Source organism: Ambystoma mexicanum, chromosome 7q (assembly GCF_040938575.1).
Source record: "Ambystoma mexicanum isolate Mex_15411 chromosome 7q, UKY_AmexF1_1, whole genome shotgun sequence".
NCBI classification, from domain to species: Eukaryota; Metazoa; Chordata; class Amphibia; order Caudata; family Ambystomatidae; genus Ambystoma; species Ambystoma mexicanum.
Genome location: NC_090941.1, coordinates 1,067,635,119 through 1,067,707,207, shown reverse-complemented (window position 1 = coordinate 1,067,707,207; position 72,089 = coordinate 1,067,635,119).

The window sequence follows — 72,089 nt, the reverse complement described above, 5'->3', positions numbered from 1 at the left end:
ATGTTGGCCGTTACATGCTTGTTTACCAATTGGGTGGAATGTCTCCCGGCCCCAAATTGCAAGGCAGAAACAGCAGCTGCCCTGATGATTAACCACATCTTTTCCCGTTTTGGTCTACCTCAAAGGATTGAGCCAGACAGGGGTAGCCACTTCACCAGAGAAGTAATGACAAAGATGTGGGAGATACTGGGGGTCAAAAGGAAGTTACATATTGCTTACAGGCCAGCTTCTTCTGGAGCAGTAGAGAGATACAATTGAACAATTGTGAGCATCTTAAAAAAGTTTGTGGCAGATTCTGGGCCAAGTTGGGATATCCGATTACCTCTGGTCCTAATGGCCATCAGATCTACCCCATCATCTGCAACTAAAATGTCACCATTTGAGTTGATGACTGAACGCAAGATGGTGCTTCCCCAGCATTTGCTCTACAGGACTCAAGAGCAGACACTGATAAATGCCTCCACAACTCATGAGTATGTGGAGAATTTAAGGAAACAACCTTCAGCATGCTTTTGCCTATGCTCAGCGGAATCTAGAAAGATCAGCTGATAGCATGAAAACCCACTACGACCTGAAGACCACCAGGAAGGAATATACTGTGGGGGACCGGGTCTATCTATACAATTTCCAAAGGAACCAGGCCAAACAGCAAAAATTCTTGCGTACATGGAAGGGACCGTTTGAAATTATAGACAAGATGTCCCCTGTGGCCTACAAGATCCGCATCCCCAAAGGCGGTTTGGCAGAGGGGAAAGACAAGTGGGTCCATATAAATCACCTAAAGTGTTGCCATCCCAGACACACTCTGCAACAACTGGAGGAGTCCTCTGCAATACCAGAGGGGGCCGCTCCAGAGTAATTCAATTCTAACCCTAAAATATTCCACATATAGCATATACAATTCTGTGATCCTTGTATATATATGTTCTTGTCTCCTAATTTAAAAAAGAAAATGTATATGTTCATATCTTCTGATTCATAAAATGTATATGTTCTCCACACCATTAATAGTGGTGAAGAAATGTCTACGAATAGGTATTGCCGCTTTGCTTTATCATCCTAGGAGAGATGAAACCATGGAGACTGACCAAGGAGGACGACCGGGGACCGGGAGCAGAGACCCGAGGGCCCCGGGGTACCGCCCAATCCTCCCATCAGGACCAGCAAGGAAAAGATGCTGAACTGTGCCATCTATGGAATTGGAAGACGAGGAGGCGAACATCCCAGATCTTGCGAGTTCCATCAGTGAAAGGACAGAATGGCCATCGCAAGAGGGGGGGGCTTGTGGGATGTTTTTACCGATGCATCCAAGCCCTACCATAAAACTGTGCAGTACTGGCATGGAAAACATCATGATGGCCAGAACTCCCCAGAGAGTGCACAGGGAAAACATGAAGAATAGGCTGCCACCCATTTTTGCCTATGTTGTGAGCACAGGAGGGCACTGCATAAAAACACCATTGGGCTACACAATTAGTAGCCTGAAACGATTGGGAATGGCAATGCTGGTTGACATAAAGCAACTCAGAACTGTGGGGAATTCATTTTCTTAATCCCAAAAATGGTTGCATTATCAGTACTCACCACTATCAGAAAGCCGGCGTTTTAAAACCACCAGACTTTTGTGTAAAACTGAACAAATGAAACAAAACCAGAAAAAGGAAAGACTTGCTAAGAGGTGGATACAATGTAAAACTATATTCTGAAATGACTTGAAGGAAGTAAATATTTAATGTATATGTAAAAATTGTCAGTTTGATTTGAATGTAGAAAACTGGGAATAAAAAGTGACATTTAGCTGAAACCTGGCTTAATGAAACTGAATTCTGCCCGACAATTACCCCCGACAGGAGTTGAAACTGGATCAACAGCTGTGCTCCCAGGCCTGGCTGCCAGGCCTGGCTGCATCCTGAGGTCACATGGCCCTGTTGATTGAAAGGGGAGTGGCAGCTGGGGACTACAGGGAGTTGAAAAAGGCCTGTCCTGGACTCAGGCAAATGTTATATTGGGGGGGCCGTAAAGTGGCTTCCTCTTAGGGGAAACTGGGAGGGGCAGTGCCTCTGCAAGCCAGCTGAGCTTGGGGGAAGTGGATAAACCAGTTATTCCACCCTGTGATGTGGGAAGCCACACTCCTTTTTGACCAGGGCATAATAAAAATAAAGATGGATAATTCATAGTACGGACTTGTCAGAATTACATAAGTAATACCATTATTCTTGTGATTTTTCGGTGCACATTTTAAGAGGCGTTAGGACCCTGTGGTGTATTCTGGGGGGTTGCTAGCGGAAAATAGGGTCTCACTCCAAATGTATGCATGTTAAAAATCTGACACTTTATCATCTGTAACCCATATCCCTGGTGCCTCTTCAGCAGGCCTCAAAACTTACCAAACTATTCAACAGCCGGGCGAGCTGTTTGAAGTTTTGCCGAGAATTTTTGCAAGAACCTGTAGCAGTACCCAGAAAGCAGTGTTACATCCAGAATCCAGAGAGGCTAGACTAGCAGAGCAGAGCTGACCCAGATCGCTGTGAGCAGAACCGGTGCCTGATTGACCCGCCGAGCAGACAGAACCGCAGCCGGACGTGTTGACCAGATCCGTGACGAGGCCTAGTTCAAATTTATATTGTGAGTACCTAGCAGAACTGTGCAGAACCAATCTCTTAGTTAAAATAATCTAATCCAAACTATTTTAACCTAAGTAGAACTGCCTCCTAGAAATCGTGTCATCTGTCATTTTTAAAGCTGCACAACTGTCACCTGTCAATTCTGCAACTGCAAGCTGTCACCTGTCATTTTGAGTTTACTTTAAATCCGAAAAACTACCTTTATTTAATCGTCCGTATCTCTGGAACTGTTTGGGCTAGGAACAAGATTTAGAATCTATGCCTTCCAACAAGCCTAGAACTGACTTCCTACTCCTTATACTTTTTCCGCAATCGCGAATCACGCACTCGCAAAATTTACCACGATTTGCGATTTTGGCTCAATTTCTCCACTTGTCAAAATAGCAGCTCCATTCTTTCTTTTGTTAAAATCCGTTTGCAACTTGGTAATAACTCATAGAGCATTGTTAAAGTGAGCCTGAACTAATATAAAGTAGCCATCACCTACCCTGAACCTCTAGAGGGAATTAAAAGCAATTTTAGCACCTTTTCCCATCCATTGCCATCACATGTAAAAAGCATTTTGGGCCTGTGTTTCAAACTCCTACCTGTTTCCTCTAAGCTTGCTGGGGGGGAACTGAATTTCGTATTGTATTTGATTGCATTCCTGAGAACTGTGTGCTCCTCTTTCCATCTCCTTCCATTTCTTACATTGCAGAGGGGAGGGGGTGATTATCTTATCTTTTGCTAAAATAATATCACGTATTTCTGTACTGCATTTTATTCCTCATTGCATTTCCGTGAAACCATAAAGCATTTTCAGCTACCTCATCCTCTATACTACTCCTAAGTAATCAAGTGTACCACTGTAACATTACCCATTGTGGATCCACATCATATGTCTCAGTGTACTATCAGATATTAATTTATTATAAAAGTGTGATATATATATATATATTGTTTAATTTTTCAAATAAACCTTTTAATTTGCAAAACAAACCTACTTCTTGGCTCAGTGGGGTCAGGGGGATTCTAAGAGGGGGGTGTTATACAAGGGTTGTCATCCAGAGTACTGAACTGAATATAAAAATACATCAATAAGGGTTTTCCTCAGCATCCCAGACTAGGCATTGACTTAGCTGTAGTGTTGATTGAATATCGCTTACAATACTCTACCAATGGAAAACTGTACCATTGTTGTCATATGCCATTGCAAACTAAGGCTGTTATAATTTACTAAGTGGAGCTCTTTTGTGTGCAACACTGGTTTTCCCTAAAAGTACTCTTGTATCAGCAATTAATAGAGATTACCTTAAATAGGTACGAGGGATAAGACCGATATACAATACTAGGCATATTGGATTAAACTATATGGATAGTGCCATATTGTGGTTGGAATGGGGGAAAACGGCCCGGCAGCCCAAGTTATCGGCCCAAGCGAAGCGAGGACGGATAATGAGAGCTCCAGGCCGTTATCCCCCATCCCAGCCCCTGGAACGGTGGATGAAGGCCATTAGCACCCCGGGTTACCAAAGCGATAACCCAGGGTGCTAAAAAAAGGATTTTTCTTCCAACAACGTCCTGCTGTAGGAACGAAAGTCCTTTACAAGATGGCCACCATGGAAAGGGAAGGTGGTAAACTGAAGGTGTGGCTGAGGCTGCGATGGCTGGCGCAGCCAAAATAAGGTAAGTGCGGGAATGGGGGTTCATAAAGGAAACAAACAGGGCAGAGGGTGGGGGAAGATGGCGGCTGCGCACGCCGGCTGTCAGGTGGCTTGGAACACAGGCTTGTATGAGCGGTTCAAGCCTGTGTTCCTAGCCACCTCAATGGCTGGCTCCCCTGCCGAGGGTGCTAATGAGTAGATCTAGGACATATTTTCATATTGTACATATGAATGGATGTGCACGTTGGTTTTAAAGTGCAAATGTAGCCGGGGAGCGATGCAGAACTATACATTGTATGACCCAGGCGCTAAGTGTTTAACGGCGTCGTAAAAGGCTGCTGCGCCGTTAAACACCTAGCGCCTAATTACGGGCTCCCTTTGCGGGACTGGTTTTTCCAGCCGTTAAAGTAGGGACCCGCAAAGGGACATTGCTGCTAATAACGGTACCGCAATTTGCGGTACCGTAATTAGCGCCTCTGCCATTCCCATTGAGCCCTATGGGGCAAAAATGGGAATGGGGAAGGGCCATGGCAGCATGGGGAATTACCGCCCCACCAACCTCGGAATGGGGTGGTAATTCCCCCTTTCTCCATGGCGGACTCCGGCATGGACCATGGTGCTAATAGCACCATGGTTTAGCGCCGGAGTCCTAATGAGGCCCATTGTCTGGCCGACTTAATACGAGTACACGTTGGCAAGGTGGGCTTCTAGGGTGCTGATCATAGGTACTCTGGCTGGGGGCCTAAAGTAGGATCTTCACTTCTTTACTAAACTGTAATAGGGTTGGAGCCGTGTGGATGTCCGGGGGATGTTGATAGACAGTACAGGTTGGTAATGGTAGATGGTCTGTTTCATGATCTTTAATGCCCATTACTTTTTGTTCACACTCTCACTCTCTGGTGTTGCACTGACTCTCATAAATGGCCAGCTTTCTTTCTAGGTATGGTGGAGCCCTGGTCGATATGGCTTTGAATGTAATATGGGTAGTATTGATGACATTCCAAGAGTTCCATGTAATAATGTCCCCCAAAAATGTCTCCTGACAAAAAAGTTGCTGTTTTTACAGTTTGTTTTACAAGAACAGGGGACATCGACACAACCCATCCCCATTCATAATGTCACCATATATAATGCTGTGTAATGGCTTTTCCCAGTGACGTTATGTATGGGGACCTTATGTATGGGGTCATTAGTATCTGGTACCGATCCCAAAGAGTATCTGCATCTAGTGCTGCATGGGGGAGATGTCCTCAAATGTCCTATTGCCTGTGATCAGTGTTGCTGCGCCATGTTATATCACCTTCAGTGGTGGGACCTCTAAGCTGTATACAATACAGTATAGTTGACTGAGTGATTCTTTTTTTATGTTACAATATGTCAACTGTTTTTGGCGTGGTGGCGTTGGCGCATACACAGGTAGCTGTGACTGAGGGCGGGTTTCAATTATTGTTGAAAGATAGATCCTGAGTGGGCACAGCATGCTGGCCCTCTGTAGAAATGCTTTAGCTCAGGTTTGGTCAACGCTATTCATATACTAGTCCAGGTGGATGTTATGAAAGCATCGAATCAACAATACCCTCTCTCTATGTTTCCTCATATCTGGACCCTGGCATTAATATCATCCACCGCCTTTGCCCACTGCCTCTTGTACCCGCATGAATGGAGCTGATTTCTCAAGCTGTTGAACACTTGGCGGGCGATGCTGCATGAAACGGAAGGCACCCGCCTCCCATTCAAGAGGTATTACAGCACGTCGAGTCCTTGTATTGTGCTCCTTGGCACGCGGGCTTATCAGCAATTAGTACAACAATGCACCTTTTCAAGGCGTTCGAGGATTACGGGGAATTAGCTGTTCTCAGAAGGAGTCCCCTGAAGACTGAGAAGTGTGGTCGGCAGCTGGTGAGGCATCTTCCACAGTGTTCACACAATGGTCATGCGCTCCAGGAACATTACACACTAAATTGGGGGCCTTCAGGCGGATGAAATTAGCAGTCAGTTCCCGATGTTCTATTGAAGGGTTCAAGACACTGCTTGGTGCCAGTAAACCAAAGAGAACTGATCTTTCTGGAGAAAGACCTTCTCTTCCGTCTAGCTGTGTGTTGACAACTGTTTCGGACCGATGCCATTGTTGCATTTGCATTGCACACGGGAGACATTGGGATGATTTAACTCACCAAGCTAAACAGGAAACACTGTCGAAGGGAAACAGCCAGTACAACACAAAAAAACCACCAAAATCATCCGAAACCTAATGAACCGAAGCCTAGCTGCCCTAACTAAATAAAGCTTGTTTAGCACAAACCGCCTAAGAGGAATCTGGACCCTGCCAGACCAACATAAACACTGCACAGAAGGGCACAGACCACTACCATCACTAAGTTACCCTACTACAAACTTTACAATATCCTGCAAACTCACCTTCAAACACCAAACGAAACACACACACACTTCCACGGCAATAGAAACCTAATACCACCACAAAATGCACACAGCCAGCAAAACCCAGCTAAACACATTACACTACAGAAAACAAAACAAAATACACACAACCCCCACACACACTCATACAACAAGCAGTTTTTTCTGAACTGAAGCCTCCAACAGCACATCAAAGCTTTCTAGCGCCTTCCCTCTCTATCCCACTAACTAAGGCCTCTCACCCCTCCTTCCTTTTCAGGTCAGCCAGAGCTCCTGGAAACCATGGAAATGGCCTCAGTGCGCTGCATAAATCATAGTAAAATAACATAACATAACTTGCAATGCAAAGGCAGCTTTAATCCAGGCGGTGTTCTCTTGTACTCATACCGTCATACCTAGGCACTTTAGTTCTCGCACAGCTGCTTTTGTGGGTCAAGCTTTGGTAAAACCAGAAGGTATTTTTTTCAGCAGTGTAAAGTTTTCGTGATTTTAGTATGAAGACATGCTGTATGTGTGGTTGTTTGTAAGGTGTACAGTGTTAGGGGGTGAAAAGAATCTGTCCATTTCACTGTTTTTCGCCCTGACATTTCACACTTAGAATTTTTTTCCCGTCAAGTGCGTAAATATTCTGGCCAATCAGTGGGCAATAATGTCATTGTGACCCCAATTTTGTCCATTTCGCCTGGCCAGCAGACATGATGCACACGCTGGCTTTGTTTTGGCGCCAGTCTTTCTGCACGGGTCATTTCGCCGCCCCACTGTGGCCACAGAACTCCTTCCGGCACGGCGACGGTGGGGCCAAAGCCAGGCCACAGTGGGGCCAAAGCCAGGCCACAAAGCCATCTCGGCGCTGCCCATTCGACGCAGAGATGATTAAGGCGCAGCTGCTGAACTTTATCAGCTGTCCCGAAATCGTCCTCGTGCCAAATGGGCACACAATATGTTCCTATATATTTTATTTAAAAAAAAGGCTTTCTCCAATCAATGGCTTCTGAACACATGTTCAAAGCCCGGCACTTAACCACAAGTCCAATGGAAGTTATCGCTTGAAGGCACAACTTTTATACTCACTCTGCATTGCAGAGTAAGTATGAAAGCCGTGCTCTTGTAAGGTATAAGCTCGTTTCGTCTTTTGGTTAAGTGCTTGGTCTTGGAGACGGGACCTGGGTTACCACGTAGTATCGTTTTTTTTTTTTTTTCGGAGGGTGGGCGGGCTATTCAATTACTGCTTGGCACACAAGGCTCTTCTGTCTTTTCCCGCTTGCGGGCTTTAGGAACAGCCCACCAAAAGCTGTGTGCAGACCCAATGCTGGGCATGGGATGATAAAGAGAGAACCATTAGTATTATTATTATTATTATCATTAATAATAATAAGGTTTTATTATTAAAAATAATTATAATTATAATAATCATTTAAATAGTGATTGATGATCGACAGTATTGCCCTTGAGCTGCCTTCCCGGCCTAAGAAGGGCCGGGCAAAAAAATAGCAAGCGCTAGTTATTTAAATATAAGTGAGACTTGATAAGCAGCCAAGCGGCCAAGCAGCGAAGCAGCCAAGCAGCCAAGCAACCAAGCACACAAGCAGAGGACTCGCAGCAGGAGTGATGTGGGACCATACTGAAAGCTGCATGTTGCACTAGCTACAGCTAGAGTGCAGCGCTTTACTGAAGACTCTGATAGAGTGCATGGCCCTAGTCCAGCCGTGACTGGCGGAAACTGGCTAAAAGGCAAGCTGAGGGAGGGAGAAAGGGACATGTTTGAGGAGTGCGTGGTGAAAGAAACGCGTGGAGGCCCCCTGTTTCAGCAAGGGCGAGAGTGTGATCCGAGTCAAGATTAATAGCAGCTCTTACCTCGGGTGGACCACGAGAGAGTCCACAAAGTTGGGGGGATCACCCAGTGCTTAATTTGTACGAAAATAAGTGCCAGGGCCCAAAGATTTTCTAGCATGCCTGTGACACCTTGGCTACCCGCCCACCGTTGGCAGCACTGTGTCAACACATTTAGGGTTAAAGCTGCAGCTCCATTCATTTCATTGAGGGTGATGGAGGCCACGGGAGTTGCTAGGTCTGGAAAAGACCCGGGGCTACGTTAATGTTGGAACTGTCGGGACTGGGGGCTAGCTACTCTTTTGGTTGTAGCTCCTGATATTCTATCCGGGGCAACAAACAAAAGACCAGGGGCTATGGCCCCCTTACCTCCCCCTAGCCACGCCTCTGATGGAGGCACTGTGCGATCTATAAATACCAATCGACATAGCATATTAGTTGCGTGTTGAAATAAAATAAAGGTTTAAGTATTTATTTAAAACACAACCTAGTTAACACTTTGCTCTCATCATATTGGTGGCCTTTTTAACATGTAAACCATCTAGCCACCGAAAAAAAGAGCAAACATGCTTTCCTCCTATGGCACATTGATGGACACATGCATGCCAAGTCTTCACTGCACGGACGAACGCGTCTGTCAAATATTGCAGCAAGATCTTCTTGTATAGGTTGGCACTCATGAAAAGCACTCCTCTTTGATATTGCCCTTTTCACTGTGCTGCTGCTTCTGGCTGTTGACTGGCCTGTTATTGTCAACCCACCCTGCTGGGTATTAAAGCAGAGAATTTGCAGCAATGTCATGCACGCTGAGCTGAGCAGTGTGGCGGCATGGCCAGCGCCCTAGCCCAGCATTGTGCCCTTAAACTCCCTATTACTCATGAAACTGGATAAAAATCCCTGCTCTGTCAACCTGGCACATCAATTGTGAACAACAATGAGTTAGTCCAGTATATGGAGTCCCTGGCCGCCCATCCACACTGTTTTTGACTGCTATATTACTATGACAGACTGACAGTTAACATAACACAATTGCTAAAACACCACACCATTATCAAGCTGCAATGAATAGAATTGTAAGTGAACAACCATATCCACGCAGTACCCAGTCAATTTACCGAAAACAATTCAGAGTGGTACATTTCACTGAAGACCATAACATCGAAAAACACTGAAAATGTTAATGAATTATATATATGATAGTCGGCTAAGGGGTTAAAATGAGTCAGGATGGGGTGGGAGTGGCGTTATAAGGGTAGAAAATCAGGGGACTTGGAGGGAGACCCCAAATGAATACATTTTGTTATTATGGTTGTGATGAAATGTATCACTCTGAATTTTCGGGTGGTAAAATCGCATATAACCTATCCACGCACATGTAGTTATAACTACATCTTATTCAATCAGTAAACAAACAACAATCCAACAGTTACACAGTTACATCAAAAATGTGAAGTTCCAACTGTCAAACATAGCTAATCAATTTCCTTTTTTATTTCACCCTCCCTACACTGTTGTTTCACCCTTCACCCACACCCCCTTTACTAAGGGAACAATGTGAGACGCTATTGTCTGCAGGTAGCTGCCATTGGGCCTCATTCCTAGTAGGGCGCAAAGGGATACCGGGCACCGTTAAGGATATCGGTGTCAGTAATCCCTTTGCGCCCTATTCCGCTGTCCATTTGCGGGTCCCGCTATGGGTACCTGGTTTTACCAGGCGGCCTTGATGGGAGCCGCAAAGGGACCAGGAAGCAAATAACGGTACCGCAAATTGTGGTACCGTTATTAGGTCCCTCCCCATGCCCATTGAACCCTATGGGGGCTCAAATGGGAATTGGGGATTGCCATTTTCAATGGGGACTTACTGGTCCCGCAAAGGTCGGAATAGACCGGTAAATCCCCATCGAACCAGGGCGGACTCTGTACCGTTATTGGAGGCAGTCGAGGTGCTAATATCGCCATGACTACCTCCAATCTCGGAATGAGGCCCATTGTGTTTGTGGAGGGCTCGGTTAGGGAACTTATCATGAATGCTCAATCTATACTTTCCTCTTAGACATGATATCTTAATCTATTGATCCCATCTTGTTCCTGTCATTTAGGCCCTTTCTTCTGATAAAGCACATCAAAAGTGTGACTACACGTTCGATAATAAGTTAAAAAAGGGAGCCATTCTGAGTCTACATGATAGTGGGTTTTCGCTGCTATACCTGTTGTTCTCTCATCTCATGAATTTCATGGGGCTTTTTGGCCCATTCTCTTCCCGTTGGGAGATGGCATCTCTTCCAATGGATCGTAAGGCATACTCTTGCTGCTGGGAATAGGTTTCTTGTCATCAGAGGTAGCCCAATATAACCCTCCCCCGATTCTTCAAGGCTAAATATTAACAATAGTGGGGTTAGTGGCATCTCTATTCCATCTATATCCTTCACCCAGGCCAACACGTCCTTCTAAAACAGCTGGGCAATTGGACATCTCCACCAGATGTGCCAATGGGTAGTTGTACTGCAGCAACCCCTCCAGCATAGAGGACTCACTCAAGGGTACATTTTAAATAGCCTATGAGGGGTCATTTGCCATCTCAATAGAAGTCTGCAGTTAAGCATTTTATGTTGCACAGCTATAGTGGAAGTCCAGACTGCATCATAGATGGCACACCAGGTGTCCTCCCCATCTTGTATGTCCAGGTCCCTGTTTCATTGCAGTCATGAGTGTGACAAATCAACTTCCAGGGCACCAGTGGTCCAGCGATGAATATCAGTTTCTAAACCATCAATCAGCCCCGCATCTCTAGTACACCAGAAGGGATCTGAACGGATTGGAAACACAAGTAAATTATAAACCCCCTTTTTAAATTTTGGTAACGTGGACGGAACGGCAGACATATCTCCGCAAGGTCGTGGATCATTGGTTAGTTGCAACACAGCAAAAATACAATCATTACCCAATGATAAAAAGGACTGTCCAGTCAAGGTTGTAAACAAATATCTACTTTATGATTATTACAACAGACAGTTCTAGCACAGTACAGCATACAACCCAACCTGTAAAGGAACAGACTACAGACAGTTTCACGAAGGAAAGGGATGCTCTCTGGGTACTGACAGGAGGGTAGTTGGTAAACCAATCAGTCTTAACTGTTCAAGGTTATTTGGTTTCAACACCAAGGGAGCAAAGGGTTGTAAATGTAACTAGGGGCCTTCGTAGAAGGACCAGGGGACAGAACTACAATGTACCAGGTTCTTGAGATGATTTTGATGCTCAACAGCAATGAGAGGGTTCCAGGATGCTTTGCAGCTCCTTTGACAGAGTTCGAGGTGGGAGACAGCTGCGGGTATCAGGCAGCAGGCAGTGCGGCAAGCAAGGCTGGACCAATGGGTGCAGGCTGGCCTACACGGCGGCACAGGGTCAAGAATCGCTGTCTCTGTGCTGGTTGGCGGATCTGGAATGCTGATTGAGGCGTCTCAGATGGCTTTAGTGACTGCAGCGTGACAACAGTCAGTGGTGAAGCTAGTCGCGGTTGGAGGGCTCAACTGTCTCGAAAATGTACTTAAAAGATGGACGCTGGTGGATTTTTTTGTGGAACTCCTCCTAGCTTCTATGTAGGACTTGTGCCATCCTTTCAGGTGGACGGCCCAAAGCTGAGGAGAGTGTTTGCAAGCAACGGCCTTGTCCTTTGGTTAGAGACTCTTTGGCACTTCCCACCCAGGAAGCTTGCTGGCAGATCTAGCAGGGCACACTGTGTGCTGGCTGGGTACCGGTTCTGGAGCTGATGGATGTGTCCTCAGAGTCCAGTATCTCACTCTGTCCCCTGGGAGATGTTTAGGGGAGGGATCTTGCTTCCCTCTTGGAAATCCTGGCCTTCCTTGGCTGGCGGAATCTGTAAAGCAGATTGTACCTTCAGCCAGGGTCCAAATATGTCCTTCTTCTTACTCCTTTCAAAATCATCGGATGATTTGCCAAAAGAGGGGCTCAAACCTCTTTTAAAGCCAAATGGGCCCCAGTTATTGGTGCCAGCTAAGCCTACCTTAATGAACCAATCCTGGGTCCCCATCAACAATCTTCTGTTATGCTTGAGGTCATAACCAGAATGCTTTGCAACAGGAAAAGTAAGGGGTGACAAAATGTATTGCAAAGTCCCACCCATCTTCCTGTTTGTTGTGGATCAACGTGTCTCTCTGGTTAATTGAGCTCCCTGTGACTCCTGATCAAAGTGCAGGTCTCCCTTGAGGTTTGTGGCGAGAATAGACTTTCTGTCTCCATCAAATCACATACTTCTTCCCTCTGAAAGGGGGTTCCCTGCAGGAGCTTCCTACTGTAAACAATTGTCCCAGACATGACATTCACTGCCCTTCATACAGGGGGTTGGGAGCTAGTTTCAAGTTGACATATTGCATATCAAAGAGGTGTTAGTTCCTGTCCTTTTTGTTAGTTCTGTGATCAGGCCTCTTCACAGGCCTGCTTTCGTTTAACTCTCATCAGTATGTGCTGCCACCACACAGAACTTTGACAATAGAACATGGCAGATCCATGGAGCCTTTGATATGTAATTATGCTGGCCATGGCAGTAGGAAGGTGTTGCCTTCCCCCTTCTTGAGATACTTTAATGTACCTTTGGTTGTCACCTTCCAGCTAAATGTGACAGAGAGGAGTACACTTGGCTATGTGTTTGTTGTGCTGTGAGCATAGATAAATGTGTGCTGATTAGCCCCACACATTTCCTGAGGTTAATCTCCCATCATTCCATTTCTTACAAAAAAAATTCAAAAACCCCAGGTGAGCACACACTCTCCGTGCGTATGGTTGAATTCTTCACAGTGAGTGGCGGCCACATCAGGGGATTTGAGAAGGATGTTGAAGTTCCCAAGGAAGATATGTTTGGGGGAGGAGGCAAGCAGAGAGGAAGAGAGGTCAGCCCATTCAGAGAGGAAGAGGGCAGAAGGGCCAGGAGTCTGTGGATGGTAGCGAGAGTAACAGAGAAAGAAGGGGAGACAGCCAGCCTGCAGAATAGGCTTTTTAAGGAAGAGTAGGATTGAGTGGGATAATGGAGGCAGGAACCCACTCAGGGAAAGTCAGAGCCACTCCACCACCAGATTCAGATGGTCTGGGTTGGACATGATCTTGTAGCCCTCAGGAAGATGAGTGTCAAAAGTAGTGACAGAGCTGGCCTTGAACTATGTCTCAGTGAGGGTGTCAAGATCAAGGTCTTCAAGGAGGCAACAGATGCCAGAGGAGCGTTTCAATGGCAGAGTGAGAATTGAAGGTTGCTAGGTGAAGCTGGTTTCCCCCTGTAAAAGATTTGCAAGGGGGCTTCATGGGTGTAGTGCCACCCTTGTGGAGGAGGAAATGGGGGAAGGAGGGGTGGAAGGAGAGGGTGGGAAGTTGAAAAGGGAAGAAAGACGCCTATCCAAAAGGAGAAGGTTGGGCTGAGAGCCTTGGGCCATGATAGTGCCATTGTGATATACATCAATTGTGGATTTGGAAGATGCAAAGTGAGCCAAAAGCACTTCCTATCTAGTGCCACCAGTAATGGGTGAGGAGGAGAAAGGGGAGAGAACAGAGACCATATGGGATGTCCATGGGTTAGTTGAAGGAACAGCAAAGAGGATGGCAGTGATTGTCTGTATGAAGCATTGATGGAGGAGTCTGCAATGGGCACACCAGGGTCAATCCCTTCCTTCACCCTCCACTCCACTGCTGCAACTGTTATCCCCCTTTTGGTGATGCCCTTTCAAATAAGGGCCGCCAAGAAGCCACCCTTCTCCCTATTAACCAGAATCCAAAACATTGAGACCTCTTCAGAGCCCACGTATCTTGCAGTCTCAAACTTCGATGTGTCACTAAGAAAGTTTCCTAGACTTAGAAAATAGTGTTGCCCCCCGCCCAAGGTGAACCAATCCATGTGACACTTTACACGCCATTATCTGAGTATGCCAGAAAATAGCAACATAATCCCTATGGGGTATTACATTTCTTGGTACCATTTTGACAACCCCCTCCTTTGTTGATGTTTCAGTATTTTGTCAGTGAGGCGTGGCGTATGGTGCGGATCCACCATGCCTGGGTTACGACCTTCCACTTTTAGTCATTTCATGATGCCCGCAAACTCCTCCGCTGATCTTATTTTCATTGTGGTACTCGAAGCATAATGAAAACAGATATCCACATTTATATCGAACATCTTGTATCCGGAGTCATTGGGTCAGTGGATGGCATTCTTTTCATTTGGTCACTTTCATTGCTGATAGGTACTGAAAGATGTGGACCTTGGAACCGTCAAATTTGATCATACCTTTTTCTCTTGCACTTGTCAGGATGTCCATTTTTTGTTTACAATAATGGCACTTCGCCAACACAAACTGTGGGCTCCCTGGGGGCTTGCCCCTCGATGTATCCTGTTAATCGATATTTCAGTCTCTCCCGCACCCTAAGGAGATTTGTTATGAGGCCTTTAACCAATTGTTCTAGGGATCAGAGCCGTTTCATCTTGCTTTTCCTGAAAACCCATAATACATATATTACACTTCCTCTCTCGATTTTACCGGTCATCGCCTTTCATGGCAATATCCATTTCTCTCTTTTCTAGATCATGCATACACGCGTCCAACTACATGTCCATAAGATCTGCCGAGAGTTGATTGTTTTCAATTACCTTAGTTTTCTCTTCGATTTTATCCACTTTCCTTTTCAATTTAATCATGGAGCATTCCTGTTCCTCAATAAAATTGACAGCCCTTTAATGGAGAAGTCCTCCAGCTCCTGGACGTCAGCTCACAGCCCTCCTCTACCATGAAGTACTCTTCATCCAGGTCAAGAGAGTCGACTTTGTGAGGTTTCCATTATTCCTTCCTTCTTGACACTACATGGCTGGACCGCTCTTTGCCGCCAATCAATCCCAGAAACGATCGATGGCCGTGCTGCGCTGTCAGTCACTTTTTCCCGGGCACCCAGCAACGCTCAGGCAGATGTTTCTCTTGCGCGGCATGTTGAGCTGCGCTCTGTCTCCAGCAGTCTCCAGCGCTCCCTGCTCCCAAGTCTCCTCATTTATCATTTATCTCTATGTGCTCTTGGCAGGGCCTGATGGTTTTGCGCCAGCTCAATCCCTGGTGCAGCTGCCCTCTGATGGCTGCAATGGGAATTCGTCGCTCGGTCCTCAGGCCCACTTCACGTCGCTGCCTCAGATCGCAAGTGGTAAAGGCTGGGTGGTGTGCGGATCTCCACTGGGATAAATTAATCCCTGTATATCGTGGAAAGGTGGTCAATGCATTCCTGGTGCCTTCCAAATTCTTAAAACAACATCTTTCCCACTGTTTGGACCATCAAAGCTCTCTCACTGCCCCTTTTCCTTTGAGAGCAAGGGAGATGCGATGGTAGGCAGCCATGTGATCACACCCCTTTGTGGGCTCTTCCCCTCTTCTTTTTAATGTCTATATGTATCCGTTGGTCCAGCTGATTGAGAAGATGGGACTTGTGTGGCCGCTTTATGCTGACGACACCCAACATCTGATTGGCCTTCATGGCACCTCTGACGATGGTAGGATGGTGGGACAATGTCTGGCTAAGGTTTAAGGCTGGATGCAGGACAATTAATTACGGTTTAATAGGGATAAGACTGAAATAGTCTTGTTTGGCCTTCCAGTGGAGACCCCCCTACCATTTATATGGCCGTCCTGTTTGGGAGCACAACCTATTCCTGTGGAATCAGCAAGCAATTTAGATATTTTATTTGATAGCAAGTTTGCCTTTTCCAGACAAGTGGATGCGATGCCCAAAAGTGCAGACGCCCACTTGTACACCATTGGTAGTTGCAGTAGTTTACTGACGTAAGAACAACTAAAAGAGTTAGTTCAAGGAGCAGTGCTATCCTGAGTACGAAACCGCCTATCGATTTCGCTTGGCTTAGCCAAGAAATTACTTTCTTCGCTTGAGGCTGTGCAAAACCACACAGGTGACTTTTAATTTGAAACAATGCGATTATCAAGCCGATTCATGGAATAATTAGCGCGGCGCAAGTGGGCAAAAACGTGCGAATCGCAGTGGAATAGCGAAAATCGCAGTGCAATTGCGAAAATCGCACGAAAAGCAGCGCACGTCGATTCATGGAAGGCCGTGTGCGAGAAAACCAGCGGATGTGCGATAAAAAGTACGCGGCGCACGTTGGCGCACAGGCCATCTAACAGCGTGCGCCAGGTCACTGCGAAAATCGCACAGGCCACAGCGAAAATCGCACATAGCGCGGCGCACGCAACAAAAGTAGGCGGAACACGGGCGTAACACTCGGAATGGGGAACAACTTGCCAAAACGTGGGCGTCACGGGGGATGTACAGGGCACAAGTGCGCGGAACGCCCACACGCTCGCCTACAACACGTATTCATGGAATAGAATAGGGGAAAAAAGCGCACGCTCAAACCAGCGCACAGGCACAAACACGACCGCCACAAGAAAGCAGGCGGTAGCGTCTCTGCGGCTGTAAGAAATGTGCGCCAAAAGGTGCGCCAACAAATCGCACCTATATACTGCCATGATGAATGTCCCATACTGTGGCCCTCCAGGAAAAATGACGTGCAAAGGGGTACCCACAAACACGGGCACCCGCTGACAAAAAATACGTGTGCGTGTATACCGGGGTGCGCGGGAAGTCTAACACGCGATTTCAGCAGGGTACGTGCATCACAGGGGTTCGCGTGAAGTTTCACATGCGATCGGGTCTGGGGGAGCGGGCTACGTGTATATCAGGGGTTCGCGTGAAGTTCCACACGCGAACAGCCTGGGCGCGTGTATTTCGGGGGTGCGCGGGAAGTTCCACACGCGAATAGCCTAGGCGCGTGTATTTCAGGGGTGCGGGGGAAGTTCCACACGCGAACAGCCTGGGCGCGTGTATTTCAGGGGTGCGCGGGAAGTTCCACACGCGAACAGCCTGGGCGCGTGTATTTCAGGGGTGCGCGGGAAGTTCCACACGCGAATAGCCTGGGCGCGTGTATTTCAGGGGTGCGCGGGCGAATAGCCTGGGCGCGTGTATTTCAGGGGTGCGCGGGAAGTTCCACACGCGAATAGCCTGGGCGCGTGTATTTCAGGGGTGCGGGGGAAGTTCCACACGCGAACAGCCTGGGCGCGTGTATTTCAGGGGTGCGCGGGAAGTTCCACACGCGAACAGCCTGGGCGCGTGTATTTCAGGGGTGCGCGGGAAGTTCCACACGCGAATAGCCTGGGCGCGTGTATTTCAGGGGTGCGCGGGAAGTTCCACACGCGAATAGCCTGGGCGCGTGTATTTCAGGGGTGCGCGGGAAGTTCCACACGCGAATAGCCTGGGCGCGTGTATTTCAGGGGTGCGGGGGAAGTTCCACACGCGAACAGCCTGGGCGCGTGTATTTCAGGGGTGCGCGGGAAGTTCCACACGCGAACAGCCTGGGCGCGTGTATTTCAGGGGTGCGCGGGAAGTTCCACACGCGAACAGCCTGGGCGCGTGTATTTCAGGGGTGCGGGGGAAGTTCCACACGCGAACAGCCTGGGCGCGTGTATTTCAGGGGTGCGCGGGAAGTTCCACACGCGAACAGCCTGGGCGCGTATATTCCAGGGGTGCGCGGGAAGTTCCACACGCGAATAGCCTGGGCGCGTGTATATCAGGGGTGCGCGTGAAGTTCCACATGTGATTTGACAGTGTGGGTCCTCCCAGGTGTACCCTGTACACCCTCCACGGCCCCTGCAGGCAGCCCACACCACAGGGGACTACCCTGCATCCCTGGTCATGTCCCGCAGGCAGCCCACCCACCATGGGCATGCCCCCCAGCAAAGGCACATGTCTCCTTGAACTAATGAACACCAACTCATGTCCCCTTGCACCCCCACCCCCCAGCACTGTGGGGCACCTGCCAGCAGGCCCCCACCCATGTCCAACTCATGTCCCCCACCACCCCCACCCCCCAGCACTGTGGGGCACCTGCCAGCAGGCCCCCACCCATGTCCAACTCATGTCCCCCACCCCCCCCCCCCAGCACTGTGGGGCACCTGCCAGCAGGCCCCCACCCATGTCCAACTCATGTCCACCACCACCCCCACCCCCCAGCACTGTGGGGCACCTGCCAGCAGGCCCCCACCCATGTCCAACTCATGTCCCCCACCCCCCCCAGCACTGTGGGGCACCTGCCAGCAGGCCCCCACCCATGTCCAACTCATGTCTCCCACCACCCCCACCCCCAGCCACCAGGGTCAGCCTCCACCAGGCCCCCACTCATGTCTCCCACCACCCCCACACCCCAGCAGTGCAGGGTCACCCTCCACCAGGCCCCCACTCATGTCTACCACCACCCCCACCCCCCAGCCACCAGGGGCACCCTCCACCAGGCCCCCACTCATGTCACCCACCACCCCCACACCCCAGCAGTGCAGGGTCACCCTCCACCAGGCCCCCACTCATGTCACCCACCACCCCCACACCCCAGCACTGTGGGGCACCTGCCAGCAGGCCCCCACCCATGTCCAACTCATGTCCCCCACCCCCCCACCCCCAGCAGTGCAGGGTCACCCTCCACCAGGCCCCCACTCATGTCTCCCACCCCCCCACCCCCCCAGCACTGTGGGGCACCTGCCAGCAGGCCCCCACCCATGTCCAACTCATGTCTCCCACCCCCCCCACCCCCCAGCACTGTGGGGCACTTGCCAGCAGGCCCCCACCCATGTCCAACTCATGTCCCCCACCCCCCCCCCCCAGCACTGTGGGGCACCTGCCAGCAGGCCCCCACCCATGTCCAACTCATGTCCCCCACCCCCCCCCAGCACTGTGGGGCACCTGCCAGCAGGCCCCCACCCATGTCCAACTCATGTCTCCCACCACCCCCACCCCCCAGCCACCAGGGTCAGCCTCCACCAGGCCCCCACTCATGTCTCCCACCCCCCCACCCCCCCAGCACTGTGGGGCACCTGCCAGCAGGCCCCCACCCATGACCAACTCATGTCTCCCACCCCCCCCACCCCCCCAGCACTGTGGGGCACCTGCCAGCAGGCCCCCACCCATGTCCAATCCATGCCCCCCCTGCACCTGGGTCCCAACATTCCCCAATCATGTCCGTAATGCCCATCCTCCCCTGCCAAAAGGCCCAACCAACTATCACACCCACCCACATATCAAAGGCAATTACATGTTACACCCCCAATTTAAATAATGCAATTTAACACATGTCTGTCACACACAATGGCTGCAAGTGAATGACAAAACACCCAACATGACATGCCTGAAAGCAATGAGATGATACGACACATTGAAGAATAAAAAAATAATATGTATTTAACAGCAAGTAGAATGGAAATGAAATAAGAAAAAACACAAAGCAAATCAAACAAAACAAGATGAATGTCGAAGAAAAAATTCTGAAAAATTAAAATAAGCCAATTAAGAAGATCATCCTGGGTCCATGAGCCCTACCAAATTAAACCTAACTGACTACTAACTAAAAAGTGAACTATATACAAAAAAGTGGTGCATTGTCCAATCGCAACCAAAAAATAAGCAAAAAAACAAAGGAAACCTAACCCTAACTATACAACTATATACAAAGGCAGCGGGCTATTCGGACGGCTCACTGGTTGTTGTCATGGGCCAGGGCATCATCGAACTCCTGGTCAATGGCTTGGAGGCGGGCATGTTCCCTGGCCCCGAGGTCCCGCAGGGATAACGCAGTGTCAAGCTCTAACTCCCTGCGAAGACCCTCGAGGCACTCAGCCCGCCTCAGCGCCCTCCGCATGGAGTCCTCCGCCCTGACCATCGTGAGCCGTTCCTCCTCTGCCCGCTGCCGCTCCGCACCTATCCGCTGGCACAACCTCTCCCACACGGAAGCCACTCCCATTCCAGGGTTCTCCTGCCCTCCGGCCGATGCCTGCACCCCTGATGTTGATGGCCCCAAGCCATGATGCCTCCCACGTTGAGCCTGCTGCTGCCTCCGACGCAACTGCCTGTGCCAGCACGACGGCATCCAGGCTGATGGAAACCACCGACGCCGTCGTGCACGTGCCCTGCCCGATGATGCCGTCACATCCTCCATCTGCTGGGGTCCAGTTGCTCTGGTGTCCACCCCTGCTGGATCTCTGACTCCCGACTGTGGCAGGGATGGGATCCCCGCCGAGCTGGCTGCATTGGTCGGGGCAGGTCCACAGGGGGCCCTGGTGGCATCTGGGCTGGAAGACGGCAAGGAGAACGACTGGTGGATAGCCTGCACAGAGGAGGAGAGGGCCGCCACATTGGCCAACACATGCAGGAAACCCCCGAACATGGCAGATCCCAATTGGGCCACGTCGGCACGGTGCACTTCGTGATGACGTGCGTGCTCCTCCCGGGAAGCACGCACGGCATCACGAATCACAGCCGTGCGCATCGCGACCCCAATCAGGACCTTCTCCGCACGGCCAGGGGTTCCCACGTCCGCAGGTGGAGGGGAGTCAGGTGACATGGACATCCCCTCTACCTGCGGACAGGCCTGGGACGGGGCATCCCTGCTGGTGCATGGTGGTGCACTCACAGGGTCAGGGACAGCGACATGCACAGGCCCCTCCACGGTGACCTGTGCTGCCTCCTGCCCCTGGCCCTGGACTGCACCACTTGCACCAGCAGGGATGCCCCCACCAGGCCCCATGTGTGCCCCAGTGGCGGCCTCCTCCTCCTCTGTGCAAACCACCAACCTGGATGGCTCCTCACCGTCTCCCACCGTAGCAGGCCCCTGTGGGGGCTCACCCACCCCTTCCGCTGCAGCCGTGGGGGCATCCCCGCCGCCTTGCTCCACAGCGCCGTCTCCGCCCTCTTCTTCACTAGCCGCTGCGTAGAGGGAGACAAAGAACACAAGCATCAGGGCACTGTACAATGGTCCCCTAGACAGGAAGCAATAGCAGATGAGCACCACTGTCAAAGTACACTTCCATCATGTCCCTCCACAACACATGGGTCAGTCCAGGCAAAACACACACAGTAACAGGCATGGTGCATGCCATGGACATTTCCATGCATGTCCAATGGACTCTTGAAACATTCAATGATATGTAACTCACATGCATCATGCCTCATGCCCATCACATGCACACACTTCACCTCAGTCACATCCATCTGGCCCCAAACACACCAAACACAGCGGATACAAGGGTAATTTGGCTGCTTTACTGAATCTCTGCATTGTCACACACATGTGTCATGCATCCATGGCATGCACAAGTCACAGACACGCAGGTCAGGCACACAGACATGGCTACCATATATGTACCTGGCATCAGCACCCATCCCTCACCCCCACCCATGTCCAGGTACAGAGACTGGCATGCTCTCATGTTCAAAATCTGAATAGGGCTCCCCATGCGGCATTTCAACACATGCAACAACCATGTGCATCACACATCACTGGTCGCACATGCATTACCATGATGTCTCTGCACACATACATGCATACATGGCCTATGGCACACATACAGGCAAGTATCATAGAACCAGCACACCGCAACATGCCCTGTCTCACACAGTAATGCATGGACACTTACCGCTCAACTCCAGACGGGCCTCCCTCTCAAGGATCTGGGCGAGGAGCGCTGGGCGTACGCGTTCCAGGACCCTCATCTGGATGGAACTCATGCGGCCCCGGCCCCCCTCCACGAGGCGCCGGGCCTTCACAAGGATCCTGGACCTCAAGTCCTCCCAGCGCTTCTTGATCTTCAGGACGTCGCGGGTTGCCACCCCCTCCGCGTTGATGGCAACCACACAGTCGGCCCAGATCCTCTGCCGTCCTTCCTTGCTGGCGCGGGACGATCCAAAGAGGGCATCATACTGCCCCAGGACATGCTCCACCAGGACACCAACTTCGGTGACAGTGAAGCTGGTGCCCCTCTGCCCCTCTGGCCTGGGGTTGCCACTGGTGCCAGATGTGGAAGTGCCCGACATGGCAACCCCAGAGGCAGGTGTGGGTGGGCAACTGGGTCCTGGGGCTGGGCTGTGGAGCGATGTAATACCAGTCGGGAGTCTTCAGTTCCAGCAGGGGTGGACACAGCAACTGGACCCCTGCAGATGGCTGATGTGCAGGCACCAAATGGCAGGGCACGGTGGCAGCAGGCAGGCAGGCAGGCAGGCAGCAGCAGATGGCACGTGAGAGGCTGCTCGGGGCACTGGGGGGCAGTAACTCGGCCTTCTGGGCAGGAGCGTGGGCTTCCGTGTGTTTTCGCGTGGCCAGCTTGATACGGAGCGATTTGGCACGTGAAAATCCTGCACGTCAGCGTGAAATCCGAGGAAAGGCCCTTAGCGCGTAAGCGCGTCAGCACGCATACACGATTCTTTTGGACCAGAGTCCCTCACCGCGTAAGCGCGTCTGTGACGTGCCCCGCACGGGTGTTCCCCACTCAGCACGTGATGACGGGGCACACGTGGAGATACTGCACGTCAGAGTGTCATCGCGTGTAATTGGACAAAAGTGCGCGTACACGCGATTGGCCTATGTACGTGTATTTAATGGGTGCGCGGCCACTTACACACGCAAGTACGTCAGCGAACCTGTATCACGTGGTGCGTGTGAATTTCCACACGCTATTGGACTGGGAACTGGATTCCAGGGGTGCGCGGGTCACACGCTGTATCCCGTGGTGCGTGTGAATTTCCACACGCTATTGGACTGGGAACTGGATTCCAGGGGTGCGCGGGTCACACGCTGTATCCCGTGGTGCGTGTGAATTTCCACACGCTATTGGACTGGGAACTGGATTCCAGGGGTGCGCGGGTCACACGCTGTATCCCGTGGTGCGTGTGAATTTCCACACGCTATTGGACTGGGAACTGGATTCCAGGGGTGCGCGGGTCACACGCTCGCCTAGAACACGCGCTAAGCATAAATTGCGGACTTTAACAATAACAAGCTCAGACGCCAGGATGAACATACCGTTCCTAGCAGCAGTGGCAGTGGGCTACCAAAGGAGGAGGAGGAGGATAGTCAGGGCCAGAATATTCACACCCAGAACCAGCCTTTTCGGGATGCCTGATGACCAGGTGTATGGGAGGTACAGGTTTCCACCACACATCATACTGGACCTGGTGAGTGAGTGGGAGGATGACCTCACATTACCCACCCTGTGCTCCCAAGCACTCAGCCCCCTGGAGAAGGTCCTCAATGTACTGCACTTCTTAGCCACTGGATCATTTCAGCGGACAAGTGCCATAGTGGGTGGGGTGTCACAGGCCACCCAGTCACGCTGCCTACACCAGGTCTTGAACATCATGACTGCACGCCCATCAGTCCGCAGGCACATATACCTGCCCAGAACACCTGCAGAAAGGCATGCTGCCGCCCTGGATTTTTACGCAGTGGCACGATTCCCCAAAGTGCTAGGTGCCATCGACTGCACCCATGTGGCTCTACGTCCCCCCAGGGCATCTGAGCACATCTATAGGAACCGCAAGCACTGGCATTCCATCAACGTGCAGGTAGCATGTAATGCCAAGGGAATCATCACCTCAGTATATGCCAACTATCCCGGCTCCACCCACGACAGCTTCATTTACCGAATGTCCACCCTAAGCCGGGACCTAGAAGCTGGGCGGCATGGCGATACATGGCTGCTTGGTGAGTATGTATGCCACTGCACATGCATGCATGTTGGATACTGAGCAAGGTCACAACCTCACCAATGATACCAATCCCCACCTCCACAGGGGACAGTGCCTACCCTCTCAGCCCCCATATGATGACGCCAATTCGGAACCCCACCACGCCACCCCAGGTAAGATATAACACAGCCCACATTACTACCAGGGGCATAGTGGAGCGCACATTCGGAGTGCTAAAGTCACGCTTTCGCTCCCTTGACCGTTCTGGCGGGCAGCTGTTATACGCTCCCCCAGTAGTGTGCAGGATCATAGTGGCAGCATGTGTCCTGCACAACGTTGCAACACGCCGGGGCCTGGCCGTGGACATGGTGGTGGCCCCACATCCCCAACCACATGCACAGCCACTGCGCATGGGAGGGGAAAGGGCACGGGGGGAGGCAGCCCGTACACAGCTAGTGGCTAATTACTTCACATAGAAATCACACCCCTGTGGAGTGCACACTGCCCTGGCACATTCCATCTGACAATCAATGATGACTCAACCTGACACTGATCCTGAATGTCTGGAGAATGAACCGGGAATTCCATGTCAGCCTGAGATTGTTCACCTGGAAGTGTCACAATGTGTGCATCCCTACCCACACAGACACCACCAATGCAGTTTTGTGAAGTTACACATTGAAGCAGCTAAAATGAATACCCACTTGCAAAATGCAACAAGGACAGTGCCATGTCAGCCAACCCAACCCCAGCACTGCCACACGACACACCGTGCCATGTCATGCTAATTGCAGGTAAACAAAGTAATCCCCACAACATGACATCACTCTCACTATGTACAGTGGCACTATTAGAAACCTGCAACACCTGAAATGCTCACAGCAATGCCGGACCAACAACATACTTGAGCACGTAGTACCATTAACATGACATCAAAAATGTTACATATTAGTAGTCTCACCACCTGGAAATGCCTGCACTCCCACCACTACCAACTGTGCAGTGTTGGCGCCATGTAGAGTTGTAGGTGCACTGCTGCCAACATGGTCCCCATCGCCAGACTAGAGGTCCTTGTGTGGACTTGAGGAAGGGACCTGCAAATTGGGAGGTAGACACAGAAGAAGAGTTACACATCAATGCAACATGCAGTGTACAACACAACAGCAATATGCACTATGAATGTATACACAGTATTGACTACAGACTGGCCACACAGCTCATGGGAGTCCAACGTCACTGTGTAATTCACTGTCACTTGGGCACACCCTTTGCAAGCCCATGGAAACGGGAAGCAGGAGGGGTGTGTGTGACTCAAACCCAAGCATCTGAACCAAATACATTACAAGCCTGCATGTGCCCAGCCACAATGCAGCGTATGCCCACAGGAACCACGGAAGCCAACAGATCGAAGCCAACACATCGAAGCCAACAGATCGAAGCCAACACATCGAAGCCAACACATCGAAGCCAACAGATCGAAGCCAACAGATCGTCCCAAAAAAATTGGGAATAAAAGAAATCAAAATAAAAATAAAAATAAGAAACAATCAAAAATGGCCATTGATGGGCCCGGGGGGGTTGGGGAGGCCACCCAAGAGGTCCGAGGACAGGATGCACACCAGAACCCACCTGCGTGGATCCTGGGAAGATAAAACACCTCCATGGGCTCATGGCCCACACGGCTACCCTATTGTGGGAGTATCACTGCTGTCGCTATTATCACCCTGTGCAGCTGCATCCGGAGGTGGTTGCACTATGGGAGGCAGCCCACGCAAGGCCCTAGTCTGCTCCTCCATGGCTGCAAGCATGCGGGTGTGGTAGGTCTGGTTCTGGAGGATGAGTGTGCGGAGGTCCCCATGCAACAACTCACGGGATGCCCGGACCTCCGCCCTCGTTGCCTGCATCTCAGCTGAGAGCGTACGGGTGAGACGCTCCAGCTGCTGTTCTGTCCTTTGGTGTGTTGAAGCCTCAAGCTCAACAAGAGTCATCCTGAGGTGTAGGAGCTCCTGCCTCAGGGCTTCCCTGTGGCCCTGGGACTCAATGGAGATGGCCTCCTGCAGAGTCGCCAGTGCCGCCCGCCTGTCCCTGTTGGACCCCAACATGTCCTCCCTGTGTGACTGGCAGATGGAGTCGGTTGCCTGCTCTAGTCGCTCCATCAGCCTTTCTGGGGGGACAATGGAAGTGGCCACCCTATCCATGGCCTGAGCCATCATCTCGGATGATGCAGCCTGTTGGGTAGCCATACCGTAAATGGATTGCTCCCATGCGGTATTGCCGGGTGGCGTACGGCCACCACGTCGGCGGGCACCACACCTGTCTGGGGCAAGGCGAACTGCGCCTTGCTGTGCCGGCACTGCCTGAGGCTGCAGGACTGCATTCCCCCTCTGATCTGCTGGCCCAGGAACAGGATCAGATGTCGCGGAGTGTGACCCTGCATCCGTAACCACCGAAGGCGTAGCTGCCAACACTGACATCCCCATGGAGGGTACTGATCCTGGTGCAGGTGGGTGAGACAGAACAGAATCCCTCCCTGGAACACTCACCTGCGACGGCACGTAGGTCTCATCCGAATCAACACCTGAGTACAGCTCGGGGGAGGTGCAGCCAGAGACACCCCTTGAGAGCACGACCTGCAGCACTTGTGGGTTCTCCCCCACCACCACACCACGTCCCTCACTGGTGGTTGGTCGGCCCTGGGACACATCCTGGGTCTGCACCATCTCCACAACCCCAGCAGTATCAGGTGCGTCTTCCCCTGCAAAGACATGAAAACAAAGTAATGGAAACAGGCATTAGCACCATGGCACACATTGAGGGCTGAGAAGCAAGAGAACCAGTACTTGATTGACACATGTCCCACATGACTAAAACCCTCCCATGCATGCACCCTCACTGCGTATGAAGTGCAGGCAAATGGCACACACTGATGACACCAAGATGGAAGATGAACAAATTTTCTGCATGCTGCCTGGCAGTGGCATCACACATTGGCCTGTGATTGGCAGGTGAAACACACATGCCATCACACAGATGGCATGTACCATTGCTATTGAGTGAAGATGGAGAGGAGGGCAGCACCTATTCATTCAGTCCAGTTCCCGCATGTAATAGCTTTTCTGATTCTAACAGGTCAGATTTTTCACCTGGAGCTGCCAGTCTGAAATGGTCAAATTGCACAGGGACATGTGTGTACAAATGATATCCAGGTAACAAAGTCACTCCACTTCACCATAGCCATGTCAGACATGTGACTAGTGGACAGCGACATGCCTAGTGAAAGTGGTGGAATGCAAACAAACTGACTGAATGAACAGTGAAAAAATAGCAAATATGTTGTGTCAAAGTGACACTTCAAGGGCAACTGGCGTGCAGTTGTGCTAGATGTCTACTGTTGGCAGAAGGGATACTGCTATGGCCAAATGCAGCTGCGCAGGAAGTATTGCATGAAGCACATGGCTGACCCATACGACTGAGGCGCACACACTCTCACCTGGCACCCAAACAGAAGCCCTCACACACACACCATGCACATGGATGACACACACATGCATGTGCACTCACCGGACAATGCCTCGTAATCAGCCAGATCTCCCACGCCTTGGATCTGTTCCTCCGTGACGTAGGTCCCAGCGACTGACTCATGTGGAGTGAGTTCCATGTCTACTACTGGAGACCCACCTCCAGTCACTAGAGTCGCGGCATGACTTGAGGCCAGCTTACTCTTTGCCCTGCGCTTTAGGTCATTCCAGCGCTTATAGCAATCATTGGCTGTGCGCCTCACGATTCCAAGGGCACTTACGATGTCCGCAACGGTCTGCCAGTGTGCCTGGCGTTGTGCAGGTGTGGTCTTGGATCCTGCAACAATGACCATCTCGTTGTCATGTCCGGACACATACTCGACAAGTGCATTCAGTTCGTCATCCGTGAAGCTGGGCTTCCTGGACGGGCCGGACTGTGTAGCCGTGTCTGGGGCATCAGCCTGTGCCGGACGAGCACTCTTCCTCTTCCGCTTGGAAGGTGGTGGTGATCCTGAGTGTCCTGGGCCGCTCTGGACACTAGGGGCAGGAGCCCTGGTGGACTCTGTATCAGGAGTGTGGGATTGCACACTCAGCATGGGAGTTGGTGCAGGCATTGGCTCTAGTGTGATGGTGTCAGGGGGAATGTCAGCAGCATGGACTAGGACCGACACTGTCCTGGCTGGGTGTGTGAGGGCTGGGGTGGATAGAGCCGCAGCTGCCCCTGCAGCCACTCCGCCCTGCCTCCTTGGTGCAGCAGATGACCTTGCTGCCCCAGATCCACGTGGCATGATGGCATCAACGTGCACCAGCGCACGTGTCGTAGCCCTGCTGACCTGGAAGTCAGCCATGGAGTCAGCCAGGTCTGGTGCCACAATGGGCTGGTCCAACAAGGGCTGAGCATGGATGGTGTCAGCCACTTCAGCCTCAACGGGAGGGGGGGAGGGGGGGAAGGGGGGGGGATGATGGGTGCCCTTGACTGGTCCTCCACACATGGGGGGACAGGCTCACCCTGCAAGTTACGACCACGTCCCCTACCGGATCCACCACGGCCACCACTTGTGGCTCTTCCACCTTTGCCACCCTTACGGAATCCTCGCCTCCCAGCCATGGCACTGATATTAATGTGCGTATGGGAGTGGCTGTAGACAATTGTCCTGGGCAATTGGGGGTCAAAGGGGTTGGGTACCAGATGGTAATTGTACCCTAGTGCTCTAGCACGGCTGATTGTAACCCCTGGGGAAAGATGACGGGTCACGCAACGCACAGGAGGACCAAAAAAGGGAGATGACGTGCACGCAACCCCTCCTAGACCACGTGTGCAGAAAGAAAAACCTGCACTACGCTGTGGCACCCAGTAACACAAGAATGAACGTATGCGTGTCACACGCAGCCTAGAATGACCTCTGAAGGGGTAGGCTACACACGGGGCAAGCACAGAAGTTGGATACGTGCGTGACTCACCGTCTGCCAGGTAAAAGAGCGTGAAGAATGAGCGCGTTTGGCTGGCTAAACCCCCGCCAAAAGAAGATGTGTACGCTGTCTGAGAAGACAGGACAACAGTAGAAGGGGACACTGTTTGAGGGAACAGGCCCAGGTAAACCAGTAAAAGAGAAAAATAGAGAAAAAGCTGTCAGAGGTAACAGGGAATACGAACTGGAAACGCCGTGAAGTAAATCGCGTGTGAAACGACAAGAAGTACAGAATTCACCCACTCGCTCTCCACGAAAAGCACGTACAAGGAAATGGTGTTCTACATGTACCTTATATACAGGCCCACACGTACAGCATCACTTACGCGGTGTGTACGTTCACCAATCACACGCTTTGTCACTCCTGCGTGTAGATCCATTTTCACCAATCACACGCTTTGTCACTTCTGCGTGTAGATCCATTTTCACCATTCACACGCTTTGTCACTTCTGCGTGTAGATCCATTTTCACCAATCACACGCTTTGTCACTTCTGCGTGTAGATCCATTTTCACCAATCACACGCTTTGACACTGGGACGTGTCACGCAACAATTTCCTGCACGTGCAGGTGACTATAGGCGCGCATATGCTGTTGACGGGTTTACGCGCTAAGGGCCTTTGCTGACGTGTGGGATTTCACTCCCTATCAGGCTGTCCACGCGTTCACACACGAGAGACCACGCTCCTGGCCAGGAGGCAAAATTACTGCCCCCCAGAGCCCTGAGCACGCTCCCACCTGCCATCTGCTGCTGCCTGACTGCCTGCTGGCCACGTGCCCCACAGTGCTGGTGGGTGGGGGTGTTGGGAGACATGGGTGGGGGCCTGGTGGAGGGTGCCCCTGCACTGGTGGGGGTGGTGGGAGACATGGGTGGGGGCTTGGTGGAGAGTGCCCCTGGTGGCGGGGGGGTGTGGGTGGTGGGAGACATGGGTGGGGGCCTGGTGGAGGGTGCCCATGCACTGCTGGGGGGTGGGGGTGCAGGGGGACATGAGTGGGGGCCTGGTGGAGGCTGCCCCTGGTGGCGGGAGGGTGGGGGTGGTGGGAGACATGAGTGGGGGCCTGGTGGAGGCTGCCCCTGCACTGCTGGGGGGTGGGGGTGCAGGGGGACATGAGCAGGTGTGCAGGGTAGTCCCCTGTTTTGTAGGCTGCCTGCAGGGGCCGTGGAGGGTGTACAGGGAACACCTGTGAGGACCCACCCAGCCTAATCGCGTGTGCTGATTCCCACGCACCCCTGTAATACACGTACCCTGGCTAATCGCGTGTTAAAGTTCCCGCGTACCCCTGTAATACACTTACCCTGGCTAATCGCGTGTTAAACTTCCCGCGTACCCTTGTAATACACGTACCCTGGCCAATCGCGTGTTAAACTTCCCGAATACCCCTGTAATACACGTACCCTGGCCAATCGCGTGTTAAACTTCCCGAATACCCCTGTAATACACGTACCCTGGCCAATCGCGTGTTAAACTTCCCGCGTACCCCTGTAATACACGTACCCTGGCTAATCGCGTGTTAAACTTCCCGCATACCCCTGTAATACACGTACCCTGGCCAATCGCGTGTTAAACTTCCCGCGTACCCCTGTAATACACGTACCCTGGCTAATCGCGTGTTAAACTTCCCGCGTACCCCTGTAATACACGTACCCTGGCCAATCGCGTGTTAAACTTCCCGCGTACCCCTGTAATACACGTAGCCTGGCTAATCGCGTGTATAACTTCACGCGTACCCCTGTAATACATGTACCCTGGCCAATCGCGTGTTATACTTCCCGCGCACCCCTGTAATACACGTACCCTGGCTAATCGCGTGTATAACTTCACGCGTACCCCTGATATGCACGTTACCCGCTTTGCGTTCCTTGTTTGGCAGCCCTGTAAACTGGTCCAGGGTTAGCGCAGCCCTTTGCGATGATTTAGCGATTTTGATGGCTTTTCCTTGCGCGAGGGCATTCTTGGGGGCGTTACTGGCGCTGCTGCAGGGTCGCTGCGATACTCTGCGCCACGGCTGGTTTGGGAGCATGAAATCCATGAATACGCTGTGCGCGGGAATCGGTTTTAGCGCACGTGCCTGGCGCAGTCAATCGCACGCGGACACTCTGCGCCAGCCGCTTGCGACACTTTTCTGCGAAATTCTATGAATTACCCTGTATATCTCTTATGCACGTATGCACGTAGATCATTAAACTGGCTAACGATTGAGGAACAAATCCCTAATGGATTAGCGGCAAGTTATCTCTCCTCTGTGGATCAGCGATATGTTCCTGCCCTCACCTTGCGTCCATTTTGAAGGAACTACTAGTGGTGCGCAAGCACAATACACTTGCTATGGAGGTGGGATGTTGGGCTCCATTGGACGTAGACTATGGAACAAACTGCGAGCATGCATTAAAAACTATGGGGCTCATTTCAAATTTGGCAGTGCGGGATAAAAGGGGCAGTAATTCCATAACCTCCACTATTCCTGCACCACCAAACTACATGTTTGCTGGTGGAGTGGCCTGATTTATTTCCAGCCACGAGCTGGTGGTAAGTCAGGCACCCCACCACGAAAAATCAGCCCGTATTACCGGCATCAGAAATATCGGCAATCCCCCCATGGAGTCCTGTGGATGCCTTGGAAAGGGGATTAACATACCGATGCCGGCACCTGTAATCTGCTGGTAAATCCAGCAGATCAGAAGCCGGTAATGGTACGTTTGCCGTTATCCTCTTAGTATTACCGCCAAGATAGCGGCAAGCTTCTAATGAGGGCTAATGGGTAATTATTGACTTTTAAAAACAGGATTAAACAGCATTTCCTTGCTACTGATGTCCACTAAGTTTTAATTTAAAAATTGCAATTGCACAGCTCTGTTTTATGTCTTTTTAGCACTGTGCAGTTTGATTTTATATTGTTCAAATGGTTATGTAATGTTTTTTGGTTTCAATTAATCTATTTTCATCCAAGTTGTAGCACCTTGGTACTGATTCACCAGTGAGAGGTTTTTTGCGCTTAATATATAGTTTACATACCTACAGGCCGATTCATGGAATTAATGTGCGCCTAAAATCTCTGCGCAAGCGTGCGAATTGCAGTGCAAGTGCGAAAATCGCAGTGCAAGTGTGCAAAAGCCTCGCACATCTATTCATGGAAGTCCGTCCGCGTGTAAATACTGGGATGTGCGCCATAATCCTGCGTGGCGCACGCGGGCGCACACGTCATCAAACGGCATGCACTATGCGCACAGCGAAAGCGCACTTAGCGTGGCGCACACAACAAAAGTAGGCGGAACACAGGGCGTAACACCCGGAATGGGGAACAACGCGTGAAAATGTGGGCGTTACGGGGGAAGTACAGGAGGCAAATGCGCGGAACGCCCACACGCGTGCCTACAACACGTATTCATGGAATCGAACAGGGGAAATGCATGCGCCAAAAAAGACGCGCTAATACGGAAACACGTACGTCAGAAGGAAGCAGGCGTACGCAGACCCACGCAGCATAAAGTGCGCGCAAACATCAAACAAGCTCAGACGCTACGATTAATATACTGTTACTCGCAGCAGTGGTCATCGGACACCGCAGGAGGAGGAGGATAGTCAGGGCCAGAATTTTTACACCCAGGACCAGCTTTTGGGATGCCTGATGACCAGGTGTATGGGAGGTACAGATTTCCACCTCACATAATACTCGACCAGGTGAGTGAGTGGGAGGATGACCTCACATCACCCACCCTCTGCTCCCAAGCACTGAGCCCCTTGGAAAAGGTGCTCAATGTACTGCACTTATTAGCCACTGGTTCATTTCAGCGGACAAGTGCCATATTGGGGGGGGGTGGTGTCACAGGCCACGCAGTCACGCTGCCTACCCCAGGTGTTGGCCATCATGACTGCACGCCCATCAGTCCGCAGGAACGTATACCTGCCCAGAACACCTGCAGAAAGGCAGGCTGTCGTCCAGGATTTTTACGGGGTGGAACACTTCCCCAAAGTGGTAGGTGTCATTGATTGCACCCATGTGGCTCTACGTCCTCCCAGGGCAACTGAGCACATCTATAGAAACCGCAAGCACTGGCATTCCATCAACGTGCAGGTAGTATGTGATGCCAAGGGAATCATCACCTCAGTATTTGCCAACTATCCAGGGTCCACCCATGATAGTTTCATTTACAGAATGTCAACCCTAAACCGGGACCTAGAAGCTGGGCGGCATGGCGATACATGGCTGCTTGGTGAGTATAAATGCCTCTGCACATGCATGCATGTCAGATACTGAGTAATGTCACAACCCCACTAATGATACCCATCATCACCTACCCAGGGGACAGTGCCTACGCTCGGAGCACCCATCTGATGACGCCAATTCGGAACCCCACCACACCACCCGAGGTAAGATACAACCCAGCCCATATTGCAACCCGGGGCATAGTGGAGCGCACATTCGGAGTGCTTAAGTCACGCTTTCGCTCTCTTGACTGCTCTGGTGGGCAGCTGCTATACGCGCCCCCAGTAGTGTGCAGGATCATAGTGGCAGCATGTGTCCTGCACAACGTTGCAACCCGCCGGGGCCTGCCGGTGGACATGGTGGTGCCCCCACATCCCCAACCACATGCACGGCCGCTGCGCATGGGAGGCGAAAGGGCACGTGGTAAGGCAGCCCGTACACAGGTGGTGGCTAATTACGTCACCTAAAATCACACCCCTGTGGAGTGCACACAGCCCTGGTACATACCAGCTGACAATCAATGATGATGACATAAGGGACAGTCAACTGTCACAACCATACCAGCCTGAGATTGGTCACCTGGAAGTGTTACATTGTGTGCATCCCTACCTACCGAAAGACAACCAATGCTGTGTCACAAAAAGACCCACATTCATGCTGCATGAATGACTACCCCCTTGCAAAATACAACATGAAAACAGCGCCATGTCACCCAACCCCTCCCCATCTCCGCTACCCAACACAGCATGGCATGTCATGCAATGTGAAAGTAAACAAAGGACTGCACAACACATGACACAAGTGTCACAAAGTGCACTGTCCCAAATGGAAACAGGCCACAGACAATATGCTCCCAGTAATCAATAACAAACAGCACACATGACCAAATACTTACCAGCAACACAATACAGCAGCACAGGATGAAACATTGCCAAAATATGACAGTACCAAATAAAAGTAGTGCAAGTTTTACAACCTGAATAAGCCAGCAAATCTACCCCTTCCAAATGCAGAGTGTTGACGTCAGGCAAATGTGTCAGTGTACTGCATACAACATGAACTGCATCCGCAAAGTAGACGGCCTTGTGAAGACATGAAGAAGGTACCTGTGAATAAGGATGAAGACATGGATGCAAAAGTACATATCAATACACCATGCAGTGTTCAATACAACAACAATCCCCACTAGGGATGTCCACACAGTTTTGACTACATACTTCCACACAGCTCATGGGAGCCCAATGTCACTGTGTAAGTCACTGTCACTTGGTCACACCCTTTGCAAGCCCATGGAAAGGGAAGCAGGAGGGGTGTGTGTGTCAGGAACCCAAGCATCTAACCCAAACACAGGACAAGCCTGCATGTGCCCAGCTGGAATACATAGTGGATTCCCACGGGAGCCACACAAGGCAACACACTGTAAAAAAAAAAAAAAACATACAAATCAAAAATGGCCATGTGGGGGCCAGGGGGGGAGGCCACCCAGGAGGTTCCAGGATAGGGTGCACACCAACACCCACCTGCGTGGATGTTACGAAAAAAAAAAATACCTCCATGGTCTCATGGCCTGCACGGCTATACTATTGTGGGAGAACTGCTGCTGTCGCTCTCTTCTCCCTCTGCTTCTGCATCAGGAGGTGGTGGTGCTATGGGAGGCAGCCCACGCAAAGCCCTGGTATGGTCCTCCATGGCAGCAAGCATGCGGGTGTTGAAGGTCTGATTCTGGAGGATGATAGTGCTGAGATCCCCATGCAGCACGGGTTGCCTGCATTTCTGCACGCATGGCCTCGCGTGATGCCCGGATCTCCTCCCGAGTTGCCTGCAGCTCAGCTGAGAGGGAATGTGTGAGCTGCTCCAGCTGCTGTTCTGTACTTAAATTTCGGGAAGCCTCAAGTTCACTTAGAGTCTGCCTGAGGAACTAGAGTTCTAACCTCAGGGCTTCCCTGTGGCCCTAAGACTCCACAGAAATGGCTTCCCGCAGAGTCTCCAGGGCTGCCCGTCGGTCCCTGTTGGACGCCAACATGTCTTCCCTGTGTGATTGGCAAATGGAGTCTGTTGCCTGCTGTTGTTGCTCCATCTGCCTTTCAGGGGGGAGAATGGAAGTGGCCACCCTCTCCATTGCCTGAGCCATCATTTCAACTGATGCTCCCTGTTGTGCTGCAATACCGTAAATGGAGTTTTCCCATACAGTATTGCCTGGTGGCGCATGGCCACCGTGTCGGCGAGCACCACACCTGTTTGGGGCAAGGCAATCTGCACCTTGCTGTGCCGGCACTACATGAGGCTGCAGGACTGCATTCCCCCTCTGATCTGCTGGCCCAGGAACAGGATCAGATGTTGTGGAGTGTGACCCTGCATCCATAACCGCCAAAGGCGGAGTTACCAACAATGACATCCCCATAGAGGGTTCTACTCCTGGTGCAGGTGGGTTGGTCAGAACAGAATCCCTGCCAGAAACACTCACCTGCGACAGCACATTAGTCTCATCATCCGATTCAGCACGTGAATCATAGAGGTCTGGGGAGGTGCAACCAGAGACACCCCTCGACAGTATGGTCTGCAATAAGATTGGGTTTTCACCCACCACCACACCACGTCCTCCACTGGTGCCCGGTCATGCCTGAGATTCCTCCTGGGTCTGCACCATCTCCGCCACCTCTACAGCATCAAGTGCGTCATCACCTGCAAAAACATGAAAGACAGCAAATGGAAACAGGCACGGGCACCATAGCACACACATAAGCCTTACAAGCCAGAGATACAGTACATGATTTACACATGTCCCACATGACAATAACCCTGGCATGCATGCACTGTCAATGGGCCTCGTTACAACCCTGGCGCTAATGGGTTAATGTGCCGTAAAAGGCTGCGGCGCCGTTAACCCATTAGCGCCTTACTACGAGGTCCCTTTGCGGGACCCGACCTGAACGGCTGGTTTAGACCAGCCGTTAAAGTAGGGACCCGCAAAGGGACCTTGGTGCTAAGTACAGTACCGCAATTTGCGGTACCGTACTTAGCGCCTTCCCCAGTCCCATTGAGCCCTATGGGGCAAACATGGGAATGGGGAAGGGCCAATGTTCAATGGGGAATTACCGCCCAGCCAACCTTGGAATGGGGTAGTAATTCACCATTGAACATTGGCGGACTCGTTACGATACCGGCACCAACCATGGTGCTAACAGTATCGTAATGAGGGCCAATGAGTTGGAAGGGGAGGCAAAAAGCAGACACTGAGGACACCAAGATGGAAAAGCAACACATTTGCTGCATGCTGGGTAGCACTGGCATCACACATTAGCCTGTGAGTGGCATGTCCAATACACATACATGACACATGCCAGCACACAGATGGCATGTAGCCTAGCCATGGTACATTTGACAAGTACAGCCATATGTCAGTGAATGAGTACTGTCACCCATCCATGTGAGATGGACATGATGAGATGAAAAATGCTAAATAGTGTGACAAAATACGCATGTGCCACACACTGCAACACATCCAGTGTACAATAATACAGTGATCGCAGGCAGATGTACACATCAATGGTTGGTCACTTCAACATGACAGGAAACAACTATCATTTACCACATTCAAACAGGCCCCAAATATTAATGTGAGCAGGCCAATACTCAATCAGCCTGAATGGTCTAATCATTCACATAACAAGGTAACAAATGTGGGCCAATGTGGGGTGAAATCAATGACAGAAGCATGTCACATATGTGGCATTTGGGCTGAAAAATGCGTTGCAAAAATGGGACAATTCAAACAATCAGCCTGAATGAACACTGAAAAATTCAGAACAATGTTGTTGCAAGATGACAGTTCAAGGGCAACTTCAGTAATGTGGCGCTAATTGGCTACTGTGGGCAGAAGGGATACTGTCATACCCAAATCCAAGGCCGGTGAATGTTTTGGAGGAAGCACATGGGTGACCCATACCACTCAGGAGTGCACACTATCACCTGGCACTCAATCAGAAGCCGTTACCCAAACAACATACACATGGATTACGCAGACATGCATGGGCACTCAGCGGACAATGCGTCGTAATCTGGTTGTCTCCCACGCCTTGGATCTGTTCATCTGTGACGAAGGTTCCAGCAACAGACTTATGTTCAGTGAATGGGTTGTCCTCTGGTGGAGACCCACCGCCATTCACCAGAGTAGAGGCATGATTTGAGGCCAGCTTGTTCTTTGCTCTGTGTTTCAGGTCATTCCACACTTGTAGCAATCATCAGCTGTGTGCCTCACAAATCCAAGGGCACTAATGATGTCTGCGATGGTTGCCAGTGTGCCCTACGTTGACCAGGTGTGGTCTTGCACCCTGCATTCACCACCATTTCGCGGCTATGTGCCGACACATAGGCCACAAGTGCATCAAGTTCGGCGTCATTAAAGCTAGGCTTCCTTGACGTGCCGGAGTGTGTAGCCGTGTCTGGGGTCTCAGCCTGTAGTGACAGAGCAGCCTTCCTCCTCTTCTTCAAAGGTGGATCTGAGCCTGAGTGGCTTGCGCCACTCTGGTCAGTAGGGGCATTAGCGCAGGTGGTCTGGGTACTGGGCAGGCACAATGACCATAGGTCTTGGTGCAGGCATTGGCTGAAGTGTGATGTTGGCAGGGGCAACGTCAGTTTGATGGACGAGGACTGGCACTGTCCCAGCTGGGAGACTCAGAGCTGGGGTGGATAGAGCTGCAGCTGCCCCTGCAGCCTCCCCACCCTGCCTACTTGGGGCAGAAGATAACATTGGTGCCCCAGATCCACGTGGCCTAGTAACAGCAACTTGCACCACCACACGTGGCTTAGACTTGCTGACCTGGAAGTCAGCCTGGGAGTCATCGGGTGCCGGTTCAGGTGCCAAAATGGGCCGGACCAACAAGGGCTGAGCTGGGATGGTGAAAGAAAAATAAGGGTGCCTGATTGATGTCTATGGCCCTCCAGGCAATGTAAAACTAGAATATAAGGAGGGTGGGCCAACTAGACCAGAAATGACCTCTTACTATTATTTAAATCATAGTAGCATTTGTATTTATTCTACATAAATAGTTACATAAGGAAATAAATAGCATTTACATCAAAAAGTTTTTTTTGTTGCCACAAACACATCCCTCCATACCTTCTTCATTCATCAAACTTCCTCATGCATTCATCATACCTTCACAAAAACACCAGTGATATACCATTAATATCACAATTTCAACATAAATGTAAATTTGTCACTTTATCATTTTGCAATGTGACCCTCTGTCTATGTTCAGGGGTTCTATGTTTGGAAGTTCGCGCGCTGACAATGAAGGACAATGAAGGACGGACCAGGATCTGGATGGACATCGTGACTGCCATCAACGAGGAGGGGGTGGCAGTCCGTGACATCAAATATGTCCGGAAGCGCTGGGAGGACTTCAGGTCCAGGACCCGCGACAAGGCCCAGTGCCTCTTGAAGGCAGCGGATGCCAAGGGGCACCGGGGCCTGCTGTCAGACCACCAAATGAGGGTCCTGGAACACATACGCCCAGTGCTCCACGTCCAGGTCCTTGAGAGGCAGACCCGTCTGGAGTCGAGCGGTAAGTGTAAATGCATACTGATTGGATGCTGTGCGTGTTGTGGTGTGACAGTAGTGTGCAGGTTGCACATGTGTTTTTATAGGGCCATGTATGGATGTGTATGTACAGGGGTGTGAGGCTGACACATGTGAGTACTCTCATGTGTGAGACACATCGATGGTGTTTGTGTTGGTAAGCATGCTGGCCAAATGCAGGTGTGGGAGCACACATGTTTGAATTTCTGTGTATGTGTGTTGGCATGGTTGTGGTGTCACACATGGATGGTGGTTCCTGCTGCATGTATCTGCACTGTGTACATGTACATGTGTGTGAATTTGACAAGTGTGCAACTGTGATGCAACATGGATGCATGTGACACTGACATGTAGAAGGCAGAATGCCAGATGTGAAATGGATGGGGATGTCATCACTGCGACAGTTTGTGGAGATGTACACATGCATGTAGGTCTGGTGGCATGTGTGCATGTGTTGTGCACTCCCGTGTTTCATGTGACGTCAGGCTCACCTTCGGCTGCTCGTGCTGTTGTTTGTGTATGGATGGTGCTGCCTGGTGGAATATTGCTGTTGAATTGCTCATGTGTGTGAGTTGAAATGACATGTGTGTTGGGGAGTGTGATGCCATGTCTGAAGTTTGACACTGCCACTCATGTACAACTATCATGTGTGTATCACCCCATTGTACAGTGCCCTGATGCCTGTGTTCTATCTCTCCCTGTCTGCAGCATCAACTGATGAAGAGGGTGGAGAGGGTGCTGTGGAGCAAAACGGCAGGGATCGCACCACCAGCCGAGACGCAAGGCCCGGCTCCCCTCCCAGATTGTCATCTCGTCGGGGAGTGAGGAGTCTGGTGCCGTGTCCCAGGCCGCAGCTGCCGAGGGTAGGTCCAAGAGGCAGAGGTCGGAGATGGACTCCTCGGCAGCAGAAGGGGTAACTGAGACCCCACAGGGTCCGACAGAGGAAGATGGCATGGAATCATCCAGGTTGGTAGGGGGTTTGGTGGAGGAGGAGGCAGTGGAAGGGACACACACGGGGTCTGGAGGTGGGGATTCCACTGGTGCTAGTGGTGCAGTGCAGGGGCAGGGACAGGAGGCAGCACAGGCCACCGCGGAGGTGCCTGTGTGTAATCCTGCCCCTGATCCTGTGACTGCATCATCCGGCACCAGCAGGGATGCCTACGTCCAGACCCGTTTTCAGGGAGGGGATGAGCGCACAACAACTGCCCTTCCTCTTCCTGCAGACGTGGCTATCCGGGACCGGGTTGAGCCTGTCCTGGCTGGAATAGCGTTGTGTCAACGGGGCATGCGAGGTGATCTGCGGTGTTTTCGTGAAGATACTGCACGTCATCTCGGATGCCTCTTTGACCACGTTGACCTACTGGGACGGGTCACCAGTGCTAGATTCCTCTGTGTGCTGGACCTTCTTGCGACCCCCTCCTCACCTGAACCCCCTACGCGCCAGTCGTCCTCCATGCCATCTTCCCACCCATGTATCACCTGGGTACCCTGTGGAGCTGCCTCTGACCCAGCGGCCAGGCTGGTGGAGGACACATCCCTGCCACAGTCGGGAGTCGGACGGACAGCAGGGGTGGCCACCACGACAACTGCACCTCAGCCAGAGGAGGACGTGCAGGCAGCAAGAGACAGGGCGCAGGCACAGGCACAGCAGCAGCAACATGGTGGGAGCAATGATGGCTCGGGGCCTTCAACATCGGAGGGGCAGGCATCGGCCAGAGGGCAGGAGGACCCAGGATTGGAAGTGTCTTCCGTGTGGCAGCAGTTGGGCCAGGCCATAGGTGCGGAGCGGCGGCGGGCGGAAGAGGCGTGGCTCACAATGGTCAGGGCGGAGAACTCCATGCAGAGGGCACTGAGGCGGGCCAAGTGCCTCAAGGCTATTCGCAGGGAGTTGGAGTCCAACATGGCATTGTCCCTGCGAACCCTCGGGCCATGGAAGAGGACTGCCTCCAGGACACTGAGCAGGAGTTGGATGATGGCCTGGCCCGGGACATCGAAAAGTGAGCCGTCGGGCTAGCCTGCCGCAATTGTAAACAGTTTTTAGTGTTAGGTTTCATGTTCGTTTGCATTTGATTTTAGGTGATTGGACTATGCCCCACACATTTGTATATAGTTTTTTTCTTAAGTAGTTTCTTAGGTAGGTTTCATTTCTTTCGTTGGGCTCATGGACCCTTGGCAATGGATTGTACATAGTTGGCCAATGGATTTATTTGAACTTTTTCTTTGGATTTCACCATGGATTAATGGATTTTTGTTTTTACGTTTCCTTTGGATTTGCTTTGGTGGAGGGAGAGTTTGGACTATTTTTCTTTTGGATTTTTGGATTTCATTTACTCATCTTTTTGACATGCTTTTCATTTCATGTTTGCTATTTTTTTATGCTTTCATTTCATTGCTTTATTTTTGTCCATAATACATTTTGATATTTTACTTCCATGTGTGTGATTCGTTCATTGGGTTCATGCATGTGAAAATGTGGGTTTACACAATCAATGCCAACATTGACAGTGTGTGTGTGTGACGGACATGTGTTGATGTACATAGTTGACTTTTGGTTTGTGTCGTGAGATGGGCATGTCAGTGTGGGGCGGATTGGGAAATCATAGCATCTCAAGACTGGGGTGGCGTGCTGTGGTATTTTGGTGTAGAAGTGGGCCATGATTGTGCATCTTTATGTCATGTAGGAGGGGACATGAGTGGGGGCCTGCTGGCAGGTGCCCCTCACTGCTGGGGGGTGGGGGTGCAGGGGGACATGAGTGGGGGCCTGCTGGCAGGTGCCCCTCACTGATGGGGGGTGGGGGTGCAGGGGGACATGAATGGGGGCCTGCTGGCAGGTGTCCATCAATGCTTGGGGGTGGGGTTGCAGGGGGACATGAGTGGGACATGAGTGGGGGCCTGCTGGCAGCTGCCCCTCACTGCTGGGGTGTGGGGGTGCAGTGGGACATGAGTGGGGGCCTGCTGGCAGGTGCCCCTCACTGCTGGGGGGTGGGGGTGCAGGGGGACATGAGTGGGGGCCTGCTGGCAGGTGCCCATCAATGCCAGGTGGTGGGGTGCAGGGGGACATGAGTGGGGGCCTGCTGGCTGGTGCCCCTCAATGCTGGGGGGTGGGGGTGCAGGGGGACATGAGTGGGGGCCTGCTGGCAGGTGCCCCTCAATGCTGGGTGGGTGGGGGTGCAAGGGGACATGAGTGGGGGCCTGCTGGCAGGTGCCCCTCAATGCTGGGTGGGTGGGGGTGCAGGAGGACATGAGTTGGTGATCACTAGTGCAAGGTGACATGTGGCCTGGCTGGGGGGCATTCCTATGGTGGATGGACTGCCTGTGGGACATAAACAGGGGTGCAGGGTAGTCCCCTGTGGTGTGGGATGCCTGCAGGGCCCGTGGAGGGGTTTGAGGGCACACCTGGGAGGACCCACACTGCCAATTCACGTGTGGGACTCCCCGCGCACCCCACCGGATACACGTAACCCGCTCTGACTGCAAAATTGCGTGTGAAAGTTCCTGCGCACCCCCAAAATACACGTACCCCGCTCGCACCGGCCTACCGCGTGTGAAACATCCCGCGCACCCCCGAAATACACGTACCCCGCTCGCACAGGGCCAATCGCGTGTGAAACATCCCGCGCACCCCCGATATCCACGTACCCCGCTCGCACAGGGCATACCGCATGTGAAACTACCCGCGCACCCCCGAAATACACGTACCCCGCTCGCACAGGGCCTGCTGCGTGTGAAACTCCCTGCGTACCACCCAAATACACGTACCCTGCTCGCACAGGGCCAATCGCGTGTGAAACTCCCCGCGAACCCCAGTAATACACGTACCCCGCTTGCACAGGCCCTACTGCGTGTGATGATTCCAGCGCACCCCAGGAATGCACGTTCCCCGCTCGGCGTTTGCTGTGTAGCAGCCCTGTAAGCTGGTCCAGGGTTAGTGCAGCCCTTTGCGCTTGATTGGGGATTTTGATGGTTTTTCCTTGCACGAGGGGCGTTCTTGGGGGCGTAACTGGCACTGCAGGATGTTCTCTGCGGCAGGGCTCTTTTTGCCTTGTGAATTCCATGAATACGCGGTGCGCCAGAATGCTGTTTAGCGCACACGGCTGGTGCCCGCTGGCGCACGATCCCTCTCTGCGCTGCTTGCATGCGCTGCCTCTGCACTGAATTCTATGAATTACCCTGTTAATGTGATGTGCCACCCTCCCATGTGTATTGCCCTTTTAAACTGTGTGGCCCTCCCAATGTGTAACGCCCCTTTAAGATGGGCCATGACTTTTTGGAAAATATGACCTGTCGAGTTGGGAAGGCCCCCTGCACGACTTGAGAAAGTTTCACTGTGTTAGGGCAGCCGTTTCCCTGCTGTTTGCTTTTTTCGCCGCTGCGGCCTCCTGAGCTGGGAGACCGTAGTGCAACCACGCGACATTTTGAGGGACAGAATGGCGTTCTGATCGGAGGTGAGATACGTGTGGCAGCTGGCGGCGATTGATCAGCTGGATGTGCCATCGAATTACGAAAGGAGGGGGTAAGAACTGCAACTGGAGCGGGCCCACAGAACACCTATTATAAGACCCAAACCCGTAGTTACCCTCAGTTACCCTCAGAGAAATCATAGCAAAACTCCTTAATTACTGTGATAGAGAAACTATCATCCGCCTTGTTACAGAGAAAGGCCCATTGAAATATGACAATACATCCCTGCACATATATCGGGATTTCTCTGCAGCTGTACAGCAGGAGCAAAAGACTTTAATGGAGGTCAAACGTAGAGCCACACCATATGCTATGCTTTTCCCAGCGAGACTCTGCATACAGCACCGAGGGAAAAGGTTTTTCAGACTACCGGAGGAGGCAGCTTCTTACATTGCGGCCAATATACCCATCAAGACCCAGCCGGCGGAGACTGAAGAAATAGGGGAGTCCTCTACGTCCATTTGATTTATGCAGTGGATACAGAAATGCTGATTCTACTCACTCATGGGATATTTGCTGAAACGCATCATGTTGGTATCATTCATATGTACTAGTATCATGATAAAGAGGAAATGCTTATGAACCCTATATAAAGCAGGCTCACTAATCCTAGGTGCACTGTCAGAAGGCGCGCCATTTCGGGAGGTTTAAATGCAGAGGAAGCAGCCCCAAGGCAAGGTTGCAGTTGTTTGTTGTGGTTTTAATGCACAAGTTGGGGTTGAGTGCAGTACTCGGTTGGCTGGGGAGGGGGGTGGGTATGGTGTATATCGCCCTGGTTGGCAGGGAAATGAGGTTGCAGGGAGGGGATAAAGGCAAGAGGGTTAAGAAGTTGGTGAATAAACAATCAATCACAAAGCTTATACCTGTATGTTTATGTGTGTTGAAAGTAGTACATGGAATCGCTCACACTAGTGGCACACTTTTTATTGCTTGCAACGATTTGGGGACGCTTAATGTTTTAAGCTGGAATGTGCGGGGCTAAGGAAACTTTACTAAAGCAAGAAGGGTGGTATACTACATTAATCGCCATGATGCCCAGATCTTATTCTTACAAGAAACTCATGCAAAGAGAGCAGGGAATATTACATTTGCTAATTACTGGGGCCCAATTACTCTTAGAAATCCAGAGGTGTATTGACGCTGGTTCATAGGGAGGTGGCTTTTACTCTTCTGCACTCACTTACTGCTCCAGAGAGTAGATATGTAATAGACCACTGCAAACTACGGAGCAGAGAAACATTATTAGTGAATTGATACAGCCCCAACCTAGATGACCGGAACTACTACTGGGCACTGACCAATATCATTATGTTCTACCCATTGATCCCAGTGATATGCGGGGGAGATCTGAATACAATCCTTAACCTAGATCTCGAGCACACAGGGCAAGCACCCAGACCTTTATTGAAGGTGGCTTGATGTATTATTGATTTGTTGAATACACTTGGTCTACAAGATATATGGCGCCTACAACACACGACCATGAGGGGCTAGACATACTACTCCACCGTACATGATATGTCATCCAGAATAGATGTTTTTTTTCCATATCAGACTGTTTGGTGGGATGGACAGCGGAGACTAGAATTGTTCCTTTCTACCCACTCTGACCACTCCCCAATAAGGCTCTGCTTACAATGGAATGATGAGGTACAAACCCATAACCTATAGAGGTTTAAGTCACTAGCTTTGCAGGACCTAGTCTTCTGTACTGACTTAGAAAATTACATACGCACATATGTTTTGCTGAATGAAAATGGAGCCATGACGCAGGCTATGCTTTGGGAAACGTTTAAGGTTTACATCAACAGGATGGCCATGTCACACGAATTTGGGGTATTGCGAGACATACGCAGAGATATATAACCAAAAGCGAGAGCGAATTCCAGAAATCAGAGGCTGAATATGCAGTAAATCCGGACCGTACTAAACTAGCAGCGATCAAAAAGCAATTAGAGGCTCATAGGCAATTGTCGGATAGGGAAGTGAGATACTTTGCTTAACCAGCTATGGCCAGACGCTATGGTTGAGGTGAGAGACCAGGAAGGGTGCTATCCGCATCTGTTAAAATGGATAAAGGGCACGGTCATATAGCGGCAATTAAAGATAAACATCAAAAATCGCAGTATTCAGAAAAAGAGGATAATGAGGAATTCACACAATTCTATACAGAGCTTACCAGGCACAAAATGCAGGAAACTGTCCGGAGCTTGAGAGACTACTTGATCCCATCCCGCTATCTGTGCTATCGGCGGATGCCAGTACCCAAATTAATGTTCCATTTACATAAGAGGAAATATTCAAAGTGATAAAAGAATTGCTAAGAAATAAGGCCTCAGGTCCCAATGGTCTCAGGGCAGAATTGTATGCGGAATATGGTGCCTATCTGGCACCTTACGTATTGAGGCTATAGGAAGAGGAAGTTATGGAGGTACAACTCGCACAATCTCTCCGAGAAGCAGTCGTAATTGTCCTGCTTAAACCAAATAAACCATGCGATGACTGTAGTTCCTCCAAACCACTGGCACTTATGAATGTAGACACTAAAATCTACGCAAAAATACTAGCTAACAGACTTCTGCTATTAATGCCCGCATTAATACACCATGATAAGGCTGGCTCCAGACCTGGGAGAGCAACATCCCTTAACCTTAGACCTTTGTTCATTAGCATAGCTCGTATATCCCCCAAGACCCATCCCCGAGGCCGTAGCCTTGGATGGCCGGAAGGCATTCAATATGGTGTCTTGGCCGTTTGTATTTATGGTTTTCCGAAAATGTGGGCTGGGCGAGGTTTTCATAGGCTATAATAAAATACTGTACACAAAGCCCATAGCCACTATCCTAACTAACACAACACAGTCTTGTCCATTTGAACTGGGCAGAGGGATGAGCCAGGGTGGCCCACTGTCCCCACTACTCTTCGCTATGGCAATAAAACCCATAGCAGACTTAATCCGGGCCAGACACACAAATAAAGGCACACGAATAGCTGGAACGCCGGAGATAACATTTGACTATATATTAGAAACCCGCTTAGACCCCATAATGGTGGGTATTGCCCGAATTGAGACATATTCTGGGTTCACAATTAATTATAGAAAGTCAGAGATGTTCCCCCTCATGGATGCAATGCCTTGACCTCAGTGACAACCCCTGTTAAAATGGCCGCCAGACAAACTAAGATACTTGGGAATGACAGTCTCCAGGTCTAAAGACGTGTTATTAACGGATAGCTATACTGCCCTGACAAAATATGCCAGTACAAAAACGTCTGCATGGTCACGGATCCCCCTTTCATTAGCAGGCAGAATCTTGCTAATTAAAATGATACTAGTACCTAAAATACTATATGCGTTTGTAAATGTACCTATCTGGCCAGGCACCTGTTTCTTTGAAGAACTGCATAATACCCTGGCTAGGATTTTGTGGCATTCTGGAGCTGTGCAGAAAAAATAGGAACTAATGGCACTGCAATACACTAAGGGCGGGTTCAATGGACCCAGCCTAGAGATCTATTGGACAGCGTCTCAAGCACAATTTGCATTCGACTGGTATGACACGGGAAAAACTCCACCACATGTTAGACTACAAAAATCAGGACGGAAGGAAAGGAAATGATGACACTCATAATGGACAACACATACAGTAATAACTGCCTTTATGAGCCTGTCTCCACTACACTAACCATCTGGAAATGCATCTTTCACAGGACAGATGGAAAAACTACCACTACCACTGGCTACCACTGTCAGACTTTCCACACCTCTCCCCTATATGAGATGTCACTATTCATAGAAAGTGGAAAACCCTGGGGTATAAAGGTATAGGTGACTGGCTTCCTGAGGGGAAGTTCTTGATGGTTGAGGGGTTTAATGTAAAGCATGGAGAAACTAAAATGGGGCAATTACAATATTATAGACTGCGTGCATCAATCCGGACTAGAAGCAACTCAGACCCTGCTGAACCACCCGAAAACAAGCTGCTAGCTTACATTTCCAATTCTAGCGTTTGCAGGCATGCACTCGCTCCCTTATAGAGGGAGACACTACTCTGAACACCGACACAGGGAGACCCCTCACGCGAGAAATAGAAGAGGGAATTGAATCAGGAAATACACGATGCACAATTGGGAGCTATGTGAAAGTTTACTACGTCAGTTTCCATGAATAGCCGATTGCAACTCATTCAATATAAAATATTACCTATGCTCCATTACACACTATAAAAACTTAAGAGAGCATTTCTAGATCGTAATGGTCTATGTCAGAGATGTGGGGCAATGGAAGCGGGATACTTGCACACGTTTTGGTCCTGCCCAACTCTACTACACTATTGGGAACAAATATACATGGTAATGTCTGAAATAATGGGTAGACACCTAGAAGCTACCCCGATGTCCGCATTGTTTGGTCAATGGCAAGACCTACTGAAAAATGGACCAGATCGTTTTTGAATATTGTTAATATAGTGGTGAAAAGATGCATACTCCGGAAATGGAACGCTCTCCCCCGTCCATCCAGGAATGGATGAAGGACTTAACTTGGGTGAATGAATATGAAGAACTATACATACATGCGTACGTCCCGACCTAAAGACATTTGGGGAGTTCAGAATATAGCAGGCTATTGACTGCTACGAACTGTGAAATGTATACACTATGTGATGAGCGAACTACCGATATCTACATCTGTACCGTACTATGTACTGAGACAATGTATGTTTGGCTAATACATTGGAAATCTTTTTGCTTTTCCTTTCTGTTTTTATTTTGTGATGGCTGATTTAAAAATAAAAATAAAAAATAAAAAAACAAAACAGGCCAACCTACAACCAAACAGAACAAATATTGTTATTTCTGCATGGCTTTCAGCATGGCTCTTAAAAAGCAGGCAAAAAAACCTTAAACATATTTTGTGGTCCTACAGTCAGGTTGTTAATTAACACCTACCAGACCTCATCAAGAATATAAGGTTAATACCATCTCTTCTTGTGAGTCACAGAAAACCAGATGCTATATAGCTACACATCCGTCCCAGGCCAGGTGAAACCTACAATGTAAATATTCTGAAGGCTAAAAGGGGAGTTTTATTACTAAGGAATGAATAAATCTTATCTTCAAACAAACAGGCTTTTGTTTGGAATAATGCATTGAAATTGGGGTCTGTGAATAAACGTAAATTAAAGTAAAAGACATATATAAAACCTGTCCCTTTAAAGGGGGACATGCTTATGGGATACAATGTTGTATAACTCCTCAGCTATATTTGGTAGAGAAACAAACAAAAATAGGATTGTGATCTGCAGGAAAGGATCTTTAAAAATATGCTAATTTAAAAGCAATACCTCAATATTGAAAAAATAATCAAATCTATTCTCTTCATTCTATATTCTGATCCTTACATAGCCCTAGTCGAGCACCGAGATGAGAAATAGGAAATACATATTTTGGTATGGAAAAATATTTTTGAGAACTTTACTTCTATTTTTCCTTGCTGTATTTAAGATATATTTCAGGATTCACCTTGCTTTAAAAAGTCTAGTGATGTGATCTTTAAGGAGGTGGAAGTTTTATAAAATGCTAGTTTAATACTGTTATATTTTATTTTGCTCAATCGGTCTCATAGAAACAAATTTAATTACAAATAACTTTCAACGCAGGGTATTACTCTCTTTAAAAATCTCACTTCTATGCTGAGAAGTCAGATATTTGGAAACATCAAGAAGCAGAAAGGGAGAGTCCTCAGGAAGAATACTTTGGATCCCATATGGAGACAGGCAGAAGGGAGTCCAGTGCTTAGGAGCAGAACTCGATTTCTTACAGCAGGAGTTGGCCCTTGGGAGAAACGGAAGGCCATGTGCTGATGCTGAGGCAGTGAGTTTTTGCCAGATGGGTCAGGAGAGTAACCATCCCGTGCAGAGTCCTACTCCCTTGTTTCCACTAAAGAAACCTTGAGAGTAAATACAATGATGCACTAAAAGAATATTTAAAATTACATATCCATAATAATGTGATATGTATATTACCCAGGTTCTCACAGAGACAAAATATATGGGTGGGTCTGTGAGTTACTGCAACAAGGCATCTTACAGATTAAGAATGATTAACACATTGCTTTTCCCTGTGGTGGTCACTCTCTCTGTCTACACTCCCCCACCGCCCAAGACCCACTCTCCCTAACCTCCCACCCACCCGGTGCCCACAGTCTCCTCCATTACCCATGCACCTGACTCCCAGTATCACTATCCCACCCACCCAAACCCCACACTCTATAATGCCACCCACCTACCCCCACACTCTCTATTCCACCCACCCTCTACCCCCAACCACCCAAATCCCGTGCTCTAAACCCCCACACACCCTACTCCCACACTCTCCACCCCCACACATACCCCCAACATACCCCATCCACCCTACCTCCAACATCCCTACCCCTACCCTCCCTAGTCCTGGTGGGTGATTGGGGGATAGTGGGGTAGGGAGAGTGGGGGTAGGGTGGAAGAGGGGCTAGGCTGGATGGTGGGTGGTTGGTGCTAGGGAGGGTGCGGGTGGAGATTGTGGGGTTTATGGGCGGATGGTCAGGAGAATGGGGGTGTGTGGGGGAGTTCGAGTGGGAAGGGAAGTGGAGGGTAGGTGGATGGTGGTGGGGGATGGGGAAGGAGAGAGAGGATCAACTGTTGGGGGTAGGAAGTGGAGAATAGACTGGTGGGGGTAGAGAGGGGAGGCTGCTACTCGGGAGAGGATGGGGTAGGGAGAGGATGTGGGAGGGGGTAGGAGTGGGCAGGTTTGGGTGGGGGCCAGGTGAGAGGGTGGATGAGGGCTAGGGAGGGGCGGGCGGGTGTTGGGAGAGGAGACAGGATGGGTGGGGATAGGGAGAGGAGGGGGCTGGGTGGGGGGTTGGGAGAGAAGGGGGGTGGGTGGGGGTAGGGAGAGGAGGGGGTTGGTGAACTGTAGGGAAGGAGAGGGTGGGGGTAGGAAAGGAGGCTGGTGGGTGAGTTTGAGGAGAGGAGGGGCTGACAGAGTGGTAGGGAGAGGAGGGGGTGAGTGTGGGTAGGGAGAGGAGGGGGTGAGGAGTGGGGGTGGGTGGGAGGTAGAGAGAGGAAAGGTGGTTGGGTGTCAGGTAGGGAGATGAAGTGGTGGGTTGGTGGGGGCTAGGAAGATGAAAGGGGTGGCTGGGTGGGTTTTAGGGAGAGCAAGGGGGTGGGTGGGTGGTTCCAAGGGAGAGGATGGGGGTGGGGGATAGGGAGAGGAGGGGTTGCTGGGTGGTGTGCAGAACTCATGGTGGCAACAAGTAAGACAGACACAAATGATCACAGTTCAAGGGTGTTTATTGAACAATGAATTAGGTATGCAAGTTGGGAAAACACCTAATCTAAACCTAAAGCTAAGATGGAAGCAAGCTCCATCCATCAAATGAAAAATAAGGCAGTCCTAGTGATGTTGTGTCAAATAAAAAGGTCCTACACTAAGAAACATATTGCCAAACCACACAACTACACCACAAAAGGGTGTGGGATAATGTTGTTCAGAAAATAAAGCAGTGTTCACAAAATGATAAGTCAGGATGGTAGGGCTGAGTCTTCCATCCCCACATTTTTGACACAGGTATTTCGGACGATCGGACATCCTCTGCCATCTACCCGGAAGATCGTAGGATTTTCTGTGGAGAGTGGCGGAATAGAAATCTTGCAAGACGAACCGAGACGGTGGGCAGGATCCCTCTTTGATGAAATCCCTACCTGGTTTCCACAGATGTTTTGCAGACGGAAGGTGAAAGTGGTCGGTTGGAGGAGGAAATTATGCAGAGGGCCTCGAGTCAAATGAACGAATGGTGACTAGACTGAGGGGAAGGGCAAACTAAGGGGACGGGGTTGTGGTAGGTTTAAAGTAATGGGAGTAACAGGAAATATTGTGTGAAGAGATAGATATAAGAGAGATCTAATGCCTGAGAATCCTGACCTAAGGGGATCCAGAAGAGGTTGTTTCACACTCCAGTCGGAGTCACTAGGCTACTTGTGAAAAGGTTCACATAAGGAGACAAGCTAAACTCCGATCAGAATGTTAATTAAAGGCAAAAGGAAGAAAGGGCGATCACAGGGTTTTTATATGCAAAGTCGACAAGTCTATCTGTTGGTGATATGTGTTGAATTGAGGTGTTGAAGAGCGATACAAAAGTTGTGAAAGAATTAAGATGAGGTCAAGAAGTAATAATGTCTACCTAGGGAAGTGGAATCCAGAGAAATCCAGAGGTAGACAGAGATTATTGAAAGATAGATGTTTGAGCCACGATTGTTGGAGTGTGCTCATATTTAATGTTTTAAAAAGGGTTTTTAATAAAGTCTGGTAAGTATTGACAGTCAATTGAGACTCGTCACAATGGGAGACACTCCACTGATACATTTATGTAAGAGACATTGCCAAAACACATGCCCATGCTCAAACAGTATAGTGCGGAAGGGGTGAAAGGCATGGCAGATAAGATGTTCATGTCGTGGCCACAAGGGGGATCATTGTCAAATGCAGTATAGCAACGCATGATCACATACTTGCATGCTGCCTACACGGGGAAGACATTGGAGAAAAGGCTAGCTATTTTAGAGCTTTGCAAAATGTATCAAGAAGAACAGGAAAATCTGCCACCCAAGGAGTCAATGCTTAATCAGTGTATGGAGAAAGGTGCCAAGTCTTCAGCTCCCCTTGCCTTGCCTGAAATTAATGGCGCTAGTACAGAAGATGTAGGGCTGTATCCTTTAAAGGAACTGAAAGCGGTGACAGGGTATGATAATGCGATATACGAACCACCCGCTTATAGCAGTGACAATAGTCCAGAGGAGAGTAAGAGAAAAGAGGAGATCTTTAAGATCATACAAAACAAGGAAGAGAAAAGTGAGCGATCAAATGTATTGACAGAAATAGAACAAGCGATTAAGAGATGGAAAGGAGGAAAGGATAAAGGTGACAAGGTAACGCTTGTGCAGAACAAATGGGTGGGAGGACCGATTTTAAACAAGTTAGATGGGAAAAGCATTGAGGAAGTGAGGCATAGAGAAGATCAGGACGGACAGGATAGAAAGGACAGGAAACGAGAAAAAAGATTGAAGGAAGACAAGCATAAAAGAAAGAGCAGGGAGCAATGAGAGCAGATGTGTCAAATGGATCAAGATAAAAAAGTAGAACGATGGGACAGAGTAGAAGAGTTCCTTCTGTTAAAGGGAGCAACGTCAGGGGCATTTAGAGTAGTACCAGATGAAGAAAACTTTTATATAGGCAGTATCGGAGACAGGATGGATAAAGCCTTTCAAGAATAAAAGGAAGGTAGAAAATCATGAAGCAGAGGGAAGGGAGACCAATCCCTAGTATTTCAGACATGAGGCAAAGGAGAAAACCTGTTTAGCATCGAGCACACAGCCTTATCCTTAAACAGACTGAACTTAGATAAATACTAAGGAGACGAGAGTCACAATAGTTGGGGACTAGACAAGTAAGATGAGGAAAGAGAATACTTGTGGGGAGGAGGGAGGAAGTGCATGTGCCCCAGAGGGAAGCCTGCAGATGAACAAGGAACTAAGAGCGTCAGATCTAGAGCAACCTAAGGATAGGACGCCAGATCCCCTAGCTTATCCAGAGCATCCCAAAGGACGATCGTATAGTGAGACAGGAGAATCACTGCCATATGTGAGCAGATTAAGGTTATTACTGGCAAGAAGATGGTCGGGGACAATTGTCCCTCCCATGTATAGGCAGACGATGGGAGCCACTTGTGGATTAGGTTTTACACAGTTCCCCTTATTGGAAAAAGGGGGAGCAAGACTGCAGTATATTCCATGGCCACAAATGGATAAGGATAATTTAAGGTGCAAACTCCTGAATTTGACATCAGGTGTGGGAAAATGGATTTATGAATTAGAGAAAATGGCAGGAGAAAATGCATTGGCAATGGGGGGCATTAAGGGTCTCTTGGCAGCCATTTTTGGGGAAAGAGCTGATGACATATGGATGAGAGCACACTATTCAAGCGTAGCAGCACAGAACACAGAGCATGATGGAGCACTGTTTAATAATTGCAGAGCAGATATTTGGAGGGCTCTCAGGGTGCAGTATCCCGACACGTCAGATATGGGTGCAATCATGGCATGTAAGATGAAGGAAGATGAAGATCCTTTTGCTTACGATCAGGACATTCAAGAGCATTGGACTCTTGAAACAAGGGAGCCGTCGGAAAAAATGGTGGCATTATTTTACCACATTTTATGTCAGGGGTTGCCCGAGCAAGTACAGAGGCAACTGAAGAAGCAAGTGGGAATGGAAGGAAAACTGCGGGCTGAAATACAGTTGACGATAGTGCATCACTGTTACAGGAGAAAAACAAGAAGAAAGATGAGGCGAGGAAACTTGAGGAAGCTAAATAAGTTCTGAAGAAATTGTTAAAGTATGCCATGGAAGTGGCAGTATTGACAAGCGGAGAAGGGTTGGGAATGCAGCAACCAGTGGGTAGATCACAGGCAAATAATCTGCACCCGGATGGACTAAGGAGGGAATGGGTTCATGCCACCAGGCAGAGGTATGGGCTATTTATTTTTTTTTTATTTATTTATTCTTGTTTTTAATCATTTATGATTTTTACAAGACTGTTATAAATAACATTTTTACACAATTACTAAACACTGCATTAATTTACACAGAGTTAGATAAAAAAGTGTATATTTCATTTTAACAAGTGAATTCGTCGAGTGCCTCTTCGTGGTAATTGATTATCATTATGTGCAAAAACGAATTAATTAATTATCCGCTACCACAGATAAACAGAGATTATTTACAAAATTTGCACAGGCAATAAGTAAACTCATATTAGTTGAATTTAGCAACCAAGACCATCTCTGGTTAGGTTGGACATTAGCAACAATAGATAGATGTTTTTTGTACATGTTACTTCTTTTTGAACATAGTGCAGAGCATTCAACGATTAGATGTTCTAAGGTTTCCTTTTGTAGCGGATTGTTACAGAATCTGCAAAAATTTTCTGAAATAACAATTTGCTTTCGCTGGGCTAAGATATCTCTTGTGGGCCACAAGTTAAAACGAAATCTCATAATCGCGGTACGAATTTGTGACGAAGGTGATTTTATCAGGTAACTTGCTACTGTTCCCATTTTTTTTATCCGGGAATATTTGGCTGTTAAAATTTTTATGACTTAAACTGATGTCTCAATTAAGTAGCCAATCTTGAAGAAAAATCTTTTTCTTCGCTCGTTCCGGATTTTGAATTAAAGTCTCAACATCTACATCTGCTGTAGCCAGAATTCGATACACGTTGGTGATCCATTTTTACAACAAAACAGTGATTAGTTGAAAACAGATAATTGGATGAAACAGCTATTACAGTATCAGCAGTTATATTTACTAGGCATTTTCTAAATAAAGCACAAAGTTGCCATTGATATTTGGCGTTGAGTGACGTAAGTCCCAATTCATAGCGGATGCACGAAATTGGGGTTGATTGAGGTAAATGCAATAGGCTTCTCCAATATTTGGCTTCCAATTTATCTAGGTTTTTAGCGTCAGTGATATCTCGCACTTCAAGTCCATATAGAAGTGTAGGAGTCACTTTTTGTAACCAATAGTATAGAGCAGGCTTGATGGAAAATTTACCGTATTTATATAGAATTACCTTTGATTGGGCAATTGTAGCCATCAGTTTATTTTGTTGTAACTGCAGATGTTCAATAGGCATTGAATTTGATTCGAACTGAGTTCCCAAATATTTGTTACAATGTCTAGGGTAATATCTTTAACCATCCATGTAAACTTTGATCTTGACGAACATTTTTGGATGTCGACTAATATCTGAGATTTTTTGATGTTCATAGAAAGCTCGTTTTCTTCAAAGTAGGTTGACAGTGCAGAAATTAATCTTTGAAGGCCTATGGGTGTTTTGGATATTATGACTAAATCGTCCGCATACCACAGTGCTTGTATTACTGTGCCATTCATTTTAGGTGAATCTGTTGAGATGGACATGAAAACTTCTTGGACATCGTGTATAAAGAAGTTAAACATTGCCGATGCCAAAATACAGCCTTGTTTCAGACCTCTTGTTGTTTTGATTATTGTGGATAACAGGCCGATGGTAGATAGTCGAACTCGTATGGATGTACCTGAATGTAAAGCACGTATTATGTCCAATATGTCTGGTGGACAATTAGCTCTAGTTAGCTTTTGAAACAATTTAATGCGGGAAACAGAATCGAATGCAGCGTTTAAATCGACAAAGGCAAAGAATAGAGAGGTATTGGTATATCGTCCTTGAGCTTTTAAAGAGTTGAGAATCATGAGGTTGATTGACGTCCCCAACCCCTGGACAAATCCAGTTTGATTTTGGTCTCGGCATTTGGTTTCTTGTGTCCATTTATTAAATGCCGATAGTACCAATCGAGTGAAAATTTTTCCCGGTGCGTCCAATAGCGCTATTGGACGATAGTTCGATGGTATGGTGCGATCTCCTTTTTTAAATATCGGCACTATGATAGAAGTACGCCAATAGTTTGGAATTCTCCGGGTTTGTAATACCTGATGGAATATATTATTCAAAATTTTTGCCCAGTGCCATGGGTGTTGTTTCAGAATAAAGTTGGTAATACCATCTGGGCCTGCAGCTCTTGATGATGATGATTTAATAATAAATTCTTCAATGATGTCTTCAGAACAATCCAAGTTCCAGGACAATGAGCTCTGACTTTCATGTTCATGTACTTGAGGAGATTTATCTGTATATAGGTTGGAGAAGTGCAATACCCACTCATGCTCAGGTACTCCATTTAATTGTGCCATTTGATTGTTTACATGCGATGTTGAATTAAGTAAATGCCATATTTGCGCTGAGTTTTTGTTTGTTATCGCACTCAAGAAGGATTCCCCATCTTTTTGAAATAATTGTCCTTTATGGGAACGTACCCAGTTTTTGTAGCGAGATTTTATCAATTTGAAAGCAGCAGACTTTTCGGACCAAGGGAGTTGTCTTGCAGATCTTAATTCTTTTCTGTGTTCTTTTTTTTTTGAGACAATAAGTGGTCGTACGTGTGGGCCGGAACGCGATCTGAAGGGATGAAGGATGTTCTATAGTTAGACAACAATTATACATATGATGTTACATTCCCTGAATACATTTGTTGTGGCACATCATTATTTAAATCTAATAATTTCATTGGGTGACACTTAAAACGTGATTTGGCATTGTTTACTATCAACTTTTGTGACATCCATTGGCAATTGGTCTCTGCTTCTACTTTATCTCTCGACCAGGTGAATAGGAGCATATGATGGTCACTGCTAGTTTGTTTCACTATCTTAAATTCTTTTGATGTCATATATTTCTTATTTGATAAATATAGATAATCAATAGTACTTGCTGAGGAACCTCTTTGCCATGTTGCTTGTGGAGGGATATCTCCAGGGAGAGCACCATTGACCATTCGCATGCCAAATTGCTTCATAAAATTACTCCATTTGTTGAATTCTTGTTTTTTCTTCACCGCGTCATATTTAAAGGCATTTAGGTTAAGGTCCCCTGCTAATACTACATCTGTTATTTCTTTTGTTTTACCAATAAGTTCAAACATCTTTGATAGAGCTTTATAGAAACAATCATCCGTAATTGCTACTGGATTTCTGCAGACATTTATTATTGCCAGCGTTTCTTGATCATAGGATATTTTTACCATTTGAATAAACTTATTGGGGTTATTCCACGCATGAAGTGTCATTTTGGATCCCAATTTGATGGCGACCATAAGCCCTGCCATTGGTCGTCCTTTTTGAGCTGTGATGGCTGAATTAATCACAATTTCGTGGTTGTCCCATACTGGTGTAGCGGATATCCAAGTTTCTTGTAGTAATATAACATCTGCATCTTCCAAGATTAGATTGGAATTTGTAAATAAATGAGAATGTCCTCTCGAATTCCAACTTATTAATTTTAAAGAGTCTAGCTTTTTCTCTATATTCTCTTGAAGTGATGATGGTTATGAATGAGAGGAAAAAGGGTATTCAATCCCACATGCAGGGTATGGGCTATAAAGGAAGGCATGGATTCCAAAACACTCAAGGTGGGTTTCTAAACGCACAGAATGAGAATCAGAATGTGCAATGAAGATTTAACAAAAAGGGGGACTAATCCAACGGGCTCCTACTGTATGTTGGACTTGTGGGATGACAGGACACATTGCACACATATGTGGGAGCCGAGGGAATGTACAGAATGACCAATTCTCAAAAGGGTGGACAGCTTATCCTTCACCATATAGCACATAAACTAGGGAAGGGTTTGCCCAATATCAGACAGTGTATCAGATAAAAGCACCGCGAATGCAACAGACACAGCAAACAGAGCAAGTTCAAATGAAACCTCTGCAAGTGCAGTCACAACACGCGCCCAGGCACACGCAACAGTATTCGAACACAGGACAACTATTAACACCTAGAATAGGGGGTGTGACTGTGGTGGGAAGAATCCTTTCACAGCTACAGGGGTATGCATGTATCCACAATAGGACAGCTCACAGGGTGACTTCATGTGTTCAGTACTATCTGTGACACCAGACCCCCAAGAGGAACCAAGGGTCACATCTTTTTCTTTTTTAGTAGACACTGGGGCTATTCGTTCATGTATACGAGAGGGAAAATATCCATTGTTGAGAATAAACATGAATGCTCAAGGGTTCCCTAGAGCTACGAGTTGAGTTCCTTTTACTGCTGAATTACCAGTCTCTATAGGAGAGCGTGACATGTCGGTTCCATTGCTGTGTTCATGGTATTGTACGAAATTACTGAGGGCAAAAAGTCTGAAGCCCAAAACTCTGCCCCTATTTTTTCGCATATATATATATGTGGGGGGGGTAATAAAAATGTATAGGGGTAAGGAGGGGGGGCTCTCCCCCCACATATATATATGCAAACAAATGGGAAATAGAAAAAAAATGTAAAAATTAAAAAAAAAGACTTTTGGGACTCAGACTTTTGAATTCGGTCATTTCACATAGATCCGTATTCACGACAGACACCAGTTAACATTTTGGGAAGAGATTTGAGGACAAAGCTTAACAAGATGATTTCATTTAATGACAAAGGTATAGAGTGTTCCACTCCCATAAAACACTTTTTAAATGTGGGCAAAGGTATACTGGCATTCACAGGGCAAGTGGCTCTGCGAGGTGTACCAGTAGAGCCAGAGGTTTTCTTTTATGGGTGAGCATGTTTCTTACATGGCTGCCTGCCTTAGTGGGAAGAACTATGAGGATACCTGAAAAATTCTTGTTTAGACCACAATACCTATAGACGAAGAGGAGGGACAGACTATCCCTCTAGAATTAGAAGCAGCCATAGTATGAAGAGAAATGGTGAATCTTGAAGGAACGGATGACGAGGGTGGATCATGGAGGACAGTGATAGCTCTCGAAGAAGGGTGCAGGCTGAATGACATTTCTGATGACGACACGTTTAGAGAAGACCCAACAGACGATGAAGTAGTGTTCTTTATGAGCATTACATACTGGTTAAGAATAGAGAAAAGGGAAATCCCACAGAAAATGGCCATAATGTGGCAGTGTCCTGCATTTTTTGACAAAGACTTGGAGAAGGTGCCAAGTGTCCTATGGACTGCAGCCCCTTATGATTTAGGAATATTAAAGGGAATAAGGGAAGTCAAGATAAAGCTGAAGCCAGGGGTGATTTTACCTCAAGCAAGACAGTATCCCAAGTCGAGAGGCTGATGAGCCTATATTCAAGACTATTTCAGCACTGATGAAAAAAGGTATTCTGATGCCATCACAATCATCGTGTAACACCGCAGTTTATCCTGTCAAAAAATAAAAGGGAGGATCATGGAGATTCATACAGGACAAGAGACTGATTAACCAGATTGTAGATGCAGAGTTTTGTTTAGTTCCTAACCCGGCAACAATACTATGCAGTATCCCAGTGGAAGCATGATATTTCACGGTGATTGATTTTAAAAATGTGTTTTTCTCAATCTCGTTGCACAAGGACTCGCAAGACTTGACTTCATGTACGTTCTGCCAGACTCGTCATACTAGGTTACCTCAAGGGTACTGTGAGTCCCCATCGATCTTTAATAGAGTCCTACAGATGGATTTAGGCAACGTTGATTTGAAAAGTGCAGTGATACAGTACGTAGATGACATTTTAATTTGTAGTACTACAAAAGATGAGTGCAGACAGGACTTGATTCAGCTAATGACTATCCTCGCAGAAAAGGGATATACAGTAGACAAAGAGAAGCTACAGTATTGTCAAGAAGAGGTGTTATACATAGGACAGTTGATCTCACATGAGGGAAAGAATGTGACACCTGAAAGGGCTGAGGCCATTATGAAAACTGCAAAACCACACCCGGTGAAACAGATGCAACAATTTTTGGGGCTATGTGATTATGTTAGAGCCTGGTTGTTTGACTATAGTTTTTACACAAAACCTCTCTTGCATGCTTTAAAGAAAGCACAGGTGAACAAGGAGAAAATAAAATGGACTGAGGAAATGGAGGAAGGATTTGAGGAGTTGAAAAAAGCAATTTGCACAGCTCCTGTTCTGGGAATCCCAATTATGTTGAGGAGTTTTTCTTATTCTCACACACAAATGGGACAGTCATGACAGCAGTGCTTACAAAGAGGACTACATTGCGTTACAAACCTCTAGTGTATTACAGTGGGATTCTAGACCCAGTTATGAAAGGACACTTTCCTTGCGAACAGTCATTGGCAGCCACTGCATTCGTAATTGAGAAGTCTACAAGTATTGTAATGCGTTGCTCTATGAAGCTTTTTGTAGAACATGCTTGTTTCCCAATTTAGAGAAACCCAAAGGTATATTGACATCGCGGAGAGCTTCTGCTTATAAAGTAATGATTTTGAATCCGACTATCAAAATTGTCAGATGTAAAGTAGTGAACCCTGCCACATTTGTTGCTGAGCCAGTGACAGAGAGTGATCATGTGCATGACAGTGTGAATTATGTTGAGTATTACAATGATATACCGTGTGTGACAGAGAATGGTTTGTCAACAGGGGAGATTGTTTTCATTGATGGTTCTTTAAAAAGTTTTCAAACAAGTGGTGAAAGACATTCTGGCACTGCTGTAGTAAGGCATATAGGGGTGGCTGGGTGGGGGAGGGAGAGAAGGGGGTGGGTGGGGGTGAAGAGAGGAAGGGGTGGGGTTAGGGAGAGGAGAGTGGGTGTGTGGGTCAGGTAGGGAGTGGGGGATGGGTATGTGGGGATAGAGAGAGGGGGGTGGTTGGAGGTAGGGATAGAAGGGGGTGGGTGGGGGTAGGGAGATGAGGGGGTATGAGTGGGTAGGGGCAGGGAGAGGAAGGGGGTGGGTAGGTGGGTGTAGGGAGAGAAGGGGTTGGGAGAGTGGGGATAGCGAGGGGCAGGGGGTGGGGGTAGGGATAGGAGTTGGGTGGGTGTGGTGTGGGGAGAGGTGGGGGGTCAGTTGGGATAACTGGAAAAGGGGGGATGGGGAGAGGAAGAGGTTAGGAGGGGGTAGGGGGAGGTGGAGGTTCAGTGGGGGTACGGATGGGAGAGGGGTGGGGGTAGGGAGAGGAGGGGGCTGGGTGCATGGGGGTAGGGATAGGGTGGTGGGTGAGGGGTTAGGGAGAGGATGGAGGTGTGTGAGTGGGGGTAGGTAGAAGGGGGAGGGTGGGTGGGGGTAGGGAGAAGAGGGCAGGTAGGGAGAGCAGGGGTTTGGACAGTGTTTTTTCAGGAGCAGAGGGGGTTGGTGGGTGAAAGTAGTGAGTGGTGGGGGTTGGTAGGGTGGGGATAGGGAGGGGAGGGTGGGTGATCAGGGGTAGGGATAGGAGGAGGGATGGGTGGTGGGGGTAGCAAGAGGAAGGTGGGTGAGTGGGAGTAGGGAGAGGAGGGGGTGGGTGGGGGTAGATAGAGAGAAGGGGTTGGGTGGGGCTAGTGATAGGAGGGTCGGTGGGGGAAAGGAGCAGGGTAGTGGGTTGGTGAGTGTAGGGAGAGGGGTAGTGGGTGTATGGGAGGATTGGTCCAAGAGACCCCCTTCCCTGCAGCCCCTCCCCCTTTGAAGTCCATGGCTCATCGGGGGTTCCCCTGCCACCAGGGCCAGGTGGCTGGCTGAAGACATTGTCCAAACATGCTGTATTAAGCTAGGCCCTGGAAACCATTTTGTGAAATCAAAATGACATGAGCCCTGTGTGCCGCAGTGCAGCCCCCACCCTTGGAGAGTCTCACTTGTCCCTGCGGCCGCAGCTCCCTGGCATATCCGCTGAGAGCCCGTTCCCACGAACAGACGGACATGAACTAGTGCTAGATGAAAACACTGTAACATTCACCTTCCGCAGTGTATCACTGTTCTCAGTATGACCCGGCAAGCAGGGCCGGGGTGGAAAAGAACTGTAATATGGTCCCCCGACAAAAGCAGAGCCCCCAAATACTAATGAGCAAACTACCTGTGATGAAACTCTTCTCTCCATGACCTTTTTGACTAAAACATGTAACCTCCATGAAGATGGCAGAATATGTGTTCATATGGCATTCTGGTTGAAGTACCCACATCCCCGTAGCTATGCGCAAATGGTAAAAGTGTCCCGGGGTTTTCATGTTATATGTTTCGCCAAGAAGAATGCACCCCAAGGTCCCATGCCATAACTGAACTAATGCTGCTAGAGTGCAAAGGAAGACAAATTCAACCCCATTGGGAGCTCCTGTAAATGGTGCACGAAAATGCACAATATGTATTTGAATGTCCAAGCTCACCATGTGTCACTGCCATCAGTCTCATTGGCCAGTTGTTCCTGCGTGCTCCACCAACCTTACTACTACCTCGCTTACCGTGCATGTATAGAAATGTAACAAAATGTTGTGGTTGTTAAATACTTAACATATAGTTATCAATTGCAAAATGGGTATAGGTAACACATTTGAAATGGCCATGTAAAGGCACTAACAATGTAGAAAACATAAGCTTTGACAAGACTCAATGAGTGTTGTACATTATATGAATGTTTATGCCTCTTCCACATAATCTGCAACGCACGAGGAAAATACCATTGTGGGCATCTCCAAAGCCATTCCCCCTTCCTCCCCATTGAAGCCTGCCAGACGGAAAGCAGAGGCCTGTGCTGCTCTGCCTCACCTCCCCCAATTCGGCTGGAGCCGCTTCAAACATTCACGTTCCCCCGCAGCTCCCAGGGCCGCGGCCAGCCACCTGAATTATTTACAACCCAGCAGTAAACCCCGGCCATAAACGCAGGCCCGAAGGCGCCCTTTTTTAGGCTCCACGTTCCAGCAGCTCACCCCAGGTTAATGGCCCCTGTAAAATTAGGACACCCAATATTATAGCAACACTGTAGGAACACATTCATAATGACTTCTAACGAGACATGATAACTTGGACAGCTCGCTCCTGGCCCTGAGACCCAACCTCGCGACCTATGATACCCGGTCAACAGGACGATGGTAACCATGTATTGATGTATCAACAAAAGACCCCACTCTAGGTGCATTCCTCCTGTGTTGCATTAACCTGTAGAATAACCTATTGGAAGATTTATCGGGGAAGATAATATTGCAATATTGAATGAATGCGGTGTGCGTGGCCTTAGGGCAGAAAGCCAAGAAAGACATTCATCACTGACACTATTCACGGCTGGCACAACAACACCGCCCGGATGAGTCCAGCTGACCTGCCCGGCCCGGCCCACATGGATAACCAGTGACGTCCACCAACCACGGCAAACCACATCACAGCTGCACCTATAGTTAGTCACCGCCACCCAATCCCCACGACCTTGTGCCCCCTATAGTGTGTAGCTTCTTATGACACATTTTGTAAATATATACGCCTGTCTTTGCTATTGTCAGACAGAGCGCTCTCAGAGTTTGCAGAGTCCTTTGCATGCCCTATTTCGACTTATATAAACTCCCATTAAGCTCACCCGCACTTTGTCTTAGCCTCATTCCCATCTTGGGAGAGTCCATTATTGTCTCTCATTGTGGGGAGGATCGTGCTATCTGGGGACGCTCGCCTTCAGTGGTGACCCCGACAGCGTGATGATTATTTTTCCTTAATATATATATCCCTACCGTCCCCTTTGGCACGAAAATCTCCGTTCAAAAAGGGATATGCACGGTGCGCCGGCTCCGGAAGGCTGCCCACCAACGGCGACCGGTACGCTCAGAAGTGCGCACTCAACAGAGAGAGGGTACGGGATCCCGGTTGAAAAATCCCCTTTGAGTACCTCTCGCCGGAGCCGGGGCTGACCGTTGAGCGTACGACAAAACTGACTGGACGGAACCAGTTCGGAGACTCTCGGTTCAAGACGGGCACTTGAGTATTAAGTGCGAGCGGGGGAGGAAAACAGGACAGGGAACGAGGTTGTTTAAAAAGGGACACTTTGGGATTACTAAGAACCACTCTAGGCTTTCTTTACTTTTTCTTTGCATATGGCCATTAGGATCAAGAGGTGAAAAGAGATAAAGAGATGGGAACCTAGCTCCGCGAGGGGGTAGAAGGCGGCGCCGCATAGTGCTATCTTGACTAGTACTGGGAGTATATGAAGAAGTGGAAAATGAGATAAAGGTGTCTGGTAAAAGGGAGACACGGTGAATACATTAGTGACTGCTATTCCTTCTATTCTTCTCTCTGGGTTTATGGGGAAAAAACAGGCTCAGTTCAAAAAAAAAAAAAAAAAAAAAAAGGTAACCTAAGTAGAAAGACGAGTTCATATCAAAAGTACAAGACAAATTCATAACAGATCAAGAAAGAAAGGGACAGCTAGCAAGGGAGGAAAAAGGGGGCAAAGGGTTTATAAATTGAGCTGTGCATGGAGTGTTGCCAATTGGTGTGTACGTTTCACATGTGTCAGAACCAATTTATCAAGTTGAATGTGTAAAAGTGGTAAAAAGTGCATAATTATGGTGTGGTCCTGGTAAATGTGACCAGAAGAAATGTTACGAGGAAGAGCGCGATACAGTAAAGTGACTGTTTTTTTTTAGCTTAATGTGCTGAAGATATTGGTGGTGTACAAAGGGTGGTTTGCTTTTGTATGTACCCCCTAAATTATATGGAATAGAAGCTGTGCACGGCCATTCTTATATTGCCCAGGTGGCGGAAACACACACAGGTCCCCACACACAGAGATACACAAATACATAGATATATCTAGCGATACATCTATATATATATATATATACATACACTTCGATATCGAGCAACTACAAACTATGGGGGCAGAAACACCATTTGCCCATATTTGTAAGAATCTACCTGGGTATGCTGAACGTATTAAGAAATATCACAATCAGTGGATTACAGAGCTAAAGGGGGAAGGGTTACCCCAAATATGGCCAGAAGGGGGATCGTTTGACAAGAGTGTCCTAGATATGGTAGCTACATGCATTTGTTTAAAATACAAGGGGAAGCAGTTACATAATAGGAGAGAAATATTAGATCTATGGAGGTTGTTTGAAGAAGTACCCCCGCCCAAGAAAAGGGAGTTAGGTACTGATCTGCCATCTACCACTGACAATCCATTATTGATACCAAAAGACGACAAGGTGTTGCAGAAGGGGAATCACCAGTAGAGGTAACTAGGTTGTACCCAATACTAAATAAGCCAGTGCCCGCAGAAGGATACAGTGACCCAACATATGTACCCCCAGCAACAGTCACTATGACTCGAGGGCCAACAGCACCCACCGTATGAGAGTCATAGAGAGCGCGACCAGGTAAGTACACCAATAGTGAACATAGAGAAACTAACACAAGACCTAGAGTCTAGGCTCTCTGTAGCAAAAGACGAGCTCTCGAGGATAAAAAGCATATGTGAACAGACTGGGGCTAATGCTGCTTGGTCAGAGCTGACATCAAGAGCACAGAGTCATGATAAAACCATTGAGGAAGGGTGGAAGAAGGGGGAGATATTGTTCAGGATACAAGAAGAACCAACTCGAATAATTGAACTGGAGGAGGGGGAGGTGCGTACTGACGATGAGATAAGGACCACAGGAGGTAGAGAGAAGCTATTGTGTGATATAGAAGAGGACTTAGAGGAAAGTGAAAGATTAAGCATGGCAATGGGAGGAGGAAGTGAGGGGTTGGATGGCGCATGTTCAGGGAGAACAATGGAAGAAGAGTGGACAGGACGACTAAGGAATAGGTTGGGGAAAATGGCGCCACTAGGAAAGAACGGAATGAAGGTGAGTACAGATAAGACAGCAAAGGGGAAGTTACACCTCCCACTAATACACAGGGGAGGAGGGAGACCAAATTACATACCCTGGGCTCAGATGGACAAGGCCAATCTGTTAAAGGTATTACCACCGCTGTCAGGAGGGGCAAGCAAGTGGATATATGCATTTGAGAAACACACAGCCGGGGTACCTCTAGCAATAGGTGATGTGAAAAGTCTGCTAGTATCAGCAGTCAGGGATCAAGCTGACAGAGTATGGGTAAAGGCTGGCTTCCCAGGGGTAACGTTAGACTGCGATCGCCATGATGGTGCCTCTTTTAACACAGTACGTGCAAGGGTGTGGGATGCATTAAGAGAGACATTCCCAGACACCCCAGATTTGCAGTCAGTCATGCAATGTACTATTAATGATGGAGAAGATGCTATGGATTACATTTTCCGGGTCCAGGAGATGTGGAGAGCGGAAAAGGGCACGCCCTGGTATCAGTCAACCTCATTATTTTACTTTATGATAAAGAGAGGGCTCCCTAAAGAGGTACAACAGGCACTTGACAAAATTGCAGGTATTGAAGCAAAAGGGTGGCCTGAAATACAGAGCATAATAGTTCACCACTGTAAAAGAATAAAGGAGAGGGAAAAGGAGATAGCGCAAAAAAGATTGGCAGACGAGGCAAAGTTAGTACAAACAAAACTAGTGAACGTCGCTGCAGCAGTAGCCGCACTCCCACACAGCAGGGAGGGAGAAGAGGAGGAGGAGGGGCTGGTAGCAATACAGGGGAGGATGGCAATGAATTGGACAGGAGCAGGGCAAGCACAGTGGAACGAGCAGGAGCAGAACGGAGGTCCGCAGTGGCAAGACTGGGCCCCTTGAGGGGGACGAGGTGGGTACAGGGGTCGCAGAGGGGGTGGACAAGGGTACGGGGAAAACGGAGGAAATGGATGGCAAGGTCCCAGAGGTGCGCAGGGAAGCTGTTGGAACTGCAGGAGGTGGGGGCACTTTTCCAGAGAGTGCAGGAACAGATCAAACAACGGATTTCAAGAGATGGAACACTATGGCAACCCTCACCCGGGAAGCCCATATGGTCTTCTAATGGGACGACAACAGAGGGAACAAGAACAGGGGTACCCAGAGCAAAGGCAAGCGCATAATTACAGAACACAGAATCACCCACAAAACAACGATAATATGCACTACACCCCAGGCAACTCTTTCGCAACAAATGCCAATGGAGCACCAGCCCCAGCCCCCTATAGTGGTGTGTCAGTAAATTCAGGAAGCGTCTTCAGCAAGGGGGGACAATGAGACAACCAGCATAGGACAGCCCACAGAGAACACTTGCATGTCCTGTTCTATCTACCACCTACGATGCAGCGGAGGAACCATTGGTAGGGGCGCAGATAGGAGACAAGCAGTTCATATTCATGGTGGATTCGGGAGCCGAGAAATCATGTATCCGTGAGGGCCGGTTTCCGTTATCTAACCGGAAGTTAGAGACGCAGGGGTTCTCTGGGGCTGTAATTGATGTTCCTTACACAGAAGATTTGGATGTGACAGTGGGGGGTAAAACGGTAAAGACACCCTTACTGTATTATGAACAATCGCCAATAAACCTGCTCGGAAGGGACCTTCTTAGCAAGCTTAACATGACAATATAATTTACAGAAAGAGGGATAGTGTGCTCAACCCCAGGAATATGCCCATTACGCGTAATGCTGGTGGTGCATGCTCGGGCAACAGCACCAGAAATACGCGGCATGCAAGTGGACAAAAGAATGTTCATCGAAGGTTTAAAAACACTGGCCCAAGTAGTTCCCGAGCTAAAAAAGTTAGAGTGGAGAATACCCGCAGAATTTATCTTCCGCCCAATAGTACGCCCAGACATAGCACCAGGTTCAGTGGTATCCTTAGACCTGCATGCTGTACAGGTATCAGCAAAAAGGATTTCAGTAATTGGGATGGACATAGACGGGTGTGAATGGCGCACTGTACTGTGCATCAATGCTGATATTGCCCTACGAGACTTATCTGATGAGGATCTCTTTTCTGATGCAGAGAGTGATGGCAAGATAATAATGGAAATAGCAATGCCCGGTGACATTTTGATTCAGACAAGACAAGTACCCGTCCAGTTGATGGCAGTGGTGGGAACGCCACCGTCCTTTTTTGATGATGACATGCGACTGGTGCCAAACAATTTGTGGTCAACAGGTGTCACGATGCCCGCTCCCGGGGAGCCGGCTCAGGCCCTGCGTCCCCGAAAGCGGACATCAAGTCCCCGGGGAAGGTCCCAACAACCCCTTATAGGGGCCCTTTGGACAGCGTCCTGGCGCCTATGGCGCCAGGCTCATAGAAAACGTCAGTCCTGGCGCCATAGGCGCCAGGCTCATTATGAAAGTGTTTGGGTGCACTTACCTGATGCAGACCATGCTGCAGAACCCCGGCCTCCTTGAGGCCTGAAAGGAACTACTTTACCTGTGGGACTCATTTACCACCCGGGCGTGGTCAGGGAAGGATACATACCTGATTGGAGGAAGGACACATTCTAGGAACTTCTTCCAAGGCTATTTAAACCACACCCGATCAGCCACACGTGCTTCGCGTTGTTCTGCATCTAGCAGCTGGACGCTCACCGTGTCTGCTCCTGCATCTTGACTTCTGCCACACCTGCCAGCATCCTGAATCACCTGCAAAGGAAGGGAACAAGAGAACAGAAGAAGGAGAAGGCCTCACCTGCTAAATCTGCATCCCAGAGACATTTTGCCGACAATCCTGAAAAGGAAGACATTTATTTTTAAAAGCACATTGCATCCATCGCTGCAGCGCCGCATTCTACTCACCTTTACAGGGCGCCTCCATGTTCAGCAGCGAGCATCTGGATTCGCAGTCGCGCCCCCGCGCCTAGGGAGAAAAAGACAAGAACAAAGGTGAGAGAAAGAAGGGAAAAGGGAAGCTAAAACTCCATGTCAAGACTTACCTGTTGGGCCATTCCCTTTTCATTTCGGGTCTGCGCCGCATCCAGGCATTTTCGGACCCCGGCCCCTAAGGGGAAAAAGACATCAGCGTTAATGAGTGAATGAAAAGACATTACCAAAACACTCATTAAAGACTTACCTGATTTCCACAAGGATTTCACCGCTCACCTCGGGTCGGTGCCTGTTCCCCGGCATTCCGTACCCCGGCCCCTATGGGGAAAAAGACACTAGCATTAGAACATTAATGCATGGACACAAGGGGAACCACTTATAGAAAAACTTACCTGAAAGCCAAGCAAGTTTGGTTCTCACCCATCCGAAAATCCAGTGACGTAACTGGATACCAACGCGCCCCTGCATCAGAAGCAGGATGGAGAGCTCGTCCTTCCAGACCCTAAGGTGAGACGCTACGGGGAAGCACAGAAGGGTTTTGAGGTGGGTGAGAGGGGTAAGTGGGAGGCCGATTGCATTACCCCGCAGACAGTTAACCCCCTATTCTCACCTACAGAAGGATACTTCTGCGAGTCAGACAAGCCAGATCTGGGGCCTGGTCCAGTCCGTCTTCCAAACCCTGCGCATCACCTTAGACGAGGTCACAGCAGCGCGAACCAGGCCAGCGCCCCCGTGGGAGTCAGGTGAGCGTTACAGAACGCGAAGCCGTCCTACAAATTCCCACCCAGGCGCTATGGAAACTTCTGGGACTGATCAGTTGGCCCAATTACTGGGGGAATTACGGGCCGAAGTACATGCCGCTCGTCAAGAGACTAATGCCCTCAAGAGGGAATTAATAATATCAAAGGAAAGAACTGATGACCTGGCCAGACAGCTTTTGCAAGGTCAAGCTGGACAAACTCCTCTACCCTATTCCGGAGGGAACCCCGCTCCTCTGGTTCCCAGTAACCCTGTGCAGATTAATCTACCTGGAAACATGCCGCTGGCCCCACCTGAACGCTTTGCTGGGGACCCCAAACGATTTGCCGTATTCATGAATCAGTGTCGTTTGCACTTCCTATGCACACCTGGGGCCTTCCCTAATGATCAGACCAAAGTAGCCTTTGTATTGTCATATCTCAGCGGCTGCGCTGCCGATTGGTCAGTTCCACTGGTTACTCAAGATAACACGATTCTCCGTGATTTTCAAGGATTTCAAACAAGCATGGAAAGGTTATTTGCTCGACACTCCCAGGGACAGGCTCTGGATGATGAACTTCTATCTCTGCGACAGGGCAATCAAGACCTTCTATCCTACATTGCAACCTTCAATAGACTAATTGTGGAAACTGGTTGGCCAGAGGATAAAAGAATCACGTTATTCTATCGAGGTCTACGCGGAGAACTTAAAGATGTCCAGGCACAAGTTGTAAATCCGCCCCAAGAATGCACTGAATATATAGACTTAGTGGTCCAATTGGATCACAGGCTGCAAAACAGAAAAGCAGATCGGTCCAAGTTTGAAACCCAGGTGTTGGCCAAGACCCACGCTAACCCCAAGGGGGCTGATGCCTCGGAGCCTATGCAAATCCGAGGGGTTAAAGGACCCCTAACTCAAAAAGAACGGGAAAGAAGACGACAGATGCAATTATGCCTTTATTGTGGGTCCTCTGGACACTTTCTACGAGATTGCCCAGTTAAGCCACCCAAGAAGGTGGTAGGAGTCGCTGATAAAATCCATGGAAACTCTCTTTCGGGAAACGACCACGCCCGGCAAGCGTAGGGGTCCGCTTGCCGAGCTTGAAAACTAACTCTCAGACCTTGCATTTCATTGTGCCAATGGTTCTCGTAGATCCAGAAAAGCCTAAGCGATTGCATGCAATAAAGGCATACATCGATAGTGGGGCTATTGGAAACTATGTGGATCGTGAATTAGCCTCTAGGATTAACCTCCCTCTCCGTCCTAAAACCAGCAAAGATGTCATCACCACAGTCGATGGAACTGAAATTGCCTCTGGACCAGTAACACATTCCACTACTGGGGTGACTCTTATTGGTCCTGACGGCCATCGGGAGGCAGTTGTGTTTGATGTAATCAAGGCTCCACAGTTTCAGGTTATTCTTGGAATTCCTTGGTTAGAGACACATAATCCTCAAATTGATTGGCGAGCTAAGAGAATAACCTTCCCGGATTGTGCACAAACCTGCTACCCAGAAAACCTGAAGATTAATCTAGCATCTGTAACCTCTGCCTCCATGCAATTACCTCCGGAATACCAGGACTTTCAGGACGTCTTCCAAAAGCAACAGGCCAACACGTTACCTCCTCACCGATCGTACGATTGCCAAATCGATTTGGTGCCCGGTGCACAACCCCCTTGTAGCAGGATTTATGCCCTTACCGAACCTGAGAACCTGAGACAATATTTGGATCAATACCTCGCCAATGGTTTTATTCGCCCGTCAAAGTCCCCGGCATCCTCGGCTTTGTTCTTCGTGCCTAAAAATGAAGGCGACCTTAGAACTTGTATCGATTACCGCGCATTGAACCAGATAACGGTTAAAAACCTCTGCCTCTGATTCCTGAACTCCTTGACCAGGTGAAGGACGCTTGCATATACACCAAGTTAGATCTCCGGGGGGCATATCACCTGGTGCGAGTAAAAGAAGGCGACGAATGGAAAACAGCCTTCCGTACAAAATATGGATTATTCGAATACCAGGTAATGCCTTTCGGGTTGTGCAATGCGCCTGCTGCCTTCCAATTCTTCATGAATGATGTCCTTCGGGAACTCATCGATGTTTGTGTTGTCGTCTATATCGATGACATTCTAGTGTACTCCTCTTCGGAATCTGATCACAGAAAACACGTTAGGGCAGTTCTGGAAAAATTGCGCCAACACAAACTATTTGCTAAACTGGAGAAATGTGTTTTCCATACCACAGAAGTTCAGTTTCTCGGTTTCATCCTGACACCCAAAGGAGTCCGAATGGACTCAAGAAAAGTGGATGCCATCCTCAAATGGCCATCACCTAGCTCTGTAAAAGGGGTTCAAAGCATGCTCGGCTTTGCCAATTTCTATCGCAGGTTTATCCCGGAATTTTCACGCATAGTACAACCCATTACTGCACTCTTGAGGAAAAATAAACGTTTTGAATGGTCTGAAGAAGCCGAGCAGGCCTTCCAGGATTTAAAAGCTAAGTTTACCTCCGCACCTATATTGAAACACCCACGTCCAGATCTCCCGTATGTCGTCGAAACTGACGCATCCAGCCTATCCATGGGAGCAGTTCTGTCTCAAAGAGATCCTGAAACCAACCAACTGCATCCCGTAGCATTTTGGTCCAGAAAATTCTCGGCACCAGAGATTAATTACGTAATCACTGACAAAGAACTGTTAGCCATAAAGTCCGCTTTTAAAGCCTGGCGGCATTACCTGCTTGGCGCTCGACATACCATCACGGTGATCACTGATCACCGGAATTTACAGTATTTGAAAACCGCCAAGGCTCAGTCATCACGGCAGCTCCGATGGGCTTTGTTTTTCGCTGAATTTGATTTCGTGATTACCTATCGACCTGGCTGCAAGAACGGCAAAGCAGACGCCTTATCCCGAATTGGAATGGGAGAATCTGATACAAACTCAGAACCAG